This window comes from Scleropages formosus, chromosome 2, assembly GCF_900964775.1.
Source record: "Scleropages formosus chromosome 2, fSclFor1.1, whole genome shotgun sequence".
Classification (NCBI taxonomy): domain Eukaryota; kingdom Metazoa; phylum Chordata; class Actinopteri; order Osteoglossiformes; family Osteoglossidae; genus Scleropages; species Scleropages formosus.
The window spans coordinates 15064835-15136923 of record NC_041807.1 but is presented as its reverse complement, the minus strand read 5'-3'; the positions used below and the strand labels follow the sequence as shown (position 1 = coordinate 15136923).

Here is a 72089-nt window from a genome sequence, read left to right as displayed (position 1 = left end):
CTCTCAGGTTGATGGTGGCATTTCTTTTTATAGCCTTTTTTAATGTCGACTAGATCTGAAAATTTTACTCACATACTAACTTGTCCAATACGACTTTACTGTTATGTGGATATGTATTTTCTACAGCATCACTGTATGTTCCAGCCCATGCTACACCGAGAGCAGCAGTCAGCTGTAGAGGGGGAAAAAAAAAGAAATTAATGAACTAACGAAATGGTGAGATGTTTTTGTGGGTTCACTTATTCACTGTGTATATGTATGTGTGTGTGAGGGCCTACGTGCATATAGGCTTTTTAAGACACACTTTAGCCATTAAAAAAACCCATAATTGTATTTCAATAATATGCCTGTCGTCAGTAAGTGTGGGACTACAAAGCAGCCCACACTTGGGCGGCTTGGATGGAGATGAGGAATGAAAGCCTGTGTACTGGTAAATAGATAATCACGCACAAGTAATTGAGGTTTTCAAACCCCAATCTATTCTGCCAGCATGAGCTCGTTTGCATGTTAATCGCGGAGGTGATTTCCTTCATCACAAGGAAGTTTGCACTCTTTCATAACCAGCTTTAATTGCATTTAAAATGTCACAGAGGTGGAACACGTGTAATTTAGCCATAACTGTGTCAAATTAATAGGCACTGAGAGGTTCCATCAAGTCCTCAGAGGAGAATGAAGCTATTTACAATTGCTGTCCACTTTTTGTTAACCGGTACCGAAAAGAATCACTATAAAACGCACACGTGATGTAAACTGCGTGTTGTTTGCCTGTTGTCCTGCAGGAGTGTACCTGTGTATAAGGAAATGAGTGTGTCTGTAATCTCACTTAAGTTCATTACCAAACACACCGGACCTCGTGATACTCGTCGTCATTTTCATTTTTATGAAAATACCTCAGTTTACATTGGTGTGGGTGCTAATGCTGGATGGTGGGATCACTCTTACTGTACTGAATGTGTATGATCTTCTGCTCCTGTTTGTTGACCCATTGTGCACATGTTGACCTTTTTTGGCATATTATGTAAATAAGTTTCTGCAAAGACAAAGATCAGAATCGTTAGTGGACACGATCACGCTGTCATAATATCACCAGAGTCTCAGGTATGTGGATAACGTACACATTTTTCGTGGTGAAGCTGTGTGACTGCCACTCTGTATGTCATAATCAGTACAGAAAACTAACAGAAATTGTAGACATAAGTTGTTCCTTGTTAAAACAATGATCTCGATTATGTAAGCATTTGCCAAAGTAAAGGTTTCATTATGGGATCTCGCATCCTGAATAATTCTCCCAGGTATAGAATGACTTTTGATTTAACTTTTTAACACCGTTCCTACGTCTCCTATTGTTGAATGACGTATGACTGACTGAAGTGATATTTCCATAAGATAGATGATTATGCTACAGAGAATGAAACCGTCAAAACAGAGTTGTTCAATTTTTTATTTCGAATGGCCATCAGGAGGAATAAGGTAGTATTCCCCTTCTCCTTTTCCTGATCCCATCTCAGATTCTGCACCTTTCCAGATCTCTAACCCGTGCATTTTTCCATAGAAATGGGGGTTCTGCAGAGACGCAGATGAAAGACGAGAACTGTTGAAATGTTAATTTTACCATCTGCTGTCGAGGTCTGCTACCTTTTTGTGTTTTTTTTTTTTTTCTTTCTTTCCCCCCTCTCTATTTTTTCCATATTCCCTGCGGTTCTCTTCTGTTTTATGAATGTTGTGGAATATCGGCTGTTTGAAGTTTCCGAGGCTCGGAGCGCAACTTGGACTTGGGGAATTAGGAAAACCGTGCAGTCACAAACGGCCAGTCCATCTTTGGCTCCACCTTTCCATCCCGTTTCAGACGTCAGTTTGCATATCACATTTTATATAAATTTCCATCTAGGATTAGTCCTGCTGGATGAAGCGTATCGTAATAAATGGATGACGAAAGACAAATTTTCCTGGATGCTGAACAGAAATGTGTGTTTATGTTTAATACATAAAAGAATATTAATCTATTTATATATATAATCTCATACTCATGCTTTCCTCACTCTTCTACTTATGACTTTAAACATGGCCTTATCATCTCCGCTGACACCTATGAGAAATGTTTTATCTATAAGGCAGTCTCAGTGCCGTGGCTACAGGGGATGGGCATATTCCGTTGTGAGATATGACAGTCGGCAATTAGGGTAATGTAACTTTAAAGTTACTGTGTGTCTGGAGGTGCTTGGTGTTTGCCTTGGCCCACATCTTTTTGTTTAGTCTGTTCTCGCTGTGAACTTGCGCCGTTTCTGAGTAGCAGTTAACGGGTTTTAGGAAGAACAAGGGAAATGAGAATATATATTTCTGTTCATTTTTTCCCTCTGTTTTTCCTCTTTCTTTCTGAGTGCAGGAAGCCAGAATGTGCTCATATTTCTTATTCTTTGAGCCTTTTTTTTTTTTTCAAAAGCTGTTTTTGTTTTCTGTGTCTGTTGAAATCCATACGGTGTATGACCTCATTGTGTGGCCTGTGTTTCATTAATGACTGGCCCTCTGTAGGGCTTGGGAAGTGGAATATTTTTTCTGCAGCCCTCCCTTGCACGACCACATTGCACCAGCTGTGGAGACCGCGGACATCTGACTGCGAAGCTCTGTGGGGTGTGAAAAGTTCACCCGTCTGCGGCGGGTGCTGCTTGCATTCAGTCTTTATGTGTGGAAACAAAACTGCCGCAGATTTGCCAAGGACCCGTATTAATTGCTAAATATTTGTTTTCGCTCTTGGCTGCCCCTGGCTCTGTAAATCAAGATGGCCCACCCAAATAAAATGCAACTAAAAGTCTTACTGCCTATGAATCATAATCATTTCCCAAAAAAAGGCACGTTCTGCGTTAGCGAGGCACTCTTGAAAATAATGCACGTTACTTGAGAGTCCAAAAAGAATGCCAAAACAGTGCATGGCAAAGAGACCACAAAGGTATTACGTGAACTAAATTTGCCGTATCTGAGGTGTTAGACTATTTCAGATGTTTAGTACAATAAATGCAGTTACAGCAATGTGCACTCTGATTTACATTGGTTTGCTTTGGCAAAGTTAAAATCATTTAAACTAAATTTAAAAAAATTTAAACATACAGCAGTTAAGGGAAAATGTTAACATACCTCATCAGAATTTAAGAACATAACAGCAAGTTATTGATTTAAGTCCTCAGTGTAATGTATGAGGGGGTCGCAGTGGCGTCCCGTCCTGGGTATGTCCCCTCTCCCTTCGGCCTCGCGCCCTGCGTTGCCGGGTTAGGCTCCGGCTCGCCGCGACCCCACTCGGGACAAGCGGTTTTTGACGATGGATGGATTTAAATATTATAGGAAGCTTTTATAAATTCCTCTCAGTGTGAACTATGTGAGGAGTCAGGATGTGACAGTGAAACTAAACACTCCATAGCGTCTTCATGTTTTATTATTTTTTTACCCTTTTGCTTTCAGTGAGTGAGTGTGCTTTAGTTTACACTGTCCTTGCAGAGTGTTGCACACTTTGCCATTTCCAGAAACGGAGTACCTCCGTTGCTTTTAGTCAGACACCTGAAGTGGTTGAAGGGAAGGAAATAAGCCGCGTCCCTAAAAATGTTAATGCCTGACATAGAGCAGCAGGCTACGACTGAGAACCTCTTATCTTTCAGACAGTCTTTTTCATATGCTGGGAGGCACCTCTGCTGTCTGCTCGGCGCTGTGGGGAAAGCCTTGAACCCCTCAATTTTTTCCTAATCTTAAGTCATCCACCTCGGTGAGCTCTTCAGAAGATTCGGAATGCCTTGTGAAGTGCCGGCCATGACCATGAAGACCAAGAGCGCAGTGTCGTCTTCTTGGCCGGATGTCTGGAATCCGAAGACCCTCTCAAGGAACAGATTGTTTACTCTGTGGGTCGAAAAGGGAGCCATGAATGTTTCTCGCGAGGGTGGTGGTGTTGGAGGTGGTGGAGGGTGGGGGGTTTGCTCTCTTAGATGCCACTTGCCTTTCCTGCCGCACGATGCTGAGATTTTGCACCCAAGCCATCACCTCCTTGCCCTGTTGGTCTATAACACCTTACACCTTTAAAAGGAGAAAGAGAAGTTATAACAATGCTGTGTAATTTATATGACCTCTGTTCTATTTTGCTTCATATGCTGAACATACACATACAGAATCCAAAGACTTAGAGGTATTAAATCATTATTTGTCATAAACAACAGATGGTAGCTGTGAATAGCTGTAATGTGACCTTGGGGGCAGTGTTGAAACACTTTTATCTCTTGGGTGTTGCTTGTTTGTTGAACGCAGTTTTTACAGCTTCGAGGGAATGGATTTGATTTATGGAAGAATAAAAAATTCAAAAAACATAAAAAGGCCTTTCCTGTATTCAGTCATCCAGTTTTCTCTTCTGAATCAAAGCAGGGATCGAGTACGAAGGGAAGGTGTTTGTCATTGAAGCGCACTCGATCCAAACAGAGGAAGGATGACCTCATAGTCGTGCTATGTGCTTGAAGAGCAGTCTGCTGTTTGTTTGGGGATGTGAATGGTGTCAGATGTGGGGTTTTGGCCGGTGGGAATTCTCTCCTCGCCCAAAAACACTTCAGGGCTCTCGAGAAAGACTGCCGAAAGATCTCGGCAAGGTGGAGCAAAGACCAACCGTCGTGAACATGGCAGCCAGCACAGTTCAGAGCCTCGCAGTTTGCTCATTTTGCGCAGCTCGGTATTTAGCGAGGCGGGTTACACGCCCTGCTCGAGATGAAAAGCTCTGACGGAGAAGCGGCCCCCATTACACGAGCTGGTACACAACGAGCCAGACTGCTGTGTTGATTATCATAATCCTTCATGCTGCCTCCACAACTTAACCAGATTAATTAATGTGAGTTTGCGCAAGTCACAGAAATTGCGAGATTATTCTCCGCCACACCAAACTGAATGCAAGGTTTGGAAAAATGAGAGAACTAGCTTTGGAAATATTGGAAATATACTCATGAACGTTGGCAAAAACGTTTGGAGTGGAGTGCTTTGTCAGCATGTAGTTTTTTTTTTTTTTTTTTCTTTGCATCACAGTGAATAATGATAATTCTTGTATGAACATGGCATTTATTTACATTTGCGTTTACATTTATTCATTCAGCTGACGCTTTTGTCCAAAGTGACTTACAATGTTGTTTACGTTGATCTCTGTGCTTTTTACTATATTTCAATGAAAGTTTTGACTTTCAAAGCATTTATCACTTGGCTCTGACACATGCAGAGAGAAATGATGGAAGGTGTATCTCAAGAACTGCATTCATGAGCCAGTTCGGTTCCAGCAGGACCTCTCATATAAAAGCTTTACTGCTCCACAGGAAAATGTGCTGTGTCACAGAAATAATTTTACTGCACATTACAGTACCCTGGTGATTTTATTTCATTCTCTTCTTATCCCCCACATACATCTTTATTTAATGTCTTATTCCTGAATCACTCATTTATTTTTATTGGAAAACACATGTTGACCGTACAGAAGGAAAGGGAGAATTACAGACTGAATTTCTTGTCGATTGTGATCTAATGTACAGCAAAGGGCCAAAACTGTTGCTCATACCTGCTTGTCTCAGAATAGCTGAGGGTGTCTCATTTTTCTCTGTCTTCCTCCGTGGCTGTTGCATTGTGGGGCACTGTTTATATCTGGAAACTTTCAGGAAGTGGGGTGACACAGCTGCTGAAGAGCTATGAGCTGCATGAGTAAAACCTGGCTTTATGAGCACCCACACACCATCAATTGCAAATATGCTGTGGAACAAGGAACGTTTATATTCCATTGTCTTAGAGACATAGGTGCATATCCACATTAGGTGCATATATGCAGGTGGTTATATCCCCATTGTATATCAAGTAAATCCCAATACGTGGAGTGATTTACAGTGATTTAGGCTGGTTTCAAAGTTTGTATTGTGTTGTCGCTTTACAGAACTGCTCCAGGCCTTTGACCACAGTGGCTCCCTCAGAGACAGCATGGGGAAAAGTGATTAAGGAGCCAAACTGAATCAACCCAACGGCTCTTGGTTCAAGGCCCGGGGTTTCTGTTGTATCTCTGAACAAGGTGTTGTGCTTTAGTAAAAATGTTACGTAAATGAGTCATAGTGTGAAACTGTGAAGTATTTGCTTAGAAGAACTAGATGTTCAATGTGGTGATTAAAAAAAAGACAAGCAGGCATTTAATTTGGCTTAATCACAGGAATAAAAACATTTTGTATAAGCTATAACTTCAGAGGCTGGAATTCCCATCCCCCCACCTTTGGTAGCTTCCACTGGGCTTAGTTCCATATGGGACCCGAAGAATTACCTCCAGATGTAATTCCTACTCTCAGCCTTCTTAGATTAGCTGCTGGTTAAATTAGGTTTAAATTATCAGCGGTAAGTGGAGTGGTTATGTCGAAACGTCCGTGTAATGAGTTTATTATTCTTTGGGATGAAGCCATTTTTGTGAATTATTGTAATTTTTAGTTTAATTATTGTCTGGATGGCAATTGGAAGGCATGTTGTATCGGAGGATTGCAGCAGTCTCAATGAGCACCTTAGTACTGGACTGGAGTACCACTGCATGTGCTTGATTTCATCATCACCTGTGCTGATTTGCATAGCAATTTAATTACTTCAGGACAGGTACCGCCTTGGAAATTCGTAAAAGTGTAGAATTGTAAGCTGCGCAAGTTGGCTGATGTGTACATTAATACATTCTACATCTGCTCAGGCAGCACTGAATGCCAGCAGTGTAATTTGGGTGATCAACACATTGTGCACACAGAAAGAAGGAAGAACTGTTAATTGTAGTTTATTGGATTGTTGGGGAAAAAAAAACATACACATACACCCCACTCTACTCAATGGCTTGTTGAGGCGAATGACTGATATAATTGTTTTGGTGTAGAGACACAATGGAAAAAATCAGGGAGGAATTATTATATTTTGTCATTCCTCTCAGTCAAATTTTTTTAAATTGGTTTTATGCACAGCACAGGGTCAAAACAGCATACAGATAGAAAAAAAGCAAATATGTCCACATAAATAGCACGAGGGCTCAGAGTCAAAAGGTCACACTTTATCACAGGTATGATCCATACAGCACTTTGTAATAATTTCCAGAAAGGTTACAGATATTCCACGACTCAACGGAGTTGGCATGCAAATCACATGTCAATTTTTTGAATGGGAGAGATTTAAACACTTCTGTCATCCACATGTTTACAGAGGGAACAGTCAAATATTTCAACTGGTTACTGATTAATTCAGATCTCAACAAGAGTTCAAAGAAATTCATTCAAGCACTTTGCACAGGATATGAATATATGCCATTCCCAGTGCCATCTTCTGAACTTCAGATGCATTTCGTTGACCTGGGAGCATTTCAAAGTTGTTACAGAAGCCCTTCCTGAGTGGTAACAAATTTCATTCATTAATTCATTCATTCATTCATTCATTTGTTCGTTCGTTCGTTTTCAATAACCATTTGTATAATGTAGGGCTGCGGAAGTCTGGAGTCTGTGCAAGAAGCATAGGGCATGAGGGAGGGTACACACTAGACTGAGGAATTTTTGTAATTTAGCTCATGGGTGTTAATGATATGAAAAGCTGAAGTTCAGAAGATCACTGCATATGTCTTTCACTCTCCAAGCTCACGGACACTACATCATTAGAGGCCTTGTACGGCATTTCTAAACTTCATTTGGTTTTGCTCCTGCTATACTACTGAGCCTTGGTAGATATGGTGAGTTACTCTAGAAAAAATTACCCTACTGTTTAAATGACTTATGCTTCTTATCATCTCTGGTCTGTGAAGGAATTTCATCTGTACACCTTATTTAAACCAGTTAACCAAATAAAGATACAGGACCACTTGCCTTTTACGCCACTGAAGTGTGACAAGTGCTGCTTTAAATTTATTTATCGTACACAAAATTACTGGAATACAGGTAGTCCTCGATTTATGATGGGTTTCTGTTCTGATGACCCTGTCGTAAATCAGCTTCACTGTATTGTATGACCCATAGAGTTATATAAACAAATAACATTCATGAATGCTATAGCAAGGCTTTATTAAATTTTTCACTAATTTCACACATTATTCACGTTAATAGTAATATAGAATAATAACATAAATACAGTACAGTATTTGCTTGCTGAACAATTATTTTAACTTTTATTTCTCAATCCAATGTTTTTTGTGTTTTTTTAGTACCACCAAAACACACACACACACACACATTTTCAGAACCGCTTGTCCCATACGGGGTCACGGAGCCTACCCGGTAACACAGGGCGTAAGGCCAAAAGGGGAGGGGGACACACCCAGGACGGGATGCCAGTCCGCTACAAGGCACCCCAAGCGGGACTCGAACCCCAGACCCACCAGAGAGCAGGACTGTGGTCCAACCCACTGCGCCACTGCGCCACTGTGCCCCCTCCACCAGAACACATTTTTAAATAAAAGGTAACTTCAAGGGGATCACAGTCGAAAAGTTTTGTAAACAAAACGCAATCATTGCTAGACACCCAAACACTGAATGAGACCCAAACAATAACAAATATGGTACCTTGCAGTAGTGTGATCAGCTGATGTTATCGTACAGCAGATGGATTGGTCACCCTTAGATGTTATGACCGAATTTCAGGACTTGAGAAATAATATAATAAGGTTAATAGGATGACTGTTGTGAGTTCAGGTGATCAATCACCAATCAGACAAAACATTAAAATTATCTGCCTAATATTGTGTAGGTCCCCCTCGTGCCGCCAAAACAACTCTGACCCATCGAGGCATGGACTCCACAAAACCTCTGAAGGTGTCCCGTGGTATCTGACACCAAGATGTTAGCAGTAGATCCTTTAAGTCCTGTAAGATGCGAGGTGGGGCCTCCATGCATCGGACTTTTTTTCCAGCACATCCCACAGATGCTCAATCAGATTGAGATCTAGGGAATTTGAAGGCCAAGTCAACACCTTGAACTCTTTGTCATGTTCCTCAAACCATTCCTGAACAATTTTTGGAGTGTGGCTGGGCCACTGTCATCAGGGAATACCGTTGCCATGAAAGGGTGTACGTGGTCTGCAACAATCTTTAGGTAGGTGGTACGTGTCAAAGTAATATCCACATGAATGCCAGGACCCAAGGCTTCCCAGCAGAACATTGCCCAGAGCATCACACTACCTTCTGCCCATAGTGCATCCTGCTGCCAACTTTTCCCCAGGTAAACGACACACACGCACCCGGCTGTCCACATGATCTAAAAGAAAACATGCTTCATCAGACCAGGCCACCTTCTTCCATTGGCTCCATGGTCCAGTTCTGACTCTCGCGTGCCCATTGTAGGCACTTCCGGCAGTGGACAGGAGTCAGCATGGGCACTCTGACCGGTCTGCAGCTATGCAGCAAGTTGCGATGCACTGTGTTCTGACATCTTTCTAGCATGGCCAGCATTAAGGTTTTCAGCAGTTTGTGCTACAGTAGCTGTGGGATCAGACCAGATGGGCTAGCCATCGCTCCCCACGCGGATCAGTGAACCTTGGGCGCCCATGACCCTGTCACCAGTTCACCGGTTGTCCTTCCTTGGACCACTTTTGGAAGATACAAACCACTGCATACCAGGAGCATCCCACAAGACCTGCCATTTTGGAGATGCTCTGACCCAGTTGTCTAGCCATCACAATTTGGCCCTTACCAAAGTCGCTCAGATCCTTATGCTTACCCATTTCTCCTGCTTCCAACACATGAAATTTAACAACTGACTGTTCTGTTGCTGCCTAATATACCCCACCCCTTGACAGGTGCCATTGTAACATGATAATCAATGTTATTCATGTCACCTCTCAGTTGTTTTAATGTTGTGGCTGATTGGTGTAAATGACATATGTTCTAATTTGATAGTCGACTACCTGTAATATCTAACCCTGTATCTAACAGCTGATTGACTTACATTTCTCGTTTATCTGATCCTTTTTTCCAAAGCAACTTATAACATTAAGCTACCTACAGTTATTTACCCAGTTTTACAACTGAGTAATTTAGAAGGTTAGGGAAAGTACTGAGACTTGAAAGTAAATTTCAGAACTGAAAGCAACAGCTATAACCACTGCGGAGTGCTATGCTTTTCTGCGCTTCTTGTTATAATAACAGTTGCAGTGTGAACAGTCTAATCTTTAACACAGAACCAAATCATAGTTTCAAGCTCTTATCAGCTGACTGCTGTCTCTCTGAACACGACGTGGACCAGATCTTGTTTCCTGAACGTACACTCAGATTTTCTCTCCTCCACATAAGGCTCGAGGCTCCAGGTCCAGCGCTGGCTGTAGGACACTGTGACATTTAGGAGGTGAGGCACCGCGCTTATCTGCAGGAGATCAGTGTGTCTGTGTTTGCCCAAGGGGTACGGCCACAGTGCCCTATCTCAAAGTCCCTTCCCAGAGGCACGTCATCTTTTTTCTTCCCTTTTTTAAGCCTTCCTCTGGGTCTCTCACTAGGTCTGAATCTGCGTTCGTGGCAGCTCAACATCAGGATTCAACAACCGCTCCATGGTGCACAAGTACCCTCCCACGACAGGCTGCCCATATTGGACACAGTGTTCATCTGCTGTTGAGGATGACTTGAGATTCTGTTGTCGTGCAGGAAATGTGTCGTATCTCAGGACTGTCACCCCGTGACATTTCTGCTTCTATGAAGCTTGATTCTAGGTACAGTAAGCCATTGTGTATTTCACCTGATTGACTTCATCGTCAACACCATCATTTTCATCTCTTCATTATGTCAAGCTGTTCTCCCAAGTTGTTTTGACAGGGGAAACATTTGGTAGCCCTTGACCTAACATTTAAGATTTAAGGCCTGTGTAGCAAGTCACAGACCAGGGGTTTCTAAATCACTTAATCCTCTTTCCAAAAGGTCTCTTCAGATGTGATCCATGATGTGATAAAAAAAAAAAAAAACTACTGCTGTGTTACAAGGTTTGTGTGTGTGGGTATTTTTTGGTCTGATGTGCTGTGAATTATTTTCAGTAGGAGCTTGGGTTCTGATCATTCTGTCCTGCCCATTTGAACAATAAAACACACACTCACTGTGGGACGGCTCGTTGGCTGCTGACACTTGAGCCCAGGTCACATCAGATACTTGTGCGGAGTGATGGATGCATCAGCCAGTCATTGTTTGCCAATGTGGCCATCACTCCTGAACCCTGTGGGACTGTTAGATAATGTTCTAACATATGTTGATTGTTGTACTTGCTTGTGTGTATTGGGCTTCCCATTTGTTGAGTAGTGAATTTACCATTGTTGAGTGTGGGCTAATGTTTAGGTAAGACTCAGGAATGCTGGAGGTCCTTAATATTCACATTCTAAGTGTTGACCCCTTCATCCTCATTAGTTTCTGCAAGTCCAAAACAATCTGTGAAAATATAATTGGACAAAACCTTAGGCGGTTTGATTAAGATGAATTAAGTATTGTCCTTGCGTGATGGAAGAATGTTACCGTGGTTACTTGCTAGTATCATTTAAATAATTATCACCATACTCTTCATTTTAATAATTGCCTTTTTTTGGGCTATAAAGCAGACATGTAAAGTGAGCAACTTTTGGCACTCAATTCCAAGGCCTGAAAAACAAGTCGCATCCTTTCAGGCAAAAGGTACGAGTGACAAGGCTTTCTTAGGCCAGCCTGCTGATCCTGGCAAAAAAGATGTCACTAAAGATGTGTGTCAGAGAAAGTCTTTTTTTTGGTGCTTTGTGGATGTGGGGAGGGGTGCTGGCAATTCATTAGGCAGAAATGTGAAAAGCAGAGTGTGACCCCCCCCCCCCCCCCATGTGATGCACTCATTCAGCCTTATGGCATGACTGGTAATTGCTGGCTGCTTGTGTGGATGTGTGGAACAGGGAAGTTGGGCCCTTGACATTGTCTACCGGCCTCAGGCTGTCCTCTCTGTGCCTGCTTTAATTGAAAATTAATAGTCGGAGGGTTGCTATGGAAATTATGCTGTTTCTTGCAGATGGAAAGTGATACAGCACACCCCCACACTGCCTCCATTTTTGCCACCGTGAAGAGACATCAGTATTTGTCCTCATTGACCTTGGCTGTCCAAAGCCTGCAGTGAACAAGGTAGAGAAATTAGCATTCTGTGTCATAAACAGAAGACCGTGCTTCCCCTTAACTAAGGCCTGGCATGACTGCTGAAGCTAGTGTGCTGTGTAGACAATTTGTTATGTATGAAATTATGTTCTTTAACAAAGTCCCATAATGGTTTTTTGATTTTTAATATGCAACATGTGTGGTTAGGCACCAATCCAAAAGTCCTGGGATTCTTCACAGATGTTGCTGATGTTTATGGGCAGGTAAATTTTTAGGTGCCTCTTGTGGTCGGAACGAAACACGGGACTCAGTTTACGTTTGTGCCACACCATCCCATTGACACCAGCCATCGCGTCTGAAGTCCTGGGCCGGACTTGGGTGGACACACCATTGGAGCTGCTGTAATAACACTTGGGGTACAATTTGCTGGTCAAAGCCTGTCTGACCGTGCCAGCACAGAGCTGTGGATTCACCTGCTCTAGGCAGCCTGAGGCCACATACATTGCAGAAAACTTGGCAGAAGAGCTTTGCATTTGCATGACAGGTGAGCGCCAACGGGTCAGCGCAGCGGGCCTTGTTTGTGTGCGTCTCTTTGACCGTGAGAGCGTGCGTGCACCAGGAGCCTTTGAGTCCTGCATCTCCTCTTTGTAGCAGTTCTGCTGGCGACGCGTGTGCAAACAGAGGGAGGCCTCGGCCGGCCGTGCGCTCCATGTGCCGTGAGGAGCTGGTAGCAGATGGACTTTTTTTTTTTTTTTTTTTTAGTTGCATCTGCTGTGTTCATATTCTGGCTTTGTACTGCTCTCCCCGGGGAGAACCCAGACTTTCTTCCCCACTCACTGATTCCTGTTTTGTGAAGCCGCAAAGAAAAACATCTGTGGCAGGCAGAGGGAGGGAGAAGAAGGGGGAAATTAACAAAGGATTGACAAACACCATTAGGCGAGAGTGTTCCCGCTCGGTGCCACAGCGCGTGCCGCACTGTTGACGGAGCGCCAGGCACGGAACGAGCGCGCGGGATTCGCGCCTTTCCGGCGAAGGGCGGTGAACTGGTGGAGTCCAGCGTGGGAACGAGCGGAGTTTGTCAACCTCTCTTAAGACTAACGTTCCCCGGGAATTCAGTGAATTGAAAATGAGGATTTCTTCAATCTGATTCTGGATATGTGAACTGTTTGTCCGCTACTTTTTTTCCTTCCCTCACGCAAGGCGAAACTCCTCTTGAAGCCCCTGAGAGCGCGCGGCGCCCTGTTGCACGCCTGCCCTAATAAGGCAACTTTCAAGCGTATTTATCAGAGAGCCTAAAGGCGAAGGAGGGTTGGGCGGCCAGGAAGGAGAAACGGACTGTGACACAGAGCGCCGGCTCGGTACTCTCAGCACCAGCACCACCGACCCTGCCTGCGCGTCACACCGCTGAAGACGCGCGCGCTCCTCGCTAGTAGTCGGACGGCCGCCTAAACTTGATTGGCTCTAATTACCGAGGCAAAGCGCCTTCAGCTCGGCACTGCAGGTCGCGCGGAAACGGCTGTAAATAGTTCCTTGATAATGGCTCTGACAGTTTACCGGCTGCCCACTCCCCGCTCCCACACCCCCCCACCTTCTAATGCTCATTTCTTCTAGTGGCTTCCCCCTGTCTGTTTTGATACCACTTCTCTGCTGAAGGCTCTGAGAATACCTTCAAATGACTGTTGTGCCGGGGATTGGCTCTCTCCGCCAGGGTGTCAGAGGTAGGTCACTCTCTCTCTTTATTATTCCTCCGCGCCGTGGCGCCTTCCTCTCCCGCTCCAGAGTTGCGGAGGCTGGCGGCGGAAAAGGCTGCGCCGCGCTAACGGGCTTCGGCTCTGTGGACGGCGGCTCTTTCTTGACGGTGGCACGGCAACTAGACGGGCAGAAACGCGTCCCCGGGGAGGCGCGAGCCGAAGCTCCGCGCGTTTGCGTCGCGAGTGGCCGCTCACGCTGTGTGCTCCGCGAACGCGCCTGCCGGGGCTCTGGAGCGCGCGGAGAGAGCGTGCGGCACGCGAGGCTGGCCGCGTGAGCGCGTTGTTTCGACGCGCAGAGCCACGCGGAGACAAACACAGAGGCAGTGCGCCTGACCGAACGGACGCTCGAGCTCTTTTGCACGTCTTTTTGGAGAGAGCGGAGTAGCCCCGACGTCTTTCGAGCCATTAAAAGAGCGAATGAAATGATGCTGCGCTGTTTTTTGACAGGTAGGCGTGATCATGTGGTCAGCCCTGGAGTGGTTAAGGTTATTCTGCCTGGGCTCCTGCGCAGCAAACTTCCGTTTCCTGTACTTTCCTCCAGCGGGGCCACCGACAGCTCCTTGCCGGGTGGGCCTGCGGTACCGGTTCAGTGTAATCCTGTCTGCTGCTATTCTGTACATTTGGAGTACCTGGGTGTGCCAGATCAGTGTGTTAGGAGTCCACGTGCTAGTTAGAAATGCAAGGTGGTACATTGAGACACAGAGATGGGACAGACAGGTGCACCCCCTCCCTGCACCCCTGCCCTGCCCCAGCAGCACAAAGTGACAGAGGGAGAGGGAGAGAGCTGTCCTCTGGACAGTCTGACACTTGTCACCCACATGTATCCAGTGAACAGCAGCCATGTAAACAAACCGCTCTCCTGTTACTATGTGGATTGTGGTACAGCCAGCTAATCGGTCCAGTTCTTACCATAAGAAATGAGAACATTTGTGCTGCAGCGAGGTTTCCATATCCCAGTGGTGTGTTACTTTGGATTTTTACACATTTGTTTGTGTAAAACAAATCTGTTTGTGCTTGCAGTGTGTTAACTGTTAAAGCCAAGCACATTAGATTGCTTTTCTGTGCACTGCACACCATGTTTCTTTCATTAGTCCAGGAATAATAAAGAATTAATTGCACATGTGTTAAGTCTGCAGGAGTTGCTTGCATTGCCCCCCTATCAAGACTCCAGAAAAATCTTTACATTTCAGTAGGGATCATGTGTTGGTAAAAATTGGAGCTGAAGTGAAGGACTAATAATAATTACTGAGGGGTTGGGGGGGGAATAATTTGTTTACCTTATTATTCATGAGGGCATGTGATTTAACCATTGTGTGCAGCTTATTAACATTTCACAGGGATTTGTGCTGAGATGAGGGGTGTTTTCTCTCCATAATTTAATACTGCTGCATAATAAAATGTGTGATTGGGCCTAGTAGAGAATTGAGCCAGCCCTGTTCTTAAACTTTATCATTAACATTGTTCTCTGGAGTCCGTCGTGTAATAGGTTCTTCGGTGTAGTAAAATTAAAAGCTACTTATTTTACATGAGTTTGCTAATTCCCTTGGCTGTACTCTGTTTTGAGCACATCTCATGATTTCATCCCACTTAAAATTGTAGTAAAAATTTAGTTAAACTAAAGCATGTAATATTGTAGGCAGTTAACACTTCTGTAGCAGAAATTAGTATTTTTGTTAAAGTTGAAGGCATTACTATAATGTGCTGATTGCGAACTAAATTTAATGATGGTAAAACAGTGAGTGTAAAAGATGCAGTTAACATCTACGTGATTGAAATTACATGAATTATATATATAATATATAAAATAAGCTTTCGCATTTTCCCTTTTCTTTTAATAGTCAGCAAGTATTTCCTTCTATTTTCCATATTCTCTCTGTCATTACAAGTCTGTAAAAGTGTTCTTTCATTTTATGAAATTTTAATTAATACTCAAGCAAAAAAAACTTTTAGCACTGAACTACAGCTGACAGTTTCTGTTTCCCTCGAATTGTGCATTCATAGATGAAGGTGTTCCTGTAAATATTGTTTTTTCCTTTGTCCTCTACTTACTCATTCCATTGTCTGTGGCTGACATGTGGACTCAGTTTGCTGTGCAATAAGTAGGAAAGGAGACGAGCTGGTTCATTAAAATTGCTTTAAAAGAAAAAAAAAAATGTGAATTTCAATAGCAGAGAGGAGGAAAATGACACATTGTCCATGGGTGACTAAGCCAGCGTTAAAAGCTCACCCTTATCTGTTTTCTAGAAGGTTAGACTTGGGTAATTTTCCTCTGGAAAGATTATTTTTCCTCCGACCAATTTATCCTGTTACGTCCTAATTGGTTACATAAATCTTGCCTCGTGTGAATGAGGAATGCTTCTGTGTTGTCAAGTGTGATCTTCACCCTTATTTACCAATTCATTAAGATGTATTGATGCAAGACTGCGAGTAGGATTGGTGACATAAATCAGGCGTCTGGTATAATGACCCTAATCAGCTGGCAGTAACTGGAAACGTCACCATGAGCTATGTGTCCATGCCGTGCTGCCGTGGCCCCTGGCCGCAGTCCCAAACCCACTCACCTTCAGTGCACAGAATAGACCGCGAGTCCGACTGGCAGGCCCGCGGGAAGAGCCGGCTCTTTCTGCAGGCGACCCCTTTACAGCAGTGCCGTGAACCTTAAAAAAAAAAAAAAAAAAAAAAAAAAAAAACTGTCATTTTTAAGTATGAGAATGGATTTGTAGGGGAACCAGTAAGACAAGACAGTCATCCTCACTTGACCTCTCCTTCAGCATGCGGGTCAGTCCCCTATGATGAGGTGGACGGAATTAATTTGAGAAATTAAAAATAATGCGAACGGCTTGGAAGCCGGGCAGGGCCTGTGGCTGCGGCCATCCCGTTGTTGCGAGTCACACACACAAGGCAGAAGTCGGGCCAGATACACAGCGAGTTGAGGTAGAAGGAGGAAGCATCCCCTTCAACCCTTCCTGAACATTCATTTCCTGTTTTGTACTTTTTGAAAAATTCAAGCCATAGTTGTAATGTAATTTTCTGTTACCCATGGTATCTTAGGACTTAAAGTTTCAATGATCTGTTTTGGGAAACCACATAGGTAATGCCATTTTCAATTACAATATTTTCAATTTACAGCTATTGCCAGTTTAAAATAATACTGTTTGAACTACACTGTCCTGATGGGAAAGCCACAAATTGTATTTTTATTTTTCATCCTGATGTCTGTTTATTATTGCAAACGGTGCTTAAAGTTAGATACATTTTTTTTCTTCTTTTTTTTTGTCATACAAAATTCCAGATTTTATAGATGTAGATCAATGGCAGTAGGACATCACTTCTGAACACACACACACAAGAACTGTCTAACGGGTCTCCTTTTGTAACATACATGCTGCAGTATCCCCCCCCCTTTTTTTCCAAAGACACCTCTAAGGAAATTAAGCAATAAAACAAAAAAGTATGTGTGTTCGTAAAGACAAAATATGAAATCTGAAATAAAAAATTAAATATACTGTGCTTGTATTTTTTTCTGTGTGTCGAAGCTGGTACTATCGTTTTCAGCCTGTGTGACCAGGCGGCCTTGTCTTAGCCTTGTCTCTCATTTCTGTCGTTGTAATTTATTAGGCCGTCTGAAGCATTAAAGATTTGAGCGACTGTGCTATATTACGTTTTCATTTTGTATGCATTGTGACCCATGTCAATGATGAATTAATTTCACTGGAGCACAGAAGTTGTGATTGTTTCAGTGCAGCCCCCCATCCCCATCTCAGCTCAAAAATCTAAGCCAAATGAAGGGACAAGTAGACTGTAAAATGTAATTATAATTTTTAAAAAATATATGCAAAGTCCAGCAACCTGTGCAGTGATGTGGTGTTTTGTAGCAAAAAGAATTTGAGGATGACGGATGATACGGCTGCATTTCTTTATTGCTCTTTAGTATAGGTAGTAGAGTTTTAGTAATATCTGCAAAATAGATGCACTTGTAAGATACTGAATCAAGTTTGTTTTTACTATATTTACCATGGAGGGAGCATCGTTTCTGAGAGCTGTGTTTGTAATACAATGGGGTATCAGGTGTCGTAGTGGTTAGAGCTGTCACTTTGCATTTAGATGTCCCACATTTGAATCCCACCTCCTGCTGTAATACCCTTGATCAAGGTACTTACCCTGAATTGCAGTAGTAAAAACCATGCACCTGTATGAATGGTTAAATTGCTGTGGATGGGTTGCAACCGAAAGAATCAGCTGAATGAATGAATGTACAGTAAATGTACGAAGCAGTTTATTCAGTTCAGGGCATGAAACGTGCTGATTTTGCAGTCGCACACGTTTCAGTTGTGCCGTATGGGCTGTGCAGATGTCCGGATGCCAGTCACGCTACGTCACGCAGAGCTTGGGCTCTGTGCAGGGGGATGAGGGCACAGGAGCGGATGGCAAATCTGTGGGCCTTCACTCATCCAGTTTCCTCCTGCCTGCATGCTTTTTTTTTTTTTTTTTTTTAAGGCTGTGATTTTTGCTAGTGCTTCAGGAAAAAAAGGCTGCAGAACTTGAGAAGACAGGGTCATACTTTAATTTATGTGTTTTAGAGTCAGAGGCGCTCTACTCAAAGAGTACAGCTGCAGGATGCTGCCTGAGTTGCTGGGTGTGTTTTCTTAAACACGTCAAGCACATGTTGAGAAGTGCGTGTCTCGTTCCTGCAGGAACCTGACGGGTCAGCGTCTGTTACACCCTCAGGAGCAACACGTTCTGCGAATGAACATTGTCTTGCAAATATTGCAGTGCAGCTTTGTGAAGGAGAGCCGCCGTGGTGGGTTGGGGTCGCACCTCAGTATGTGGTGGGGCATGGGCTCCTCAGTCAGGGGAGAGGCGTTCTGCCTTTTTTTCTTCTAGCTGTCTTCTCATAAACCTTCTCATAAGACCTTGGAGGAATGCTGTTTGTGTGTGTGTTGGGGGACAGTATTTCGATTTATCGTTAGTGGCCTCATTTCCGACTAACAAGTTTGATTGTTAGGGATAACACATTTAATTTTAAGAGAATTATAATAATGAGTTTAGCTGATTATGCCACCTGCTAGTAAGCTCTTGCTCCACATATGGAGTCAGGCTCCTTTGAATGCTCATTTTTGGAACACTGCACTTGAAATCTGAAATGTCTTATGAACGCAATCAGACTCTCCTCCTCTGAATATTTTAAATGTATTGCATGTAAAATTGATATCTAATTCGAATGCTCGCTTGCTGCCCGATCGCGATGCTGACTTTGCGTTCGCCCTCGGAGGTTTGTCACCTGTTGTGACGTCCTGTTAGCGCTGCCCCGTCTCTGTTTGATGTTGCTTTTACCCCAGAATGTGTGTACCTGCACATCTGTCTGTGTACTTCCACATCTGGCTCAGCATTTATTTACCGTGAATGGAGCAGCTGTGGAGCCCTGTGTAGCGTTGCTCCTATTTGTTTTAACTCATGTCCTGTTTGATCTTGAAAGTGTTTGTCTGGAACGTGTCCCGGACGAAGAGTCGAAGGCCTGCAGGCGCACGCGGGCGGGAGGGCAGGTGGGTGACAGCGCTGTTTGGCTGACTTTCCGTTTGACACGCGTGGTTATTATGGGCCCCTGGCGGTCACGGTTCAGCATCTCCTCATTCCGCACTTGAAACGCGCCTCTCGTCCACCGCGTGTTACACGGTTGACATCCCTCTGTTGTGTTGCTGATGCTGAAAGAGCTGTAAAACGGGGTACCGTGACCTCAGACGGCAGCAGGAGCTCGAAAGAAATATCTGCAGTAAAACGCAACAGGACGAACGTGGAGAGTGATGGCATAAAAATGCAAGTGTTAATGGCGTGTATTACAGGTGCCATTGCATTTTTCCCCTTGGAACAGTGGCTGTGGGGTAAGAGCAAGTCTTTTATTGCTGGGATTTTGCATGGTCCCAGCTGGGCTTCCCACTGAAAGTACAGCACATTTATGCAGGGAAAATGATAAAACATTTATTGCTGCAGAGGAGGTCATATGCATAATTTATGCTGATTTTAGCATAATCATTAGTGATATATTTCATAGATTTTTATTTTGGCCTTTCAGGGTATTTTTTTGTGTGCGTGCCATTGTTAAAATTGAGGTTTTAATTTCCAACTGAGTGGACTGATTGCAGCTTGGGCTGTCGCTTAATTGCTACCTTGGAAGTATTTAATGCTTTGAATGTCACAAAATAAATTAATATCTTAGGTTTGATTAAAAAGGGAAAAAATAGCCAATATATGGCAGATGAACCTTTTTTTTTCTGTGAAAACCTCTGAGGCAGGTTTTATTTAGCCACAAAAAAGATAGAAGCTCATTATATCATTTATCACTGGGCGATACCATGTGATTTGTAGCTCCCTTACAAAATTTTAATTTTGCATGATTAGCTGTGCGTCATTAAACCACTCATTTTGCGTGAGACGCGCCGTAAATTGTGACAGAGTCAAGACATTGAATATTTTAAATGAGGCTGTATAGTTAGCCTGGATTAAGAGGTGTGTGTCTGTCTGCCTGTCTGTCTGCCTTGGCTGCACACACATATACTAACCCTGTGGGCCCAGTGACAAACGGCATGCTCTGTTGAATGTAATATTTTACCACATGCAGACTTTGCTTACACCCACATCTGTTTTTCTAGCTCTGCATGTTTGGCAGCTGCGTTTTCCCCAGTCGAAGCCACGATGGCTTAATTTGCAGAGAGCCACCGTCTCAGTAATGGGAGGCTAAAAGGTACAACAAGGGCGCTAATTGATGCCTCTTAATCACTTCTAGGTTTTTAGTCATGATGCAGGAATCCACGGCAGAGACAATAAGCAGCAGTTCAGTGAATCAGAGCCCAGTGAGTGTTGTGAGCAGCTGTTTTGGCACTGGCAGGAGAGATGGAAGATCAGGTGGTGGCACAGGTGGAGAAATAGGCACATGGAGTACAGTTGAGATGCTGCCTCTAGAGCAACAGCAGGTAAAGCCCCCCCCCCCCCCCCAAACTCCTTATATTACCACCTGAGAGGGATTGCACAGATTTTAGGTTAATAACCTTTTTTTAATTAAATTTTGTTAATTGATTGTGGGCCTGTCAGCATGGTAATGGTGCCTCCATTTCTGGGAGGTACTGTTTGCCTTCTTGTGTTAGTGCAGTGTTAGTCTGGGGCTGTGTGCGTGTGTGTCCGTGTCCGTACGTGTTCATGCGTGCTCTGATCCAACAGCTTTGTGCAGGAAGCTGTCATATTCCAGCATCCACCAGAGGGCCACATAATGTGAGGCGAGCCTCTTGTACAAATAAACAGGAGCCAAAACTTGTAGCAGGAAAGGCGCGAATGAACTGTTGCTTTCGACAAGCTCTAAATGTGCTCCTGCATACTGTACGATATTAATCTCTCTATATATATTTATGAAGTTAGCAACTTTATGCACACTTACATCTTGTTTATGTCATTGTGATTAATTTCCTGTTTTTGTTTCTCTACCTGTGCTTTGCATCTCTGCTCGGTAGCCTTATGCTCTGCTGAGCTTTTTGACTGCTTGGGTAGCCATGTGTCAGATCTCGCTATCCCTCTGCATCTTCTTTGGAAAGGACAAGTGCTGTTTGTATCCACACTCGGATACACATAAGGTATCCCATGTATTCACCAATGTATCACTTAAATACAGCAACTCTCTGGTGCAGTGGATAGCACTGGCAACTGAGGAATAAACAAGTGAATAGTTTTTGATTGTCTTCAGAGATGGCTGTACTGATTAACAACACACTACATGTCCTTGTTTCTAATTTAATTGATTCTTTTTTTATAAATACAGGTTTATTAAGTGAAAAGATGACTGCTTATATCTCAAGTTGCTATAGGTCTGTACAATGGTATTAATAAAGCTTAATGAACTCTAAGGGAGATGGTTTGATCGCTTATGTCGATTTCTCTCCTTTAGAGCGTGTGGTTCCCACCATTCCTTTTCTAGGTGGGCTAGCTAGCTTCCCCCGAGTTGATTAAGCCACGTTCTATTCAGGTCAGCATGATGAGAGCAGCGCCTTCTTCCACCATGTGTATTCCAGAGGTGCATGACGGGGTCCCCGCTACAGTTAATGAGTTCACATTGTTGTGCTGCGTTCTAGTATAGGTTTCTGATAAATCAGATCACTATTCACTTCTGTTTTTTTTTTTTTTTTTTTCTCTCCCCTCCCCCCTTCTCATTACTACCTGCTTCTCTGCTAGATATGGTGGTGAGGACAAGTCTCGTTTTGCAATGGAGTCTGTGAGTCACCGTGTGAATGTAAACACAAAAGGCAGTTAGTTTGGCATCACTTCTCAAAACAAATTTGGAATGAGTAATCTGACAGCAAAGTTGATAGGACTGTTTTCTGGCTTTATCACAGGAAGCACCAGACAGTGCACAACTGATAGGAGCCCTGGGCCTCTGCAAAAACTTACTGAGGGGTAGGAACCTGCAAGTGGTACCTGAGATAAGATAACTACACGAAGCACTGAGGAGTAGGTGCTGGGAAGGACGTAGTTTGTTGTAGGTACCTGTGGCATGTAGAGAAGAATATGCCCTTGCCAAATGCTTGGGGAATCATCCTGCAAGGTAACACCCTAGAAAGCAGATCCTTGCTGAATGCACTGGGCTGTAGGCAGCTACAGGTAACAAGGGTGAGTATGCATCTGGACAGACACACTAGCAAATGGGTACCTAATACACCAGGGTGTAGATACCCACAGCATGCCTTGAGGTACCTGCTGGTAGCACTGGAGTGAATGTACCTGCAGGAGAAGGTGCTCAATGCAGATACTGAGAATCTCTATGGCAGAATTCTTTGAGAGCACATTATCTTTTTTTACTATGGTACATGTGATCTATAGAGATCCTGTACATATTACCCTTAGCTTCTGGTAAAAATTAAATCACCTACATAACAAAAATTAGTATTTGCAAAGTAAATCCCTCCCACTGACTGGTGTTCATTACCGCCGCCTGTTTGTGTGACAAACGTATTTGTAGCACGGAGGATGTTCTGAGTAGCCTCGTGGTTAACTTCAGAACCAACAATATCCACTGAATGTAGCAAGTGTTAAAATACCAGCCAACAGGCCAAGATTCAGACCGTATCAACCGTGTTTTTTGGGAAGGAGCGTGCTGACACATCCACACTGTCCTTCTGCAATATGCAAGACGATAAACTGAGTTCTGACTGTGTTGTTTCCAGCAAGTCACAAACACTCAAGTGGTTACCTAATGGACAGCAGGTACAGTCTGGAAGCTCATTTTTTTTTCTTTCTTCAACATTGCAACAATTTTAAAATGCTCTGCCTTCTCCAACAAAGGGCAGGACATTCTGTTAAGTGAAATACAGGTTTCCTTCAGTTTAGGAAGGAAAATTAAAAATGAAAGGTCTGAAATACATTAGTAGATGTTTTATGTCTTCTTCATTTGACTTGAGTAATTTTTCCTGTTGGGTGTCTGCGGTGGCCATAGGTTCTTTGTCATGTACATTTTACAGATATCATTTTTCGTCTTGAGGCGGCCATCCCCGAGGCTGAGTGTTTGGGATCTGCTTTGTGATGTTATCAGATATAGAGGATATGAATGACGGCGTGGAGAGCGTGCAGTCCGCTTTCCACACAGAAACAGATGGTATTTCTCTTTCATCTTCTAGGACACTCTCGCCACGCTGTGTCCGTCTGCGTGGAGATACCTTATGGGCCGCGTGTTGAATTTACAGTGTACTCTTTGGACAACTCCATCTCACTACCAGCTGTCAAGAAATATGTGTGTGTGAGAGAAGGGGGATGGTGATTGTAAAATGGTCACAAAGGCAAGGGGCGTGAAATGTGGGAGATTTTTTTTTTTTTTTTTTTGGGGGGGCTCTTACCCTGCGTGGGATCCTCCTATGGTGTTCTGGTGACGATGACATGCCAATGGTGGGGAGGGGTGGACTTGGACATAACTGGTTGAATGAGTCGGAGGTGCATTTTGTCCTCACAGGCTATGCCCCAATGATCCCTTCGCTAGAGTACCGGACTGTTGGCACGGAATGCATTAGTGTTGTTGACTGTTTGCCCGTTGTCGGACTACCTGGGTTTTCTTAATGTAACTCCAGATCTAAGTTCTTATTGAGTTGTGTACATATAATTTTGTTTTCATAAGACATGTAAGCCAGTTGCGAAGCCTCCCTGAAAAGCAAATCGGGTGTGAAAGAGAAATCTGAGTAATTACTCTGTATATCCACAGACATTCTCTTATGCCAAGTGCTTTTTGCATCTGAAAGCATTAATAAAGACAACGATAAACAGGGAGAACCTCTGCAGAAAAGCTTGAGAGAAACCTGAGAGGTGAGTTCCTGAAGAGGACCAGCTTAAAGGTCACATGAAAACAGAACAGGTGGGGTCAGTTATCCCTACATCCTGCTGCGGCATATTGCTGTTTGCTTGAGGTGGGTCAGCCTGAGTGGGTAGTAGGGAGCACTCTTACATTCATATTTGTTCAGCTGATGTCCTCCTCCAGAGTGGCTTATAATGTTAAGCTACTTGCATTGATTTACACATTTATACAGCTGGGTAGTTTTTACTGTATTAACTTAGGGTAAGTACCTTGCTCAAGGGTGCCACAGCCAGAGCTGGGATTTGAACTAAGGTCCTTCGAGTTCAAAGGCGGTGACGGTAAGGGTAACCAGCATGCCCCTCTTAGCAGGTGTATCGGCCGGTTTTGAGTTGCTCCGCTGCAGTAGATCACGTTTCTGACAGAGTATTTCTCTGCCTTTAACTCTGTTATGCACTTGGGCGTGGTAGTGTGGAGAAGTGGTGTGTGTGTGTGTGTGTGTGTGTGTGTCTCTCCTTCTGACTGGTGCATTGTTGCATTGTTTGCTCACTCTGTTCAGGTGAGCCATGTGGTACCTGAAGCGCTCAGGGCCCTGTGTGTTAATCCCACATACAAACCCATGAAATTTAGGGATCTTAGGCTGACAGTCAGCTGGCAGGCTTTGAGGCGTTGTGAGTTTAACAAGCATGTCAAGTCAACAAATTGTAAGCCAAAATCCTCACCCAAGTTTTTTTTTTTTTTTTTTTTTTTTTTTTTTTTTTTTTTTTTTCCCCCCCCTTCCCTTTTTTTCTTCTAATTCTTCACCCTTTTCTTGCCTCTCGTTTATGGGGGTGTCAGCTGACAGTAAACCTTCAACCCACTCCTATGTAGTTTAGGGAACGGCTTACACTGAAACATGACTCATTCATGTTCATTACTGGAAATGTTCTTTCTGATTGCAAAACTTCATGTGTTGGGGAGTTCTGTGTGTCTTTTGTTATAACAATGTTTTCCAAAACAGCGCACTTGGTCTCTTTGGAAACATGGCTGTGTTGATTTGTTGGTCTGTGGAGGCTGAACCAGATCTGCACAATTATGAAAAGTAACATCATATTTCTGGTAAAGGTCAAAGGCCATGGAACTTAAACAGTTGAATTCTTGTTGGGTGGGTAAGTAGTGGTTAGGTTGGGTTGCTGGGTCAAATTTCACTTCCACCACTGTACTCTGATCAAGGTATAATCCACTTATTACCAATAAAGGAAGAATGAACAGCTCCGTAACTGGATAAAGAATTGTAAGTCAACAAGGAGAAAGGCGACAGCAAAGAATGGTGGCACAGAGGGTAGGGCTGGTTTCATAGCTTCGAGACTGTGGGTTCAGACACGCCTTTAAACCTATTCAGTCCCACAGTTCAAAGACATGCATTTCAGGTGAACTGGAAGCTCTAAATTGGCCTGTCTGTATGTGTGAGAGACACACATGTACATTTTCAGTCTCGTGATGAACTGGCATTCTGCAGTGGGTCTACCTTGTGCTTCTGGGGTAGGCTTCGCACCAGCACAGCCCTGCACTGGACAAGCAGTTATTGATGATGGGTAGATGGATGGGTGCGTCAGCGACCTTAGAATTATAATACCACTACTCATAGCAGCGGCTGATCTTACAGAGGGTGTTATTTTTTGCATGGAGTGGAATCATTTAAATGGGATTCGCTGCAAATATTGCGATCATTTCACTTATGTGATTTAACCCCATCTTATATATAACCCGTCTCTGTCCATACTTTGTCATGCAGATCAGCACCTGCTCCACATTCAGCGCCGCAAAGAGAGCGAGTTGATTGCAGTAGACTCAAGGTTCGAGTCCTTTTGCTCCACATACAGATTTCGAAGTGGCCAGTAATCAGCTCCAGGTAAAATGGTCCGTAATGGCAATTGCATATGTTTGCTATAATTGCTGGCTGTTTGACTTTGCTGAAAGGAGACATTTATTTGTGAGATGGTCTGCAAGGCGTTGAGGTACTTGTGTGTACAGACAGCACTCGGTGAACTCCGACAGCCGCGTTTGGGGACCTGTTGTGTGAGATGGCTGGCCACAGAGCACACCTATCCCCACAGCAGTGTCGAGCAATCCAGACGTACGATTAACAGGGTGGACGCTGTGAAGTAGCGACAGTCGCAAGGGGAGTACACTGATCTCTCCGTCTGCCTACTGTAGGTCCACTTGAACTTAATCAGCAGATGAGTGCATGCAACAAACTCTGCTTTCCCCTGCCAATTCTCTTCTCTCTGGCTGCGTTCATCACCGTCTCGCTGGTGGCGTTATCATAAGTGTTTCCTCTTTAGTGCACTTTATTTATTTATCTATCTATCTATTAATTTAGTTATGTAATTATTTATTGTGCTGACACGATTGTCCAGCTTACGGTGCCTGCAAGTGTATTAGTCATTCAAAACTTGCTTAGAAAAATATTCACAATCCATTTTAGTGTTGTTTTTTTCCCCCCCTCCCCTTCAGTTTCCTTCCTAATGTATGTTGTCTATTATCTATTTGAATTTCGGGTCATGTCTCCTGTTCTGTAAATTTAGCTAGAAAGTCCTGTCCTTTAAAAACTCACTTTTATCTCTGTTCTCAGTGTGGTGGTGTTCAGATGATGGAGCTGTGCTGCTGTCACATCTAGTGTGAAATACATACTGTAGAGGCAATGGTAGCTGGCAGCTTATTGGGGCTTTATGACTCCCTCAGCCTGGCCTCTCTGCTGAAAAGACAAGAACTGGTATTCAGGGCAAGATGTTACTTCTCTCTTTTCTCCCTACTTCCTCTCTCTGCCCTTCTGTTGTCATCTGTCTTCTTATTCTGGGCAGAACATTTTTACTGTCTCTCTGTTGCAACTGAGAAGAGCAGGTTCAGGAAGGAAACCCACATCATGTGTGAACATACGGCTTTAAAAGCACGTTTTTCTTCTGGATCACAAAAGGTTGTTGCCAAGTGGCAGCTTGTGCCATTTAAAGCCTGTGCTGAAGTGGTTGGAGAACGGTTACTGTGTTTTTGATTATGCCAATAAGATGGGATGATGGGCCTTGCTTGAAAAAGTTATTTGGAGCAAACAATGCAACAGCAGCACTTCTATAGTGGTGACTTGGTGTTTTGGGGGAAAAATTGAAGATAATTCTATTTTTATGTTACAGAAACTGAATGTGAAACGTGTATGAGGCAGTGTGTGCCGAACGGGTTGTTTCCATCATTGAGCGGGCTGTACTTGAAGGTCTTGTGGCTTCCTTCGCGCACACTCACGATGTGGTTTCTTTGTCATCTTTCACGTTTGCACTGGCCCCAAAGTCACCATCCTGGTTTACTGTACCTTCAGTGAGATTCCTTGCCCACTTTAGGAACACAACTTATTGTAGCTTCACAGGAACACACTTGTTTTACTGTGCTTGTTTTTGACACGTTTCACGTATGAATGCAGTTCGTGTACATTGAAAATATTTCAGTCGGCCTATACATTTTTCTCAAGGGTTTCTGTGATTGTTCCGTTCTGCTCTAAATCATTTTGCAGTGATCAGTGCTTTTGGCACATTTATCAAAGCCTCACCCCTGTATAAAAAAATAATATGCAAAAATCAGCTTTTGACAAGGACCAGCTAAGTGAGCAGCACAGTGATAGATTTTCTTGTTAGGAGAAATTACATCTACCAAGTTGAGCTCCTTTAGCATGAAATTGAAAAAGAAGCATTTCTCTTTAATTTACATTCTTGATTCAATGAAAGATGTAGATTAACCCTTTGGAAAAAGGGGGGCGGGGGACAAAGTCTTAGTCGAGAACTATGACCGTTTTGTTCTGTGCTAAACTGGCTGTCAGCTGTTTTGTTTATGGGGATGATAATTGCCACTTCGTCATCTTTGAAATGAAACAAACACTCTTGGATTCCTTCAAATGCACCTGTTATTTTTATTGGTGTCTGGAAAGCGTTGCTTTCAGTTACACCGTGTGTTTTTCATTGCTTGCACAGCTACCATTGATCGCGATCGCTGGGATCCGGTCTCAGTTCACTGGCTGCGGGAGCTGGGTTTTGCCTCAAACCAGCCGCTGTGGAAGACATTGACTGATAGACGCTGCGAATTGGAGTGAGAGACGATAACTCTATCTTTCGCAGCTTACAGAAAGGTCAGGCCTTGGCTGTAATTGGAGTGTTGGCACACAGTGTGGAGATAAACGCATTCGTGGGCAACTTTATAAACATGAACCGTATAAACACGGGAAGACGTGACTGAGATGCATACCACCCACCAATGAGTCCCTGCACTGCGGGACATACAGCGGGCATTAAGTTCCCGTGATGCGTTCTGAGGCTTGACACTGAGGAGATTAGGCAGACAGATCCCTGTTTGCCGTGGTGATCGGGGTGCCACACACCAGGAGGGCTTCCGTAGCACTGCCGGATTTGGGGTGGAGAAAGCAGACGAGTAAAACACCAGTATGATCTAGTCTCTGCTCTGTTCACTGTCCTGGTTTTCCTAGTGCTGGTTCTTGGAGCACATGGGTTGTGCGATTGGATGTAGGTTCAATTGCTGCTTGGTGTGTGGAGTTTGTGTGGTCTCCCCATGTTTGTATAGGTTTCCTCTGTGTGCTCCGGTTTCCTCCCATGGTCGAAAGGTGTGTTTCAGTTGACTCTGGTTTGCCTGTTGAGTGTAAGAGTGTGTATGTGTTGGGTGAATGCAGTGAATATTTCCTATTAGGTACTATAGGCACAGTGTATTGGGCCTGTGCAGGAGGGGAAAAATTTTAATGGCAGAGAAATACAGACAAAAGTTTGACACAAATTTAATGCAACAAAACTTCAAAATTTATAAAATTATATTATTTTAAAAAAACACAATTCCAGAATTCCTAGGTATTTCCGGAGAGCTTCTTTCTTTGGCTCCCCATCAGTGATGTGGTTTAGTGTTAGAACAGTTTAAAGTGCAGTTGGTGTAATTCTGTTGGCATTTACACCTTTTTTTTTGTTTTTTTTTTTTTTTTTTTTTTTTGCCCATTTCGGAGTGAAAGTTCCTACAGCCTACGAACACCAAAATCTGGCCCTGGGTGAAGGATCTTAGGGAGTTTAGTGTACCTGTCACTGTAAGTCACCTTGAATAAATATGTCAGGTAAATAGTTAATGATCACTGTAAGTCACTTTTCTCCAAAGTGTCTGCTAAATAAATGAACGTAAATGTAAAACCTACATTTTGAGGGCCTCTCAAAGCACAGTAAGCAACTTGAATGTCTTATCTGTCTACTGGTACTTTGTTTGTTTTTACCTGAGTTTTCAGATTTTTTTTCTAATAAACAATCACTAATAGTCCTGAATGCTGCAAATGTCTTTGCAGTGTAAAGTAAACCATGAAAGTAAGATAAATCTAGGAGAAAATGGTCTTCCATTAAATTTTTTTTTTTTTTTTTTTAAATTAACATCACCCCCGCAAAGCACGTTTTGGTCTTTTTCCAGTATTTCAGTGGCTGTTGGCTGACCTCAAGCCCTGTCACTCGTGCAGAGGAAGAGCGGGATGCTGCGGCATCTCCTCTATGTCAGCGTGGTTGTGTTTCTTGGGCTCTTCATGAGGAACAGTCCATGGTAGAAGTATAGTGTGTGTGCCCTAGTCTTATCCTGGGGTACGTCTTGCATGTTAAGTTCAAAACGAGTCTGAACTGTGACCATTCCTTTTCCCTTGGTGCTGCTCTCATTGGGAAGACGGGAGGATTTTGTCACACAGCCGGTGTGTATTTATATGCCAGTGCAGTGGAGATGGGTTCAAATCCCACCTCCTGCTCTTGTACCCTTCAATAAGGTACTTATCCTATGTCGGAAAATTACCTGTCTGTACAAATGTGTAAATCGGGGCGGCTGGTAATGTAGTGACCGCAGCTGCTGCCATTGGACCCAAAGGTCTCGGGTCTCAGGTCCCAGGTCTCACCTCCAGCTGTAGTACCCTTGAGCAAGGTACTTGCCCTAAATTGCTGCAGTAAAAAAATTGCCAAGCTGTACAAATGGGTAAATTATTGTATGCAGCTTAACATTGTAAGGCATTTGGGGGAAGCGTCAGTGAAATGTTTGAATCTATTTTGTCTGTTAAATGTTGTTTTGTGGGAAATGTACAGTATGTAAGCTTGGGAAGTATCACAGCCCATAGTTGTATACTTTGTTTTACTGGGAGAGGAGGTTTATAGTCCACTCTGCTGGCTTCACTCTGTGTTTTTGGTGCTGGAGCCTAGATGGCCAAATGTTTGTTCACAATACATTGCCTTTTTGTTCCTGCACGTTGAGCTTCGCGAACCAGGTGTGTGTTTGTCTGCGGTCTGTTGCCTTGTGCTGGTATCAACACCCTCCACAAACAGCCCCCTCTGTTGTTGTTGTTTTTCATGGCTGTGCCTCCGGCTCTCTTCTTTAGTCTCCAAGCCTCTTAATGAACACTTGTCAACAGGCTAGACGGGCGGACATGCCGCGTCCTTGAAAACAACTTCATTCTCGGTTCCGTGCCCGCAAAGAGGCACAAAGCTGAAAACGGGTTTTGGACCTGTTGGTGGCCCGCTCTGTGCTCGCTCACATTGCAACTGGGCAAAGATCTGAGGCAAAACAAAACAACAAAAATGGCAAAAAAGAAGAAAAAAATCCATGTAACTTTCAGATGGGTCTTGGTCACATGAGTTCTCCCTGCTGAAATGTATAGTGTAAATACCTTTTTGAAGTGGAGAGATCAAAAGTGTAAAGAGACAGCAAAAATCCAAAGTACCAGGACAGGAAGTATGAATACACATTGTTTTTGTGTGCGTGTGTATGCATTTTAACATCTTGTAGTTTTGAATCTATTTAATGGGTTTAAAATGTGTATTGTAGGGCTCTGGAGTGCTGCCCTTATGACAAGCAGATAAGGTTATTCCAGTCCTCTTTTATCTAAACCCGGTGATATAGAGGAATCGAAAGGGCAGGCTTTGCAAAAGTCAGAAGGGGAATGAAACTGAATTTCATAACTGAGCTGGCATGGAGGAGACAGGCAGCAACAATGGTCTTCTTGAGCAGTGAAGTTCACCGGGTCTTATACCGTCACCTGCAGCAGCGCAGAAAATCGGTGCGGCATTGGAACGTACAGAATAAATAAAATGTGATCTGAAATACCAACACGAACATCCATTTACTGTATATGTGCAGAACGGCCTAAATAACAGTAGCTGTACAAGAAGAGGTGAAGTGGCCAGTCAGGCTGAGAGCAGCTCGACAAAGGTTCTCTTTGTGTTGCAAAAATAAATATTTTCTTGACCGTTTTTGTGGAAGGCAGAAAGCGGAGAGGTTTGCGGTGGAAGCGAACCTCAGCACCCAGCCGTGTCTCGGTTATTTGTTCTGGCTTGCCCTGCCCTCAGCCAGGGGCCCCCGAGGGCCCTTGGGAGTCCACGAGAAGAACATGCTTGCTGAGAATCCCCGTTTTTTTTTTCCTTTCTTTTCGCTAAGAAGCGCCAAGCGGCCCAGTCCGCCCGTTGGCCCGTCGCTTCATGATGGGCCTGGCAAATTCCACCGCCCAGGTCATCAGGGAGCTGGAGGCACCCAGCTCTGTTTACAGTGTTGGGAAGTTAATATAAACTTTCATCAAGGAAACGAGGGGGGGGGGTTTACACGTGCGTTTTCTATTTGTCCTTGGTTATTAGCACCTGGGTCTGAGCCGTGTGTCGTAATTGTCCACAGGACCAGGCCAAACAGATGCAAGGGAAAGGCAAATAAGCACGCCATAGAATAATTTTACGGTGCTCTGTTACAGCCCCCGCTCTGGGGTTCTCAATCTAGAAAATCAATAAGCAGCAGGAAAAAGAGGCCCTGTCAGCCCCCGAACCCCCACTGTGAGTTTCTGTTATTATTTTATTGAAATAGCATAGCTTATACAGTATAACTTCACACTCTGTCCATTTATACAGCAGGGTGTTCCTCCTAATTCAGATTTATTTATTTACGTTTATTTAGTTGACGCTTTTCTCCGAAGTGACTTAGGGTTAAGCTACTTACAATTATTTATCCGTTTATACGGCTAAATAATTTTTCCTGGAGAAATTCAGGGTAAGTACCTTGTTTAAGGGCACTAATGCTAGGGGTGGAACTCAAGCCCAGGTCCTTAAATACAGCGATTCCTTATATAATTCCAAGTGTGATCTTAAACATGCTGTAAATGCTGTTCCCTGTATTTTGTGCTGTACTTCCCCCCTCTCCTCCCTTCCCTTCTGTCTATGCAGCAGGTTTGTTGGGACACATGAGTGGTCTATGTGATAAGACTTCAGATGGCGGGAAGTATCTCCTTTATGTGTTTTCCGAAAGGACTGTTGGATGCGACATCAAAGTTGCACGTCCTCTGGAACTGAGCTTTATTTCCCAAACGGTCGCTTGTCTAACCTGCTCTTTTTGTACAGACCTTTTCAAGTTTTGTATTGCTTTCAATGAAAACGCATTTTAAATTGCTCCCTGCCTCTCGCAGACAGTGACATACTCAGTGCGGCGGAAATGTGTAATATGGACATTTATCAGCGGTGTGTTTGCGCGCCCATGTTTTCCGCTGGCTGACAAGAGCCTGCCCACATTTGGTTGCTTTTACAGATAATCACGCATAGCCATATTATAGCCATCAAGCTCATTTTAATGTGAATGGATCTGAGTTGGACCTGCATTCTCTTCTCAGTCTGCAGTAAGTGGGTATTTGTGGAAGGAGATGTTGAAAGTGGAAAACTGGCTGGTCTTTCCTGGTAATGAGGCGTAATGGTGAGCACACGGCAGCGCTGGGAAATAACTGCATATGGATGCATTTCGAGCTCATATTTGGGTTTGGGACACCCCTGTGGTGCATGGAATTTTAGGCAGGATATCAGGGGAGCACAAAACCCAGACAAAAGGACAAGTGCTGCTCTTCTCAGTGTTGCCCGTGTATCCCACACTGAGGGTTTTTTCTTTTTTTTCCTTTTTTTTTTTTTTTTTTTTTTTTTTTTCCCCCCCTCCTCCTTTCTTTCTGTCTGTCTTTCTCCCCTTTTCTTTCTCCAGTGGGAGAACATGGTCAGGGCTGGATTGTGTAAACATCCTTGCTTCCCCCTCCCTCATTCTGCCATCGAACTGTGTCAAATCACACCCGAGCTTAGCCATCAGACACCCTGTCCAGCAGGTCCATTTGTGCTCCGAACTGTGTTTTTAAGGAAGATCTGGCTGCGGTGCATTTCCTCAGCGATGGATATCAGGCTCAGGTTTGCCGCTGAGTGCCCCTCTGTTTACATTGCACTTCGAGATCCTCGGCCTTCAGGCTTCCAGGAATGTGTCACGTTGCTGTGTTTATACACGGGGAAACATAATGGGCGCAGATGTCATCTCTTGTTGTGAGAAGGTGCACGGCAACGAAGGTTCAATAGATACATTCCTGTTGCTTTGTCTGCATGGTACTTGGCAACAAAGTTCTGATGGCGTGTTCTTTTTGTCGCTTCGGTGTATTTGTATGAAATGACACATGCACGTAGCTTTGAGTATCACAGTCAGTAGAGGAGCGTGCAGAGGTGCAGTGGCTTTTTTTTTTTTTTAAGTCTTTTTTTTGGCAGGGTGTGGTTTTTACATGTAGGCAAGAGCGATCGAGTACATCATTATATATTGGATCCACTTTGGTGTTAGACATTGCTGTTTGTTTCTCTGTGGTACCAAGGACCTTTTTATCATTGCGGTGAGCGGCTGAACTCCTGGAAGGCTGCTTTTAGTTTACACACGAAGCAGTCTCTTGTAATAACGTTACGTAATGTGTCTGGCTGTCTCGCTAATACCGTCGCAGGAATAGCTACAAGGGCCATTATTACAGAACTGCGTTGTTTACGCTGCCTATGCTTTTGAACGAGCCATTGACGAGAATAAATAGGAAAAGTAGTAGCTTACAATGCGTTCGTGTCCATGTTCCACATATGTGTAATTATGACAAATGGCTAGAGTCCAGTTTCAGTCCATGGGGTAAGAAAAATAAATCTGAAAGGATGGAGGAGTGATGTATAAGGTTTTTTTTTGTTTTTGCATCTGCTTGTTTATTTTTCCCTTCCTTTTCCAGCGAAGTGCAGCCCAGCTCCAGGGAGACGTATCCAAGTTGTTGGGGACTCGCCGCCACAGCTCTGTTTGCTCTCGATATTGAGTCTCTGCCTGGTTGCCTGTGGGTTTCATGGGGGGGGCATGTTGCTGGAAGATGGTCCTTCCCAGCCACCCGCCCCCAGTCTGTTCATAATTGATCAGGGGTTGCGACGCTGCCGTCCCTAAGGGTTAAGACCTGGTAACTTTTTCTCCCTCTTGTTTGCTCAGCATCTCAGTGCAGCAGTTCAAACAGTGTTCACACCAGCTGCCAGTGTAATGCCATATTATGCACATGCTGTCAAAGTAGGGGTTGCCATGGATACAGGAGAGTGCCATAACAAAACAAACCCTCTTGATTCAAAAAAAGTGTCTTCACTGTCTTGAGCGTTTTTATCTTCTTCAGAGAAACACCAGTACATTTTTTTTTCTCTCTTCTATTTCTTCCTTTTCTTTTTATTCACTCAATTTTTTCCTCCCTGTATAGTTTTTGGGAGTTTGGCCAGAAAACTTGTTTTCACAGCTGTACTGAACACATTTTGAGCACCAGGCTCTCGCAACTTGCCACCGTCAGATTCATAGTCACGGCTGACCCGTCAGAGACACGGTCATTAGTCATTCACACCGTCTACAGAATCCAAATCACTAATAACGTTTCTTTGTTCAATTTATGTTGGGAAAACAGTATCTGTTTCTAGTTATATCGTGAAATAATTGGAACTTAAAAGTAGAATTATTATAAGGCCATATTATCCCATTAGTATTGCTATTATAACATTTTAGGTATATGAATAACTTTTTTTTTTTTTTTTTTTTTTTTTCTTTTTTTGCAATTATTTATGTCAGATCTGTTTTCAGAACATGAGGTGATGGCCAAAATTTAGTGTGTACACACACACACACACACACACACACACACACATTTTCAGAACCGCTTGTACAAATTTAGTGTAATCATCCTGAAAATTAGTTGTATTAAACTTAGTGGGTTTGGTATGTAAACACCAGTTTCCCTTTCCTCTGCACAGTAAGGCAGCTTGTGTCAAACTACGGCTTTAAAGTCCTGGATTTGCGACTCCAGCTCTGCGTGTAGAAGATATAACAGACCTCATTGTTCATAAATGACATGTGGTGATGTCCATTATTATGACTCATTTTGCTTAAGCTATTGGAGCACCGCTTGTTTCCTGACAATGTTTCACACTTGCATTTTACAGCATGTTATTCAGTTTGACCCAAATTCTCTACTATTGCTCTGAACTAAAAGGTAGTGAAGAGCATCTTTTCTTTGCACACACTGACATGGTAGCCCTTTGTTTTTCAGGTGCTACAAACTGCAAGAGAGCTCCTCACGCAACAGCAAAGCAGCAGCCCGAAATCTCCGAAGATCAGTCAGCGACAGCCTCCGCCGCAGGTGAACCAGGACCGCTCAGCCTGCTCTTTAAGCGCACGCATGTTGCACGGCCCTCTGCAAAGTATTTCCTGTGGTCCACGACTGTGTTTGATTTGGCTTTGTGATCTCAGGCCTGCAGTTGCGATGCCTTCCGCCAACAGCCTAGCGTTTAACACTGACTCTCTGTCTCCGTGAAGTGAACCCAATCTGCGCTGCAGTCTCCGCCCCGCTATTTTACAGGGCTGTCTGTCAGGGGAAACAAAAGTCTTTCATCTGGGCCCTGCACCATTTCTAGGGGCCAGCGACTCTCTCTGTGGTTGCTTTTCCTCCAACACAAATATCAGCTCCCTCTTGTTAATAAGCTCTTGGCCAGGCTGGGGGTGGAGCAATTTGGGCAATGTGGGGTGTGTACCGAGTGAACGTCTTGAATCTCCACCGAGTGCCTCAGTCCTTGGCTGGTAGAGCTTTGGGGCAGAATGAGAGAGGGCAAGACCGACAGCCTTGGGCAGTGCCGTTCGGGACAGAGCAGTGAGAGCCTCGGCGGACCGCTGGGCACCCTGGTGTCCTACAGTGTGGTTTCGCTGCTCCCCATTTGGACGCGCGCACAAGCGTTTGTACATGACACAGTTCTGTTTGATCTCTGCTGCTTTTCTGGCTTTTGTGCAATTTGTAGCTTATCTTGCCCTTTCCATATCACTTTCGGCAATTTTTTTTATTTTATTTTTTTAAAGTATTTATACTACTATTTATACTTATGTTTTGTACGCTCTGTAAATATATTTATTCTGTAGTTCTGTGTCAGCTGTTTGTTTGTCTGTAAATACTGGAGGCACCTAGAAACACAGCAAATTCCTTGTGTGCGTCAGCACACTTGGCCAATATTTTATACCAGTACCAATAAATTCTGATCACTTTGCGTTACTGTGAGATGCTGGTGGCTCAAATGTCCTTCGACTCCACCCACAAACTGAGTAACGCATTGGATTTATTAATAGTAGAATGTTGCAATGCGAGATTTTTTTTCCTTCTGTTTTGGTCTGAAAACCAGCCTGTCTGTTCAAAAGCGTTTGATAATCCAACGAGTTTAACTCAGAAGGAGAAAGATGTCGGATTCTGAAACTTTCTTACCGTCCACACAAAAAATATGAACCAGAGAATATTTGATCATTTGAGAGGATGGAATTCACTTCAGTTTGTTGATGCAAGACGTTCCTGTGTTTGTGAGAACAGTCTCTTCAAATTATTTGAAAACTGAGATGCAAATAGTGTAACAGTGTAGGATTTGCTTAAATTCATGTGTTTCTCGAAGTGTAGTTATTTGGAGAATACAGAGCTAATGAAATACGTTTTAAGGCAGCTCATTGTAACGTGCTATGTTCTATTCACTGTAATTTGTTGTATTGATTTATCTTAATGTCAGGCTCTATTGATGACTGGTGGAGGTCATCATTGAGCTGTGTTACATTTATTCATTTAGTAGACACTTTTGTCCAAAGCGACGTACATCTCAGCAGAAGTACAATTAATGCATTACATTGAGAGAAGGAGACATAGCTCCAGACATGAAGTCTCAAGCAAACCTAGTTTCTTCCCTACCACTTGCTGCACCGAGGTTCATCGTTCAAGTAGGTGCATGAGACACAGGATAGACAAATCCCGATATCCACACCAATTTTTTTTTTATTAAATATTATAAGATACACAAATGAGCAGTGCAATATCAGAGTAATGGCTGAATAAAGGTTGTATCTGGGGATGCTTCTGGAATTACGATGCGTGAACAGTTACATCGTAGATGATCTGAAGATCTTGAGGGAAGTGGATCTGGAAAAGGTGGGTTTTCAGACCCTTCTTGAAAACAGAGTTTCCGCAGTTCTGAGTGACAGGGGAAGGTCATTCCACCACAACAGACCCAGAATCGAGAACCTCCGAGCTTTGCCTTTCGTGCCCAGGACCACCAAGCAAGCAGAAGTAGGTGAGCGAAGGGGCCTGGCTGGGGTGTACCGGTTGATCAAGTCCTGTAAATAGCAAGTAGCAGTTCTGTTGCTGCATTATGTACACAGTAACCAGAGTTTTGAATTTTATATGGGCAGCTATAGGAAGCTAGTGCAGAGAGATGAGTAGAGAAGATGCATGGGAGCGCTTTGGCAAATCAAACACAACTTGTGCAGCAGCATTCTGTAGAAGCTGCAGAGGTTTGATGGCATTAGCAGGAAGGCCACACAGAAGAGAGTTGCAGTAGTCCAGATGGGAAGTCACCATGGCCTGGACAAGTAGTTGGGCGGAGTCAATAGTGAGGTAGGGACGGATCCTACGAATATTACGCAGGATGTATCTGCAGGACCGGGTTGTGGCTTCAATATGTTGAGAGAATGACAGACTCGCATCAGTCGTGACTCCCAGACTCTTAGCAAAGGAGCTAGGCGAAATCAGCGAGTTGTCCAGATTGATCGAGAGGTCGTGACAGGAGGACAGGCCAACTGGGAGATAAAGAATCTCTGTTTTGGAGAGGTTGAGTTTGAGGTGGTGATCATACATCCATGAAGAGATGTCCGACAGGCAGGAAGCAATGCGGGCGGAGATATGACGCACCAGACTAATATATTCAGTTTTCCCAAAAAACAATTTAAAGTGTTACCGTGAGTTCTTCAGGTGCCTTAAATAATAAAGAAATCACTGTATTTTCCACGGGAGGGGTGCGGTGGCGCAGTGGGTTGGACCGCAGTCCTGCTCTCCGGTGGGTCTGGGGTTCAAGTCCTGCTTGGGGTGCCTTGCGGCGGACTGGCGTCCCGTCCTGGGTGTGTCCCCTTCCCTCTCCGGCCTTACGCCCTGTGTTGCCGGGTAGGCTCCGGTTCCCCGTGACCCCGTAAGGGACAAGCGGTTCTGAAAATGTGTGTGTGTGTGTGTGTGTGTGTGTGTGTGTGTGTGTGTGTGTATTTTCCACTTCTCGAAGGTCGTGCTGTGCAGTGTAACAGTGTTCCTCTCACCTCTGCTAGTAAGTGTGTATTTGCTCAAGCCCAGAAGACTGAAGTAAGTGTCACAACTCATATTTTCAGGCAAGTACAACAGCTCCAGTAGCTCAGATTGCACAGAGTGTGGTTTCACCAAGGTGTTAGGAAAGTGCGGGAGCCGTATCCAGCCTGTTACCTGTGTGCTATAGCAACCAGGAGATTTACAGTGTGGAGTGTTTGCTCTCACATTTACCCTGTCAACCTCACGTTACCGTCTGAAGGTAGGTAAGTAACATCACTAGTCATAAAAACTCACAATATCAAAAGGTTCCTACTCTTTGAGCGATATGCCAAGACTAGCCGGCTGCTCACAAATTATCAGGCAAATGCCTTTTTTGTGTCAGGTTTTTAACAATACATACATTTTCAGCTCTTTCAAAGGTTATGACCTAATTATTTTAGTCTGGAAGAAAAGTCAATAGACTGTGAATTTGCAACTTGTCTTGTTTTTCAGCAATCAAGACATTTCATAATTCACTGAAAAGTGTTCAGAGGACACTGTGCAACAAATGACTTAAACAGGCATCCGAGTGCAGTACAGCTTAAAGCACCGAGAGCATTAGCATCCGGAGCCTTTCACTTGGCTAAATCCATCTCAGCATCCGCCATGGCGTTAAGGCGCTCACAAGCTGCTTTTCCATACCGGCGTAACGTGACAGGTCTATTATTACACAATAAGCCCACGGGAGCGCTCTATAAACAGCTAGTCCTCCTTGTAAATCCCTCAGCCGTCATATGCTGCTTGCGTCTCTTTCCCATGGTGCACGGCGGCTTCGTCCTCATTACTCTCGCTGCAGAGGTGTCCCGGATGCATTGAAGCAGCAGCACTGGCCTGCTGTTGAAATGAAAATGTAAACAGCCAAATTATTTTCTTCATTGGAGCAAGAAAGGAAAGGTCTCGCTGCACCGTGTTTCTCATGATGTGCATATATTGAGTAATTTTTGGTTACACCTGCACTGGCATCTTGACTTTTGTTTTGTTTTCTCCAGGAGTTGAGCTCCTCCTAGAACAGCTCATTTAATGAATCGCGTTGCTCTGCAATAACCTACGATGGGTACTAAAAGCATGACAAGCAGTGTGTCCCACACAGTGCCGGAGTTTGCCGTACATGAACTGTGAGCACTCGCAGACGGTCATTAATGACCACTGACTCCCAAATGATTAATTTTCAGCAATACTGGGAGTTCTACACCATTTTAGACATACATGGAAAAACACAATCAGGAAACTTGGAGTGATTGTCACCTGTAAGCACAAAAATTGTCCATCGTCGTCTTTTATTTTTTTTTTTTAAAGGCCTGCTTCCGTCTTCTGCTTCGATTTAAAACATTTAAGACTGGGATGGATGACATTAATGCAAAAGTCAAACCTAGACTGACCACTGGCTGCCAAAGTAAGTCTTTCTCATGACCCATGGAAAGTGGGAAGGAAGCAGCGATGCCACGGCCTCATCTCTGAACCAGTTAGTGTTCGCGAAGTGTTTGCGTCAAGTAATTTCCATTCCGTTCAGTTAAAAATCTAAACATGCATGTAATTATGCTGTTAATTTCAAGTTAACCCTGTTAAATTTTTACCATTACAGTTTTATGATTTGCTTATGTTCTTTTTCCATAAACAATGTGAAATTTATATTGTGTGTTTTCTCAAAAATGAGCACAGCTGGGGTAGGTCAGAATTTCTCAGCTTAGGAGTCTCCAAGTATGAGAGAAGAGGGAAAATCCAGCGAGAGGGTAAATAGGTGGTGCAGTATTTAGAGCCACTGCCTCTGTACTTGTAGGTCATAGGTTCAAATCCAAGCTCCCGCGAAGTACCTTTGAGTAAGGTGTTTACCCTGAATCGCTCTAGTACATTTACATTTATTTATTTAGCAGACACTTTTCTCCAAAGCAACTTCCAATGAACTCTATATAGTGTTAGCAGCCCACACACCTTATTCACCAAGGTGACTTATACTGCTAGATACACTACTTACACTGGGTCACTCATCCATACACCAGTGGAACACACTCTCTGTCACTCACACACTGGGGGTGAACCTGAACAGCACGTCTTTGGACTGCGGGAGAAAACCGGAGCACCCGGAGGAAACCCACACAGACGCAGGGAAAACATGCAAACTTCACACAGACTGAGCAGGGATCGAACCCACATCCTCTTGCACCACCCAGGCGTGGTGAGACAGCAGTGCTACTGTGCCACCATGCCACCCAGTAAAAATGACTCGGCTCTATAAATGGGTAGAAATTGTAAGCTGCTTTGGAGAAAACGTCAGCAGAATATAACTTTTTAATGTACTTTGAAATACTCATGGCTGTTGAGATGACTTGGGGTACAAGCGTGGAAGGGAACCTATGTGATCCTTTGTATCCAGTCTGGATGTGATGCCACAGAGGAGGGTTGTGGACAGGTGCTCCGAAGTCCAGGTTACTCTTGTGTCTTGGGGGTCCAGCAGTCCGAGTGACACAGAGCTGAGGGTCCCTGTCAATTTATCCACTAATAAAGGAAAAGTTGCACTTTCAGCTGAGTGAGACCTGGAGGGTATTATAAGAAATGAGGGGGTGGTGATGAGTGTGGGTACTGAGGGGGTCTGCAATGGGCATAGAAGCCTTAGGGGATTGTGGGATTGAGATGAATTAGTGGAACAGTAAAGGAATTCTATTCCCACTTCCCCTAGAATTGTCTTAATTACACCGATGCACTCGGCCAAGAAGCAGAAGCAATTACCCCCCTCAAACCTTTCGTACCCTCATTTCTCATTTTATTTATCTTTAGTGTCACTCGCGGTGAAGCAGTTTCTTGTAAAGAGGGGAGCGTCGTTCACACCTCACCGCAACGCGATTGTTTATGCCTCACGTTCCACTTTCAACTTCCCATCGTTCTTAATTACAGGAAAGCGAGGGGGTGAATTAAATCGTAGAGTTTAGAGAAGCTGCTGCTGCTCCTGTTTGTTGGGTGGTGAAAGCATACCGTGCTCATGGGGGTCGGAGGGCAGGGAGGAGGACGGGGGCTTCTCTTAATTACGTGTGCACGGAGTTAGAGATGCACTCGTGACGGATGGCTCGTGGAATTCATCACAGAGCAGACGTGCTGATCAAATGACCTTGACCAGATGACTGTCTAGGTGTCAGTGCTGGATTTCCTTTTGATAGTTCTAAGCCAAAATACCAATATATTGAATCATCATCTTTTATTATTATGTAGCTTACAATTTTACCCATTTGTAGAGCAGAATATGTTGCCAGTCAAGCCAGCTGTGCAACTACAGTACAGCTGGGCTCCTTAATTCTCACATTTACATTTATTCATCCATCAGAGACTTTTCTCCAATGTAATATGCAATTATGAGCGTGATCAAGGTGCTGCGTGACACCAGCGCCATTTGCTGTTATAAGCCTGTGTCCTTAACTACTCCACCACCTGCTGCTCGTGTGTGTGGGTGCGTGCGCGCTTGCATCAACGATGTAGACAGGCAGGCCACAGCATGTCCTTCGACTTCCACTGCATATTTTATGACCTTGGAGGGATGGCTCTGTCGTGCAAGTCCTCGAAGGCATCACGCTCCGTGTCAGAAGCTGTGCGTCCTACTGTTGAGGAGTCAGGAGAACGTTATCCCGTCTGTGACACTGGGTAGTTAAGGGGACCCTGGGCTGTTGGTGTGGCTGGGATGGTGCACACTGTATAGGGTTCACTTAAATGCCTGACCCAAGGACAATCGTCTTATTAAAAGAGTAGGTCGTTGTGAAGCTGCTTTCTTATCTTAGGGCACTGGCAGAGGCTTAACATTAATCTAATTATAATTAATGTCTCCAGTACTCCCCTCAGCTGTGGTACATTTCAAATAATGAAAGAAATATTGAGCATTTCGCAATGAACTATTTGAAAATCCACATCTGTCCAACGAGGCTGGTCTGCGAGGGTTCGACGATTGAATTGAAAAGGCCGTGCATCCGGCATGAATGTTTACCACCCGGCTGCTCCATAAATGCTCATTAATGTGGACCCTTCTCACTGCCGCCATGGCGGGGAGAACAAAAACAATGTGCAATTCAGTCTCCTTTCCCCTCTATTCACCATACCTGTCAGTCAAAACCATTGCAGCCTCCCCCCCATCAGAGAGGAGGTGTTCCATTCCAGCAATTATCATGTCATATACTTTAAAATGTAAATGAGTGTGTGTGTAAAATTAAATTTATGGGTTGTCAGTGAAGAATAAGAACCAGAAGGGCAATTACATATCCTCTTTCATCTTTTCAAGCTCTGATATTGCAGGCAGAAAAGCGTGTGGTTAAAAGCTGGAATTAGCATGGTACGGGTCTCACAGTGAAAGGACCCAGTGCATCTAGCTGCCATTTCTGCCTTTTATTTATTTTATTTTATTTTATTTTATTTATTTATTTATTTTTTGTGCGGAGACGAGCGATGAAATACGGACTGTTATTGTCCATTGTGGTGTGGGAAAGCATATGGAAGCGAAGAGGGCACTTGCATACCATTTCCGTTTGGAATTTCTGTTTTTGTCAGCGCAGACACCCTTATCGCGGAGTTAATGCTGCCCTCGTCGTTCCGTAACGGCGTGCTCCTGATTTTTAACGTGCACCTTGCATTAGCAGAGCTCCTGCTCTCAGTCGCGAACGCTAAATTACAGCCCTACGATAACGGGTCATTGACCGCTTTGCCTGTTATTTGTAGCGTTAAAATGAAGACCTCTTTCAGACATCCACACTGTAAGATTTGAAAGGAATATTAAAAAAAAAAAAAAAAAAAACATTTATACGTAGCATTTTGGATCCATCACAAAACAAGGTTACAAATGTTTTGTAGGTGTGAAGGTTAAATCAAAGCTATCAAGGCTGAATTGCACTGTGACTATGAAATTAAATAATGCCCTTCAGTTTTTTCACATAAACAATTGAAGCTTTTAATTTAATTCAATGTATGTATGTATTTAGACAAATGTAAGCTGTATTCTGGTTGAATATTCCTTCAGTGATTATTCTTTCTTTCTTTCTTTCTTTCTTTTTCTTTTTTTCCAGGCATCTAATGAACAATGGTGCAGATTTTGTTTGAATATGAATGGGCTGCGAGCTGCAGTTTGACCTTCAGCTGAGTTTTCAGTTTGTCAGGATTAGTCAAGCTGGGCGATCAGGGCCGCTAATGCATAATGACTTCTGAAATGAAGACTGCCTAGTGACCATGCAGGGGTTCGGCTAATCAAACAGGGGCTCCTCCGCTCCTACGCTCTGGGCGCGAATGGAGGCCTTGACAAGCCCTTGTTTTAAAGTGGAAGCTTCATTTAAATGTGGCGAACCAGTCGTCACTAGGCTGGAAACGACGCTGTTGGTTCCCAGCACAAATTACGGAGTCAGCGCAGCTACGAAACCGCAAATGGCGAGAATGGCTCTTCATCGGACGCAAGCAAACAGAACATCTCCTACATGTGCTAATGGTGCTGTGCAGCTGCGGAAGAATAGTGGGTTTTGTTTTGACCCGCAGAGACTAAATCTGTTGACAAAAGGAGCTTTTCAGCTGTAAACATATGAGCTGCATTTTTATTAGTCTTATTTATGCGATGAGTTAAATGGCAAATGTTAAGTGTGTGGTTTAAAAGTTTAAAATGTCAGCGAGCCGGTGCTAATCCGGTCTTTGTAGTTGGGTTGATTGTTTGAACCCTGTTGCCAAGTTGATAGAAACAAGGAGGATTGTTTTTCAGCCTTTGCTCGATACCGAACCAGGAATAGGATATTTTCCTGAAAGGGATTTAAACGTTAACTGGCTCATTCCCTTGTTAACACGTGGAAGCAATCAAAGCGGAAAGCTGTGGAAGTTTGACAGCTTGCTTTATCGATCCACTTCTGCAGAAGTAGCTGTAGTCATTGTTTGAAGAAGGATATGTATTTGTCTTATTCTGACAATGTTTCCACACAAAGTTTGATGGCTCGTAAGTTCTAAAAACGATATTAATTTTTAAAATGACGCGTTACAGAGGAATTAATGCCTCCGGCTGCGTCATGAGATCGATGCCTGAGAAGAAAGGTGCGCAGTGGTGATGGTAACTAGCCTTCTTTTCCTGTTAAACAGTAGACCTGCTTCCCCTGTTGCTTTGCGCAATTCAGACAGCTTCCCTTCTTTCTTTTTCTTGGTGTCAGCACTAAGAATGGTAGCGAAGGAGATCCCAATTCAAAGTCTAAGACCTTTCATTCTGAGGGGCTTGGTATGGTTGCAGGTGAGACTGACTCACCGACTGTCCTCTGCCAGGTGCCCGCGTCGGTGGCCATGATGAGCCCGCAGGTGATCACCCCCCAGCAGATGCAGCAGCTCCTCCAGCAGCAGGTGCTCTCCCCCCAACAGCTCCAGGCGCTGCTCCAGCAACAGCAGGCAGTCATGCTGCAGCAGGTGCAGAGACCGTGCGCCCACACACCTGGACACATCTGTGTGATCAGATGGATCAGATTTAAATGGATATTTATGTTTGTAAATCTGCTGGCATGACACCTCACACAAACTGATCTGTTCAAGTAGAAAAAAAAGACACCCTTCTGATGTATTGAAATAATCATGGTGAAAATCTAGATACAGCAGGTGGAGTGGTTAGAGCCACTGCCTTGAAGGCCCTAGGTTCACATCCCACCTCCTGGTCCGGTACCCTTCAGAAAATGAAACCCAAATATACAAATGGATTAACGGTTGTAAGCAGCTTAATATTGTAAGTTGCTTTGGAGAAAAGCGTCAGCTAAATTAATACATTTTGTTTGATTTGAAGACAAAGTAGTTTCCAAAGAAAACATTAACTGCTGTGTGCTTTTCCTGCTGGCACAGTGCAAAGAAACTATGATGTCATGTTTCTTACAGGGTGTAAAATCTCAGTGGTGTCTCAGCTTCCTCTTCTATTCTTCCTTCGTTTTTGCAGCAACATCTGCAGGAGTTTTACAAGAAACAGCAGGAACAGCTACACCTTCAGCTCTTGCAGCAAACGCACCCAGGCAAGCAGGCGAAAGAGGTATGTTGGGTTGAACTGATGTGCATAGAGAGAGAGAGGAAGTGCAGTCTTCACTCCGTTGTAGGGACTCGTAGCCATTAGTGCTCAGGCTTTGGGTTGAGGATCTGAGCATGCAAACTCAGTGTTGTGGTTGGGAAAGAAAAAAACCCACTTGAGTCCAGGTACCCGATTATTGGAAGAGCATTTTGCTGTGCTGAAAGTCACACTTTGATGATCTCCTAAATCAAGCTGAGAGGCTGAGCCTACGGTGAAATATCTTGTCGCTGTGGTTCATCGGAGAAGTGTCCGATGCAGACGCTACATAAACGCCGCACAAGCGACTACAGTAGACAGATCGACCTCTGTTTTGTCGTGGAATCCCTGCGGAAGCCTCATGCACACGCTTTTTGAAGTTGGGTTCCGGGTGGATTTGTGAATTTCAGGCCATAAGGTGCGGAATGGAAAAGGCTGCTGCCTGTCTACAGGGACATGCTGCAGGCCCACAAGCCCGTGTCTTTAGTCCCCAGACCGAAAGGAAGAAAGTGTTCATTATGGTGCTGTCTTATCCTTTCCAGCACCACTTCACTTCACACAACCCATCTCATCTCAGCTTGTCTTGTAATTCCTTACCGAGCTGCGCATCCGGCCCTTTACCCACTGCATATAATGGGATGCTGCTCTGCCTTGAGCCAATTCCCAGCTCTGATGAATCCCGGACAGGAGATGAGAGGAGGCTAACAGTGCAGCGCAGTGCGGCTACGCCCCAGCGTGCTAATAGACCACAGGAGACCAACTTCACAGCCCCTGCAGGCACCAGGCCTGTTCGAGTGCAACAGATGATCCAGGAAAAACAATAAAAAGATACACAGCTGCCCAAAGTTGCACCGTGCATAGCCACCTAGGTTTGCTTCTGTTGTTTCACAGCGTAGACACAGTCTAACCTGCTGCTGAGTTACTGGTGTTAGACATCTTTCTCGGGGCCTGTTAGTCCATAGCACGCACCAGGCAGTGATACCTGCATCGTCTGAGGCCATGAGACATACTGGAATGTATGCATTTTGTCAGGCACTAAGTTCCAGCTGAACGCTATGCTTATGATAATCTGTTTGCTTGCACAGCAGCTAGTGTCCTCTTTATGCTGTTGCTATGGTTACCACTGTTGTTGTTGTTGTTGTTGTTGTTGTTTTGCCTCTTCCTGCACAAGACGCGGTCTGGCTCTGGTAATAAACAGGCAGAGGGAGGAGGGTGTGCCTGCAGTCGGACTTCCAGCTCTGTCAGTCTCCCGCACGGCTTTTCTCTATCGCCAACTACCAGGGACAATTATAAGCGGCAGACAATTAACTGACACATGCGATGCGGGAGGGGGCAGGCAGGGGCTGAGCTCTGCGGGAAAATTTCAGTTTTCGCAGCGGCCTGAATCCACAGCGTACTGGAGGGTGGGTGAGAGCGGGGCAGGGGCACACTCAGGGAAAGGAGAAGAGAAAGGAAGCGGAAGAGGCCCCGTTGCTGTTCTGCACATTGATGCATGTGATCTACGCTTCCTGCAGCAACAGCAGCAGCAGCAGCAGTTGGCTGCCCAGCAGCTTGTCTTCCAGCAGCAGCTTCTCCAGGTGCAACAGCTCCAGCAGCAGCAGCAGCACCTGCTCAGCCTGCAGCGCCAAGGCCTCCTCTCGCTGCCCCCCGGCCAGCCACTGAGCCAAGGTATGTTCCTGCCGCTGGGCATGTGTGTTTTGCAGGAGGGGGATAGGGAGACAGCAGTCTCTCTCTCGCTCTCTCTCTCTCTCTCTCTCTCTCTCTCCCCCCCCTCCCTCTCTCTCTCGCTCTCTCTCGTTCTCTCCCCCCCCCTTCTCCTCCCGCCGTTGCTCTGGTTGTTGTTGTTGTTATTGTTGTTTACCACCCTGCAGCTGCACAAGAAGACATGATCAAGGGAGTGCCGTCATCCTCGCTGTTTTCTTGCTTTTCATCTGTGTCTGCCGAGGTAACGGATAAGAGGGAGTGCTTGTTTTGATCGTAATGCTATTTATTTAATGTTTTCTCCCCTTCTGTATATTGGAAATAAAGCATTTTACAGCTGCAGAGACTCGGCGAGAGGTGTCTGCTCTAGAGAAAGGTGTGTCTCTCGCTGTCTCAAAGACAAGGGAGGGGGCATTGACGTCTGTTTTAACAGAGTAGAGAAGCTCGCCACGTGTGTAAAAGGAGGGTGTCGCGAAAGGTGCTTCTGAGGTGTGTGATGCATACCAGTGTGGTGCTGTGCTTTTGTACAGTAAACGCCACGGCACTCTTCGCCATATGCTGCCGTGATAAGAGATATTCAGAGCTGCTGCATTGCTAAGTAACCGCCAGATGCGTGCCTTGTTCTCCGAGAGGGCGTGAAAAGAAAAACAAGCTAGTTTTGCAGAGCTCTCAAATGGAATCTGCGCAGATCTGGACTGTGTGTGTGAATCATGACCGACTCAAACAAGAGGACTATAAATAAAATGCAGGCTTCCTTCATTTGCTTCGGTATTATTTATGTATTGCAGTGGACCTTCAGCTTGGCACCAGATGCCAAAAAGGACCTGAATTCTCAGTAGTGGCTTTTCCTGGGTGTTTGTCTGTTGGGGAGTTGGTAGGTTTTTAGGTGTACTTTTATATGTATGGAGGAAATGTGCTTTTGCATACCAGGAGATATTAAATGAGGGTCTTCAGTAAATAGGCAGCCATTGGAATGGGCTGTGAATGTTCTCCAGAATAAGGACTTCTGCCAGCTAGCTGTGCCTCATGCTTTTGCCCACGTGTGACTCTCTGTCCATAGCTGGTCTGAACCCGGTGGAGCTGCAGCAACTATGGAATGAAGTGACCAGCACCCACAGCATGGAAGACAACGGCGTCAAGCACAGCGGGCTTGATCTGTCTGCGGCCAACTCCTCTTCGACTACCTCCAGCACCCCTTCCAAAGGGTCGCCATCTGTTACCCACCATCCTGCAGCAAATGGCCAGGCCTCTGTCCTCAACTCGAGAAGAGAAAGGTAACTTTATTTTATGGACCCCCACCCACCCACCCCAGGGCCTGTAGATCTGCTGTCTGTAGAAGTAGAAAGGGATGGCAGATCCATCCTAGCAAGCCTGGTGGATTTATCCTCATTTGAAACAAGAGTGCATGTTCACTCCTGCTGGGACAGCGGGACGTTTTTGTTTGTTTGTTTGTTCAATAGTTGATTAATGTGTCAGTAATAGACCAAACAAGGCTTCCCCTGTGATAGCAGCAGTCTTCAGGACTGTGTTCCTGTGTAAAATGTGTTCCTGCGTAAAATCAAAAGGCAGGAGCTGAGTGTGTACAACTGCGTGAGCTGCAAGGTAACCTTCTTGTACATTAACAATTTATTGCTTTTCCCCCTTTGAAATTACTTTGCTGTACGGCTTGTCATATAAACAGAATACACGATGCCAGGATAGCTTTTCATAATGTTTATACTTGTGATGGACCTTTTATATACAGTTGTGCCAGTTTGAAAGTCTGTTTGCGTTCCTGCCTACCTGCCTTGTGCATTATTTAAGCATTTCCACAATGTGATAAATACGTACTTTAGAAGCGGTGTGCACCAAAGTAAAGGCGCTGTATCTGTATTGTATAATTGATTTAAACTATACACTATGTATGCAAGGACCGAACTTTACAGAAATGAAAATATATTATATATATCTCTATCTCTATCTCTCTCTCTCTATATATATATATATATATATATATACACACACACACACACACACATACTTTTTTTTTTTTTTAAACCCTGTGCAGTTTGGTCCTGATATATTATGTTTGTGAAAATTTCATTCACTGTGATAGTGTGCATGGATTCGTTTTAGTAAGAGAGGCTAAATGTCACGTAAAATAGTGGAAAACAGGCTACACAAATATGAGTAGGCGAGCGGGACCACCAAGTGCTAGACCAAAACTGAGAGGTGTGTTCATGGATTCCAGAATGTGATGCATTTCACAGTCCCCCTCATACAGCCACTTGAGTCCATTTTCAAATGCGGTTTCAGTTTGTAGCACTGAATCAAATGTTTGCTCCCTGGACTGTATGTGGTAATACCGATTAACAATAAGTGGTTGTTATCGATTATTAATCGTGGATAAGTTTTATCGTGTGTGTGTGTGTGTGTGTGTGTGTGTGTGTGTGTGTGTGTGTGTGTGTACATATATATATATTTATGCCCTTATAAAGGAGGAAAAATTAGGACTGAAGGACTAAACTCTGACGTCTGACCTGAGGTTTGCCAATTTATATCTTGGCAGAGGCTCTGCTTGTAGATGCATAAACAAACACACACACATTGACTGAAACAGCTTATCCCAAGTGGGGTAGCGGCGAACCGGAGCCTAACCCGGCAATATAGGGCGCAAGGTTCGGGGGGGGGGGGGGACACCCAGGATGGGCCACCAGTCCGTTGCAAGGCACCCCAAGCGAGACTCAAACCCCAGACCCAACAGAGAGCAGGATCCAGCCAAACGTGCTGCACCACCACACCCCCTGTAGATATACAGTAGAGCTATATTATTAGGTGAAATGTAACACTGTAAATTGCATCTGACTTGGGGTAAAAGTACGTGCTACCTAACTGTATAAAGGGATAAGATTGTAAACATGTAGGCTTGAGTACAAAGTCTTATGAAGTTCACAAGACTCATACTTGTCTTTCTTGCACAAGTGATGCTGACATTCCTATTGGGGTGGACTTGTGAGTGTGACCCTGATCTCTTTCTTTGCTGTACTCCTGTCCTTGTGAATCTGATCTCACTCTCTTGAGCTCCTACCTGTGTGATGCTGATCTCTCTCTCAATTGTTCTTTCTCATGGGACACTGGTCGGTCTCTCTTTCTTTCTACAGCTCAGCACATGAGGAGTCTGGAGCCTCCCATTCCCTCTACGGCCATGGCGTATGCAAGTGGCCCGGCTGCGAGAGCATATGTGAGGACTTCAGCCAGTTTCTGAAGTAGGTCATGTCCCAGAATGCGTGTGCCACTGAGTCTCCTTGTATCTGCGTGCACCTATCGGCCTTTCCCTGCTTTTCAAGAGAAAAATTGTCATCCCCTGTTATTCATTCGTCCAGTATGTGGTTTTGAACTTATCCGTGATTAATAATCGGTAATAACCACTTATTGTTAATCAGTATTACCACATCCAGTCCAGGGAGCAAACATTTGATTCAGTGCTACAAGCTGAAACCGCATTTGAAAATGGACTCAAGTGGCTGTATGAGAGGGACTGTGAAATGCATCACGTTCTGCAATCCATGAACACACCTTTCAGTTGTGGTCTAACACTTAGTGCTCCCGCTTGCCTAGTCATATTTGTGTTTGTGTAGTCTGTTTTTCACTTTTTTACGTGACACTTAGCCTCTCTTACACAAATGAGTTTGTGCACACTGTCACAGTGAGTTAATCTACTTGAGCATATTATTATTTTTAAATTTATTTTCAATACCGTAGACCATTCATGAGTGAAATTTTCACGAATAATATATGTATAGATTCAAATCTTAAAAAAGCAGCAAACTTAAAGAACTAATTTTTGCACTCGTTTATAGAGAAGAAAAAAGTTAAACATAATAGGTAATGAAATGGGGGAAAAATATTATTCTTATCTCTATTCCAAATGCAGATTTAAAAAAAAAAACTCAGAGGTTGAATAGTAAAGAAGCTTTTTATATACAAGTTTCATAGTACAAGTGAGCAATTTGAAAAGCTGTGTGGACATGCACAGACTTCAAAAAGGGGTCACCAATGCAATAGAAAAAAAAAGATTTATACAAAATTTTTTTTAAAAGGTTTTCTGGGCGCAAATCACAAAGTAAAACCACGTAAAATTTTAATGTTATACTATTTCCCTGTGATATTAGGCCTAATTTGGGGTGAATTTGGAGTGAACTTGGGATGTGAGTTGGAACGAATTGGAATTTTTTCCCTATTAAAAATAATGGAATAAGTGACATCATTATCAAGTTTTTCAATATTCTCTTCATTTACAGGAACGAACTAGGACAGGATTATGGGGGATATGTGTATTTGCAGCAACTTGCAGCTATGGATGTTCACAGACATGGACAGGGCACTTAAATCTTGACCAGTGGTGCCAGGCAGTGATGCCATTTAGATATTCATAGCAGTGTTTCATGCAGTTCATTAATACGGTGATAATGGAGTGCTGTTCCCAATCAGACAGCTCAAATCCAGGTTCTGAGTTTGTTTAGGAAAGGTTATTCACTGCCATGATGACCAGGATTTTCTCGAACCGACAACCTCATTTAATGTTACTAAGGATGTCTCGAGTAGTCAGTGCTCTTCTAAAGGTTAAACACAGGGGGACATGTTTTATGGAAAGTTGTGCATCAGAATGGTTGCTGAGATGTATTGAAATACCAGAAGACTTTCACAAAGATGTGAAAACAGCCTTAGCAGCATGAAATGTTGATTGGTGTGCGCGAATGTCAAAGGCTAATGGCAGTGCGTGTTTATATACGCCCGGACTCAAATGGGTGGATTACCGTGTTGTCATGGTGCATCTGACACAGTGAACAAACTTCCTTATGTTCCCTCTGCACTTCCGTTAATTGGCTCGTTTATTGCTGTTCTGCTTCGTCGTTGGAATGGTGGAGTTGAGAGTTAGTGATGATGTGGTTACACCGATGTGTGTTTTTTCTGCAGGTGAGGGCATTCAAGAAGCTAGACTTTTTGCCAGTGGAAATCCAAAGGCGGTTATTGTCACTGTACACTTGGAATTTAGCATACATTAGGTTAAATGTAGTTAACCTTGTTTCTTTGGATAAAATTGGTCAATAGAGACTGGTACTCAAAATTGCTGTTTTTCCCTTGAGCCTGGTATGTAACAAATTGCTATAGTAAAATATCCAGCTGTTTAAATGCTGCTTTTGATTAAAAAGTAAAATGAAACTAGAATAAAAGCATACCTCTGCTAAGCAAGCAAATAAAAAACTATATTAGGTTGTTGTGTAATTACTCAGACCACATGAATTAAAGGTGTATATTGATGTAATGCACTCAACTGTACTTTTCTCTGAGACGTGTGAATGCATGTTATGATGTTGTTTAATGTTCATGATTAAATTTATATGTAGAAACACATGGAACTCGGTACAAATTGAATCCATTTCAATCTTTCTTGATATTAGGTAAGTTTTTCTTTTCCTGTGCCAACTGAACCCGTCTAGAATCGGGTAGATCAGAGAGGTACCCTGTTGTCCTGTCTGGCCAAGACAGCGAAGGTAATGTTCTGCAACAGAGAGGTCCTTTGGGTTGGTTTGCTGAGCGCAACGCTGGTGGAAGAGGAAAGGAGAGGGTTTGGTTTGAGGGAGGCAGTGAAGCGTGCGACCCTCCTGTTCCTCGGTGCCAATAGACAGTAGTTTACCGTCTTTTTCTACAAGCCTATTTTCAGTACAGCTTCCAGGACACGTGGAAGGTTTGAATTGTTTTCAGATACAGGCATGTGAGATGCTCAGCTTGGAGCACTGAGGCTGCTGTAAGAAGAATTGCCGCCTGTCTCCCAACCTGTCGGTGTTTGGTTGATGGGGCAGGCCTGACTACTGTAAAAGGCATCGAAGCGACAGGGACAAACAAGCGGTGACCCGCAGCACAAGGAAAGCAGGTATTAACCCTAACCCCAGAGAGTACAGTCTCTGGTGTCAGAAAGGGCCCTTTTATGCTTGGGAGGAACAGTGAACATGTGACAACGCTCTTGTTTCAGAGCTGAGCGGTTTTAGGAGACGTGGGGATCAGGCATGATTTTCCAGAGGGAAGAATATGCTCTTAGAGTATTGTCTTGAATTTTCGTCACGTTTCGGAAAGCACAGAAATGAACAGTTTAACTTCAATAAATGTATCTGTTTTGACTTTCTTGAATTAGCACAAAAGCAGCCTTCGCTGGAGTGACCTGGCTGCCTAGCAACCCATTGTCTCAGTGGATTTGTAGCTGATAAAATTGAGCAATTTTTTCAGATTTTAAATGTAGCTATGTTTTTTTTTTTATTTATTTATTTATTTTTTTTTTTTTTTTTTTTTTGAGCATGTAAGCTTCGGTATGCATCACCTCCTTGTCATGCATTAGTGTAACAACTTCACTGTCTGTTGTGATATTTTCCTGACTCATTCCATTTGAAAAGAACAAATCAAAACAAATTTGTACAGTGATCGTGTATCACCTGTGATAATGTTAATTTCGCTTTTTATCAGTGTACAGTATTGTAGGTTGTGCTTAAATATTAAACTGAGCAATCTGTGGGTATCCTTTCAGCAGAACTGTGAGCTCTTGTTGGAGGTTGTGATGGTGGACACACTGACAGTTAAACTGTATTGTATTTATTTATTTTTTTTTTTTGTCCCGGACTTAAGCACTTTTAAGAAACAGACTTTTCACTAATGCAAACTTTTCTGGGAAGTATTAAGGCTGGCATAGACTTCAAATCGCCTACCAAAATGTCACCATATGCATTGACATAGCTAGGAGCTGTTTTAAGTTTTTTTTTTTTTTTTATTTTTTTTTTTTTTTTAAATTTATTTATTTAAAAAAAGAGTACGGGAAGATGGAAGGGAAGCAAACAGAAGGTGAATAAGCTATGGTTCTACATCTCCCAGTTCTGAGCTGGTCAATGAAGTCCCGTCTCTATGTAGTGCCTCTGGCTCCGAGTCGATGCACGATAGTTGTTTGCGTTTCAAGGTAAACAAAATACAGCTTGTTGTTTAAATTTCTTAACTGGGCTTCAAAATTCATAACTGTGCTTTTATTTCATATTATGATTTTACTGGGTATTTGTGAATTTCATGTGATTTGTGGGGTAAAAAGAAGGGATAGCGGAGCTGTAGGTAAGCACCAACACTCTTATTGGGCTTTCTTATTTACGCAGTTTCATAAATACTCTTGCCATGGGACTCAGAATACCCAGGTGTGTGTGCATGAGGTATCCCAGCTCAATTGGGGAGAGCGAGAGAGAGAGCAAGAGACAGTCTGTGTGCCAAATAACCCCACTGTTGCCTCCTACCCCAAAGAGTTATTTGGATTACTGACATTTACATTACATTTATGTGTTTACCGGATGCTTTTCTCCAAAGCGACTCACACCTATGAGTAAACAGAAGTGCATCTCACCAGCAGATGAAGAGTAACAGATGCAGATGAGGGATTTTTGGAGTACAGTCAGTTAGTCCAATATCATCATATTTACCCATACACATTAGATGAATAACTATATATAGAATTCATGGCGAGTCTCTTGCCTGCTGTGTCTCATTCGACTAGGGAAAACTTTTAAGTAACAAACTAATTCTTTGTCTCAGTTAATTTTGTAAGTCGGGCACTAACTGTAAATAGGAATGGAGGTTGTAAAAGTGGTGCTTTGGCAGCCGTCCGTGTACTTTAAAAAAGTGGTATTTAATGACTGAATATATAAAGAGCGGAAGGAGCACAGAACGTTGGAAAGAATATTTGCCACATTGATTCCAAAGTCTAGCTTGAGCTCTCATTAAATGATTAATGGATTGTGATGCTGCATGTCCTGAAACTGCTAGTACCAGTAAGTTTGTGTACTTAAAAATTTATAGGATGGTGATCAGGAATCATCTGTTCTGAGTTTTTATGCACCTACTCGTGTGATGAACTTCAGTGCATATAGTAGAAAGAAATAAACTAACTCTTATTAAGAATCACATGTCTGCAACTATGTTTCCCTTTCTCCTAATGTAATGCACGCATTGTATTTATCTGAGATGTAAGTCGCATTGGAGAAAAGCGTCTGCTAAATGAATAAATGTAAATGTAAGTAGGCATAGGCCGGTGAAACCTGCACAAGCAAGACCAATGCTTCTTTTTCTTCTCTTCAGATTTATATCAGAACATTTATAAGCACTGGACTGGAAATAGTCACAAGATAGAAAGCAAGAATAAGACTGAACCACTGATGTCACTAAAGCTGGCTTCTGAAAGAGAGCAATGCATCTCAGGCTTCTTCATTTCATTGTATGGGATGATGAGCAGACAGTGTCCACTGGATAGCCTCCTCATTCCTTAGAGATTGCTTTGGTCTCTCTCCTTTCTTGCCTACGTGTCCTTGCAGTAAGCCTTGTGACTTCACCAGTAGGGATGACTTGGACAAATTCATCCCAGAACATTGCAACACTTGAGAAACATCTCCCCTTCGGGATGAGAGATGAAGCCTCAAACACCTGACCTAGGTGAATGGTGTTCTGATGATCCTGTACATAACAAAAAGCAAGTGAAGAAGACGACAAAACATTTGTTTGCTGTTAGTAGTGATCGTTTCATATGACGTAAGCTATTGTCCAAAGAGAAGAATGGAACATGACATGTGATCTACATGATAATTGAATTCTCTAATGTCTGGGCACCTTTTGGATGCTTTCAGACAGTGGTACATGATCACATCTTTTGAAGTGATGTAACCTCTTGCTCTGGTTTTGTGTATTTAGATGTATCAGAAATTTCTCTGTACGCTCTTTCTGTCACTATGTTGTGACCTAGAGTTGTTTTGGTCAGTTAGTTTTAAAAAAAAAAAATAAATAAAATATGAAGAAACTATATTTACAGTGTCTTCATTGATCAAGCCCTTTGTTTTATTTCCTTCTGTGAGGTTCTCAGAAATGTTTTGAACATGCTCTACTGTTAAGTGTGTTTCCCCATGAAATAGGGTCTGTTTTGATAGGTCAGTCACTGAGTGTAGCAACCCTGTTCTGATTTAGGTTTTGACATTTAAACAGTCATCGCATAAATAAACCCATTTTTCTGAATAAAACACACTCAGTGTTATACTGTCTTATAATGTATTTTTCTGTCATGTAGTTTTAAATGTGACAAGTGACCAGATGCATTCATGCTGGCTTAATACAAGAGTTTTTCAGGTGTGTTTCACTAGTTCCATCTTTTCCTGTTCACCCAGACACCTCAACAGTGAGCATGCCCTGGACGACCGCAGCACTGCGCAGTGTCGTGTCCAGATGCAGGTGGTGCAGCAGCTGGAGATACAGGTGAGTCCCTCCTTTCCATTTCTCTGCACAGTGCACCACAGGAAATGTTTTTTTTATATATAGTTGTTACACCTTTTTAATTAAATTAAGATTATGTTTCCGATTTTCTTCCTCTCCTTTTTAAATGCAGGTGTGTCTCTCATGGATTTTCATAATTAAATGAACTTTACACCCGACCAAATAACTATTCTGGGAAGCTAGGACACACCCTTATTAACCTGATGCACTGGTGGGAAAATGAGTTGGGTAATTGGACAGCATTATTAGTCAGCACTACACCACCTGCAAAAAGTAGGCCAAATATATTTGGATGCACCTTATTAGCCTGTGCATATGCTATGTGTGAGTGCGGCCAATGAACAGAGACTTAGTGTTTGAATCTGGCCAATTAGCACTGGCTCATTGTGGGAATTGGACAAATGAACGTCTTCAGGGTGTGAATTTGGCCAATGAAAGGAGACTTGATGTTTGAATCTGGCCAATTAGCACTGGCTCAGTGTGTGAAGTGGACAGATGAACAGATTCAGGGTGTGTGAATCTGGCCAATTAGCAGGCACCGTGCTTTTAAGGTGCGTTCCACTGGGTTGGATAGTTCCTGGTTTGTATTTAAAATAAATAAATAAATAGATGGATATATTTTACTGACACAAAAAGTGACACAACCCCAAGCACAGAACAGCATAACCAGGTACAAAAGTTATGTTTTGTGTCTTCAGTGTGTTAATTTATTCTGCTATCAGCAATGCCCCCTTCCTGGCCCTCGGTCTCCCGGAATGCGGTTGGAATGAATGTAACCAACAGCAACGTGCTGTTTGGAGTCACACTTCCTGTACGTGCATGGTTGCGGTAACTCGACTCTGTTAGATTGATGATGCCAGGTTGAGGGGGCACTAATCGGACCTCCGGGGGAGGGAGAGCGAAGTGCAGAGATAGGAACCCTCACCCCTGCACAGCTGTAGACCGTGCGCCCCCCCGACGCTGTCCGTGGAATTCCAGCTGGACACCCAGGGCCTGTGATGTATGGCTCTTCTAAGCTGTTACTGCCAGAGCGCTTCTGTTATTGACAAAAAGATGAAGTGCCATTTGTTTTCCGTGACCTTTTTCAGCTCTGCCACAATATCACTCTGTCCCCGATCTTGCAATGGGAAACTCGTGGAATAAGGCTGGGATATAGTCAAGATTCATCCCAATGGTTTGGAAAAAATGCGTCACTATGACGGAGGGACACAGACCCATTACTAAATCTGCCGTCTGTTTACTGCCCTCCACCCTCTCATGTTTCTGCCCATTCTCCTGTCACAGCTCTCCAAAGAACGGGAACGCCTGCAGGCAATGATGGCCCACCTGCACATGAGACCTGCGGAGCCCAAGCCTCCTGCCAAACCGGTGAGTTGTGAAAAGCAGCAAGGTTTCAGAGGGCAGGTTATACAAATCGCATCGCATCAGCCTCTCCTGTCACTTAATTGTCACCATAGTGCGGCAAATCACAACCTTTAGACTTGTGCAGAGATGTCATAATGGCTACAGTAAGGCTCCGAATGTTGAAAACAACCTGTTGGCTACGTTACCACGGCGGCACTCGTAGCTCTTTTGGCCCTGAGAAGAAGCAGCAGAAACAGATGCAATTTAAATGTGCTTTACAGTGCCCCACCTACTATGATATGGTCTGGAGGAAATTGAATGGAAATGCAAACTATACTACTTTCCCCATGTCTGTTTGCACAGGGATGCATATATATTTGATTTATTTTATAGATATATTACAACTGATAATTTGACAAAATCAGGCAAATATTTTTGGGACAAAATGTTATTTAGCAGCAGCAATCTTATTTCTGTAGGACAAGTTTCCTCGTCAGTTCTTACTAAATAAAGTGGATAATCACATGATGGATAATTACCCTGTAAAACTGTCAGGAATCTACATTGCATTTTCTTCCCCATATTTAATTACTCAGGTTTCTTCTCCTTTTTTGAAGAAAAATTAAAAACATAAAAAATCCAGCAGCATGATTGTATCCACACTAATAAAGCATTTTCAGCCCTGGAACAAAAACAGAATATGAATGAATAATACAAATGAGGCGTTACTTTAAATAAAGCACACATGAAAGAATTGCTAATTGCATTTGATGTTCAGCAATTAATAGACTGGTGGGTGAGCGGTTTAAAAATGAAGTTGCATTACCACGTTCCCGTTGGATGTGCACACAGCGCTTCAGCACCAACCTGGCCTCAGTGCTCGGAAAGATTAGAATCGTGTGTTTTATATACAAAAAATAAAAAGATCTGATAACTTATCGCACAGCTTAGATTAAATGAGGCTCATGGCCTCGTGTGTAGGTTGAGCAGAAGCAGCCAGCACATGGCCGAGATACCAAACCGAATGCGCTTGGACCCATCGCATCCTCCGTATATGAACACAGGCTGCTGGCATGCGTCCATTGCCATGCGTCCGTTGTGTGAACCATTTACTTCCAGAATAGGACTTTATTAAGATGTGGATTGGAGCCTGGGGTAGTAACCTTGGGCTGTCCACGGATACATGGGTTTAAGCGCTTGCGTGCTTGTACTTTCTGCCTCTGTCCTTCAAGTGGGGTTTAACGTTTCAGATTTAATTTATATTGACACTTAAGCTTTTGCTCTTGTAAATCTTTTCTTAAAGAGCAAAACTTGGAAGTCAATATCACAAATACCATCACACCTTAAAACAAAGTTTATAGTTTTGTCTATTGTGCTTTTAATTTCACAAAGGAATAAAAAAAAAAAAAAAATTTTCTAAAGGATTATTAAAAAGTCAAGGCCTTATTTTGCTATTCTGTAAGATTTTATGATACTGGATAGGATTAAAGTACATCTTCCTAACATGGTAATGTCTTTTAGATTTGTACCTGAGGTTGTTTCCTTTCCTGCATCCCAGCACATTGAAGCCCTTTATTGATATCTGCGCTGTGCGATGTAGCTAATAAACACTGCATGTCGTTTAGCGTGTGTGTTACGTGACACGCTGTAAGAGCAGAATTTACTTTCGAAGACAGTAATGTGTTTCTTCGTGGTCATCTCTTTGATCCATCTGTTCAATGAGCCTGTCACTGCTTTCACTCATGGTAAAGTGTTGCTTGCGGAAACTTTGTAAACATTAAGCGGTGGCACGATGGCACAGCGAGTAGCACTGCTGTCTCACCGCGCCCGGGTGGTGTGAGAGGATGTGGGTTCGATCCCTGCTCAGTCTGTGTGGAGTTTGCATGTTCTGCCCGTGTCTGTGTGGGTTTCCGCCGCGTGCTCTGGTTGCCTCCCGCAGTCCAAAGACATGCTGTTCAGGTTCCCCCATGGTGTGTGAGTGTCACGGAGTGAGTGTGTTTCACCGATGCATGGGTGAGTAACCCCTTGTAAGTAGTGTATCTAGCAGTGTAAATCACCTTGGTGAATAAGGTGTGTGGGCTTGTGACACTACATAGTATCTGTTGTAAGTCGCTTTGGACAAAAGCGTCTAAGTGAATAAATGTAAACATATCTTTGCAATCATTAAGACTTGTTTGTAGACTAAATGTGGCATTTCAGGGTTTAGGTGTGTTTGTAGTATGTTTGTACTGTTGGGGTTTTTTCTTCTCCTGTGCAGTCTCTTGCTTGGTTACGTGAGGCGTGAGCACGAATCGGTGTGCGACAGCCGTTTTGCCGCGTTTCGGGTGTTGCTGTTTTCCCGAAGGCCCGACAGACCAGACCAGACCGTCAAAGCGTGACGCAGCAGTGAGGTGTGGGGAACAGCTTGCGCTCCTCCTTTATTGGAAGCACATGAATCAGCGGGGGAATGCCATGGGGGGTGCCCCCGCTTGTTACGACAACGCTAATGTGCTGCTGCTGGCGAGCTGCCCGAAAAACAATAAAGAGAAAAAAGAAAGGAACAATTACCCGCCGTCTGTTAATTCTTGTTGTTCGATAACAAATCCCATTCATTCATTGTGTGCGGGTGTGTAAGGCGTTCACGTGAAGAGTGATAAATCGCACCTCTGTCATTTGGTCTTTATTTTGTCTTCTGTAAAGACAACCTGTTTTGTATTGACAAATGGGGGTGGGAAGGGCAACATCACATGGACATCAGCCAGCGTTCCCCCCCCCCGTATAGCACGTGGCGTTCCTCCCTGGAAGAAAGAGACACGCGGTGTCAGTGATGCAGAAATTTCATATCATGCAGTGCAATGTTGGGCACATTTATTAACAGCTCATGTCTGTCTAGAGTTGACATTTTTCTCTCTTTCTCGCTGTTATGCCCAGTTTCTCAGGTTTGAGGACACGGGTTGTGACAGAGACAGCATTAACTCATGGGAAACCTGACAGCCTCTCTCGTAGTAAACGTGTTGTGCCACATTATTCCCGCATGTAGCTGCTTGTGAGTTGTCGGGGGGGGGGATTCCTTACTTAATCCCTCTCTCACAAACACACACACGCATGCACTGTTTTGTCAGGTTAAGTCGCATCGAATCTTAACACGTTCAGCATGTTGCAGCTAATTCACCATAAAGACAGTTCCCCGTGAATGTTTGGTAATGTCATTAGGATTCCACCAAATTAGCTTTGAGGCTAAAGGTCAGCGCAGACTTTTTCCAGCTGACTGGAGCCTCGCAGCTGAGATTTGTGCACAAAAGTGAGAAAGCGCCAAGTCGGCTCCCTGCTTAGGGTCCCGTCAAGCGCGGCGTGTAATGCGCCGCGTTCTCCTTTTAATACGAAGAAGCGAAAAAGCCTCAGATGCCCAGTGCTCCGAGCGGAGGAAAGGTCACGACTTCTGAGCCTAGGTGAGCGGTGTGCGGAGAGCCAGGTGGCCGTCTCGCACGTGACCGCAGGCAGGCTGCGGTCCGGTGACAACGGCACTGGTTAAGGCTCAGGCAGATCATTAGATAATCTCATACAGCATGCTCTAATTAGAATTCCTATGATATAATTTCATCCTATAATTAGCCAAGATTGGCTTCTTCCTCTGCAGCTTGTTAATGGGAACACAGCTGTGGATGTGACTCCCCCCCGCTCATTCATCAGACGATTCTGAGCCCTCTTCTAATCAGCCCACCCTCCCCGTGTGCATCCTCTTTTCTCTGGTAACTCCGCAGCTCAACCTGGTGTCGAACGTCACCATGACGAAAAATCTGCCGTCCGCGTCTCCCCCGAATGTACCTCAGGCAGCGACGACACCGACGGCGCCCGTCACCCCACTGACTCAGGTGCCCCCGGTGCTGAGCCCCGCCAGCCTGCCCAACGTGGGGTCTGTTCGAAGGCGCCATTCAGACAAGTTCCCCATGACATTGTCCTCAGGTACCGAGACTGGGAGTGCGGCGACTACCGTCCGTGATATCCCCTGTATCGTCTTCAGAATGGCTTACGACCCAGTCGCTCCTTTCTTCTGCTGCTCTTCATTCATCTATAGGAACATACACCCTGAAAAATGTTCTAGGTGCCAGAAAAATATACCTTTATGTTTGTTTGTTTGTATGACTTGATAGTCAAGGACATAACCGTGTTGTGTTTTGATAAATATGTATGTGGAATCATGAATTTAAATCGCTTTCAAATTATTTACTCCAGATCTTCACTGCTTTATGGAGACACGGATTATTCAGAGATATAAGTTGGCATATTCGCAGCGTACGCGGTGTCTGCATGGGACTAATTTCATTCCTGTTCCTGCATAAGTGTCTGAGATTTCTCATGAGGTGGATTAATTAAAAATGCATTTTGATAAGACGTATTGAGTACCGATTTAATGTTCTTCGTGTCCCCATTTCGTTCTTCAGTTTGATTTTGAGGAATAATTTTTTTTTATATATATATATATATATATATATATAGTAAGGATTTCATTGTCATAAAATTATTTAATGTGATGAGAGAGCTTATTTATTTAATTATTTACTTTTCCCAGAGATCGCCCCAAACTACGAGTTTTATAAGAATGCAGACGTTAGACCTCCATTTACATATGCGACCCTCATAAGGCAGGTAAGTGGAAAATAAATTAACTTTGCCTGATTAGATTAAAATTAATTGCCGCCTAAGTGATGGCAGCTTTGAGAGAGTGTCGCCCTGGCCTAGTTAGTAAACCGTCATTTTGACGCGTCTCCTTTCAGGCCATCATGGAGTCACCTGACATGCAGCTAACGCTTAATGAAATTTACAGCTGGTTTACGCGGACGTTCGCCTACTTCAGGCGCAACGCTGCCACCTGGAAGGTGAGCTTTTCATCACTGTTCTTTGCGCACCTTTTTTTTTTTTTTTTGCCTTCCCCTCCTAACCTGCTGCTTAAATGGAACAAATCTCCTTCTCTCCAGATGACAAGTGAAAGAATAATTTTGCCTCTTATACCGTTGTTTAATTCCGTCCAATTAAGGGGCGAGAAGAGCAACGGCTGCCAAGCTAATTACACGCGGGGAGCTCAATCATCAACACCTTTTGTTAGATGCGCTGTTGTACTGTACATTCACCGTTCACTTTTTCCCTGCTTCACATTGTTGACTAATTAGTCTGAAAAACGGCTGTTTACCTTATACAGCAAAGTGAAGCAGTGGGTTTTTTGTTTTGGAGTGTGTGTGTGTGTGTGTGTGTGTGTGTGTGTGTGTGTGTGTGTGCGTGCGCGCGCGCCCCCCCCATAACCTCGTGATCTGCAGTGGACTCGCCATGACAGCAAGGAACTTTGACCACTGAGCTGGAACTAAAAGAGAGCAGAGGCATAATTTTCATGTCTAAATGGAGATGCTCTTTTTTTATTTTTTTATTTTAATGCACGCGCAAATGAAAGGCCTCACTTTTATCACTGTCCAAACGACTCCATTGTCTGCTTCCTATGAGCGGCCTAAAAAAGACATTCCCTTCATGTGTCTGTTTTTTCGAGGGGAGCAGCGTCTGGATAGATAAGTGTACTCTTCTGCGCCGAAATGAACTGTGTCCCTTTCATTAAAAGGGGTGTTTGGGGGGGGGGGGGGGTGGCACTGGGACTGAAACGTCAATTAGCCACAAGCTATTCAAGGCACAGGGGGTGGGGTGGGGTGGGGGGGCCTCGATTGCAGCATCACATCCTCTCATCTGCATGCAGACGGTTTCACGGCACCACATTCACCACAGTGAATTAATTTGGATTTAGAATGCTAATGATCCTGGCGAGCTTGGGACATTTCTCGTTTATCAGATATTTGCATGTTTTCTCAGTGCTGTTGAGTCATCAGTGGATTACGTTATTTTATTTATGCCAGTGACCATGAACATCAGAATATAATATTAATCTGTGTGCAGAGGGAAAGGAGGGGTTTCATATAAGCACCTTTTGCCTTTTTTTTTTTTTTTTGTCTTTCCCCACATAGCATTTTCTTTATTTTTAATTGTGTATTTACATGTTAGTGTCACATTTCTTTTGCAGCTTATTGAAGACGGTTTGTGCGATGAACTGGTCGTTTGATTAACTGGGAGAAATTTTACAAAGAAATGAAAGGTGATTTAATATCCCAGTCCAACCTCATCAGCTTGGCCAGAGGACCCAGCTCTCATTCTGAACAGCTTATTAGTTCTAACTATATAGCATGCATAATAAAACTGCTCATTTGCTCATTAATATTAAAATGATCATATTCTGAGCCATGGGCATTAAGATCAATCAAATCCTTGGTTTTTCAGGTCAGATGTGAGATCAGCTTATGAGTTTTTATGGATTCTCTCTCAGTGAGCGAAACCGTTGCTCCTCGGTTGTGGAATTATAACAAAATTTTTGCTGAAATTAAACAATGGCTTCGTTTTTTTTTTCTCCCCCCCAGATGTCCTTGATATTTTAATTAGGCCTATTTGCATATATATGGGAAGTGTATTGCAAATAGCAAATTGAGATGAACTGTAATTTTTTGGATGTTGCTTAGTGACAACATGCGTGTGTTTTTATAGGGTCACTGGAAAAATCCAGGCTTTACTGAGATTTTAGGTTTATGCATGACAGTGTGAGATTTTGTGTTGTAAGGCACAGTGTTTTATTTTGGAATTATGTGACGTTGGATGTGTCTGTGGCTGAAGGTGCCATGGCATGCCCTGTGTGTCCTGGTCTCTGCAGTGTTTTGCAGGTACAAAATTAGGAGGTGTCTGCAAAGTGTTTTAATGAGTCCAGTGATGGGGGCAGCAGGGGTTTTTTGGGATGTTTTTAAAGTGCTGTCAGCAGACCAGCCCCCCCAGCTCCACACCCTTCTACGTCGAAGGCTGTTTAGGCTGCTCTCAGCGCTCTGGCCGCTGAATACCTTTTTGCGTTAAATGTTGATTTTCAGAGTTTGTGACAGTTACGTAATGTATTGTTTCCCACTGTTAATAAGAATAAATACAAATTTTCTTCCAGTCCACAAGTTATCCTCTGTGTGTACAAGCAGTACGTGTGCATGTTTGCGTGATTAAAATTTTAAAAAATGTGGTACGTGTAAGATATGTGAAGAGATTTTGAATGTGAAAACTCTTGTGTTTGCCCTGGACCCCCCAGAACGCGGTCCGACACAACCTGAGCCTGCACAAGTGCTTTGTGCGCGTGGAGAACGTGAAGGGTGCCGTCTGGACCGTGGACGAAATGGAGTACCAGAAGAGAAGGTCGCAGAAGATGACAGGGTAGGGGATAGTCTCAGGGGTCACCCAGCACTGCATGAAGGGTAAAAAAACCGCCCCCAAGGACCCAGTCCAGAAAGGAACACAACTCTAGTATCAAAGATAGCCTAAAAATTAAGTGCAATTTCTATTTCACTTGATAATTTGTTAAGAACCTTGGTTAAAAATCCCACTTGCTTATCGTGATTTTTTTATTTTTTTTAATTTTTTTTTTTTTTTGGCCTTATAATTGTGTACCTACTATTTTACATTTCTATTATTTTGTAATTATTCAGCTATTAGTTATTTATTAGGATGTAAGTAGCCAATTCTGTGTGACCCTGACAGTGTTGGCTTTAATGTGTCTTAATGACCTGTCCCTCCTTTTCACCGCAGTGAGGCTGCAGAATAAATCCATAATTAATGAATTCCAAATGTCTTTTTTGCCGGTCGCTGTGGATCTGCAGGAGCCCGACGCTAGTGAAGAGCTTGCCCTCCAGCTTGGGTTATGGCACCGCGCTCAATGCCAGCTTGCAGGTAACCGCCCCTCTGTACAGCTCCTTGTGTGCACCAGATGGCTGTGCTGTCGGGACTCAACCTCCGTACTCCCCAGTGCTGCTCCTTGACCAGACACCAAGCGGCCGGGGCAGTATTGGGCAGGTGCTGCGGAGTGAGGGGGTGACAGTGATCAGAGTCCAGCTCTGTAAAGCTCTTTTCAGTGTCTGATTTTGAGGGGTGATAAGGACCCCTTGTGGCAGAGGCTGGTATCACATGTTGACTTTACTACTTAGAAAAATCTTGAAACTGCACTAGGTGTAGTCTTCCTGAGCTAGGAGCAGTATGTCACAGCTTTGGTTTTTATATAAACTTCTTGCTTGACATTTTACTGCCCAGATTGTCAAGTTCTGCAGTATTACTTTGTGTGTGGCACAGTGGTTACAGCTGCTGCCTCTAGATTCACATGGTGAAGGTTCAAATCCCATCTCCTGCTGTAGTGCACTTAACCAAGGAACTTAGTCTAAACTGCTCCAGTAAAGAAAAAAATTCCCCTGGGGTATAAATGGGTGAATGAAATAACGTAGTTTTGACATTGCAAGTTGCTTTGGAGAAAAGCATCGGCTAAATGAATGAATGTAATGTAAAGTTACTAAAATGCAGAGAAGGGCAAAAAGTACATTTTAAATCCAGCACAGACAAATGTACAAAGTTCAGTGCTGTAATATCTGCACAGATTTTGGAACGACCCGAGCCATTTCGCTCTAATAGTCGGTGCTGTCGGTTCAGGCCACCGAGTTTCCGTCCCTGAGGTTTCAAGTGTTCCGCTTTTTTCCAGTAGTCCAGCTGAAGTATTTAATAAATCATCTGGATACTGCGTTGGTGACGGAGAAGGGTGTTGGGGAGCCCTGTTGCCTCACACAGAGCTAATCCGGGCGGTGGTCTCTCTGTGCCCCCCAGGCTGCGCTGGCGGAGAGCAGCTTGCCCCTGCTGGGTACTCCGGGCCTGTTGCAGCCAGCACACGAAGACCCCAACGGTTCCCTCGGCTCCCTCGGCTCTCTCGGCTCCCTCGACCACCTGGACACCAATGGCCACAGCAGCCCCGGCTACTCGCCTCACGCCCACATGTGAGTCGCAGCTCCTGATGCCCACAGTCCCACAGTGCGCAGGGCTCTCAGCGATGGGGGGGTCTGTGCAACGCTTCATGTTACCTCCTTCCACATGAAACATAGTTTAAAGGCTTTAGAACTTTTTAGTTCGAATCACTCGGAAGTGTACAGTACCTGCTAAACTCATAACCGAAAAGGACAATTCTAGCTGAACTCTTCCGTTCAAGTAGGGCCATTAGAAACAATGTGTACATTTATAAACACATTTATTAAAATGAAGCCCACCGTTGCAGTATTTGAAAGCTTAGTGTTTTTTTTTTTTTCCTTTAAAAAAAGCGTTGATCAGGAGTCATTACAGATTTACTTTTAATTACTCCGATGTCGGCATTGTAGGGGTTTAGATGTTATATTTTATGCAAGACTGTTCCTATTAATATTTAGCATCCGACTGTATCATTAATTACTTTTAAAATCTTTGCCGTTCCATCTTTTTTAATGGAGCTGTGAGAGGAGGACGATTAAAAATGGATGCCCCGCGGGTTTCGGAGACGTGTTTGTGCAGGCGGCCCCTCCCTCTCCGCCTCTCTCTCCCTCGTCCGCGGTGTGCGGCCCGTGGCCTGCGTCAGGCGTGGTGCTGCTCTGTGTTTGCCCAGCCTGGGGAGTACTCTGGGACGCGGAAATGCCACGGCCTGAATGTGTCAGGGCCGAGAGCGCGTCGGCCGTCCTTTCCCCTCCTCTGTGTCCCCGGTGCCCTTGCTGAAGGAGATCGCTATGCCCTCGCGGGCGTCACCTGGCCAAGATTATATCTGCTAAATCTTCAGGAAAATTAAAGCATTTATGTAAAAGTTATTTTTAATTCAGGGCCATTTCAGCTATTATTATTAACCACAATTAGTGCATTGTTTCTTCGTTTTGTTTTTTCTTCACATCACTGTTTTAATAATAATAATTTTGTTATTATTATTTAATTTGAATGGGTAAAATGTTAACTCGTGAGCGGAGGCACCATTCCATGATTGCGTTCCCCCCCTTCTCCTCCCTTGGACTTTTGTCGTTAATGGGCACCATGGCAACTGGCGATGTTTCCTCCACCATCTTCCTAAATGACTTTCATCTGCTGATGACCCCGGATGTTCAGGAGCGTGTGTGGCAGGGTGCCGGTCACTCTGTTCCGTGATTACACACTCTTCGCTTCATCACGGAATACGAATAACAATGTTATTTGCATGATCTGCGTCTGGTTCTGTGAGTGCCAGTAATAATCTTGTCACAATCTGTATGCCTTTCCCACCCAGTTGTGGTGACGAATTTGGGGAAACGTGTCCGCCATTTGTTCATGACTCTGTAGCGCTTGCTGCTCATTAAATACCAGATGACTCAACCAGACATCTTAATACAGTGTTAAACTGGCTGTGGGAACTAATCATTTTTCTCGCTTTTCTCCTAAACCATGCAGGCAAGTTACTGATTTATAATTAATACAGATGGAGGCTGTAAGTGATGCTTTTCACATAAGGAGAAAGCTTTGCTGGGTTTATGACCACTGCTTACCCCATGCACTGCAAATCATTTGTCTCATTTAGGTATTTCTCAGTACACATCGTCGGGATTGTTTATTACTGTATGATAAATACAAATGACAGCGCTTTTAGAAAGCTGCCTTTGTCACAGCGCTCTGGGGACTTTGTCACAGTAAAAGGCGGTCCAAAGCCTTGTTACATACCAGGTCCACCATTCATTTTTAAACATGTTAAATACTGGGTGGAATTAAATGTGGAGCAATCATAATTTCTTCGGGGTTTCGGAGAATTTCACAGGTGCTCATGGATAAGTTTAGGTATGTGGTCAGCCTTAATGTTCTTTCCCTGCCGCTACAGGTTGACCTCATCTCCTCGAAACACTGAATGGTAACTTCTCTGGAAAAACAACCATCAGTCGGTCCAGTTTGAAATCAGTTTTTCGCCACTGTATTTGATCAGGAGCGTTTTTATTTTTCTTTAATTGTAAATGTAACTTACTAACTTCTGCTCACCAGTACGGCACAGCGGTAAGCAAGCGTTATGTGACGCTATTATTAATCTATCTAGTACCCTCTCGGCTTGGCATGTTTGGATATTGACAGCTGACAGAGATGCCCCTTCATTTGGAGTTTAAGAACATGTATGATCGCGTGTGACAGGTGTGCTGGGCTGAAGCTGATTAATGAGGGAGTCTAGCCGTAGGTATTCCTCTGGAGAAGCTTCCAGCCCTGAATAATAACCAGATTCCACTTCCTCTTAACGAGAAAGGAGAAGAAAAGGAGAAGATTTGCGCTTCTAGCTTCGAGGGCCAAAGGGACGGGAGAAGGGATGGGATATTCTCGATTTATTTGTAACCCCGAGCCATCAGTAGAACCTTGGCACTGTTCCTCATTTAGCAACTTTTGTCCGTCGCACATGTATTTACTCTGTATGATGTCTGGCCCGTATCTCCTTTATTTTATGTATCAGTCAGTGAGCGTGACTTCAAGGGACATCTCTCCAGATTTTAGCATCTTTCTAGCGATTTAGTAAATTTTTTTTTTTTTTTTTCCCCCCCCCCCCGGTAGAGCTGCTACTTTAGGGCCACTGTTTTACGTTCAAGCAAGACTGCTAATGAAGAGAGTTTGTTAATAATGTATTTACGTTATTACATTTATTTGAATTTTACATATTACATTTATTTATAAACAAGGTACTTACCCCAAATTGCTCCAGTAAAATTACCCAGCTATATAAATGGGTAAATAATTGTAAGTAGCTTTGGAGAAAAGCATCAGCTGAATGAATACATGTAAATTTGCAGCTGCTTATGTGATGTACATTGGTTCATATGATCGAATGTGACAAATTCACTGTATTTTCGAATCGTGCGTCTGCATCCAAGTCTCTTTTTCTGTTGATGCTCTCATTCTATTTTTCTCTGAGATGTACGTTGCTTTGGAGAAACTCGTCTGCTAAATGAACAAATATAAATGTAATAAACACTGAACATTTTAGTAGGGTATTTGGCTCATTCTGGTGGTTCTGGTTCAGCACCAGTCTAAGTCCTATTCTTTAACTGCTGCTCTGTCTGATGGCAGAATGTGTTGTAGCTGTGAGAGACTGGTCTTGCACAGTGTGAAGGTCATTGTCAATTCATAGCCCTTTTTTAAGTTCTTTCATAGTCCATTAGCATCCCATTTACAGGCTAGTCACAGTCCGTTAACAGTGTATTCATAACCTGTTCATAGTCCAATCATAGCCTGTTCATAGCCTGTTCACAGCTTCACTCCTACTTTTTGGCCATCTCTGAAAGGATGGCCTACACTCTTCCGTTTAATCCATAGCTGTTGAAGCAGGTGGTTTTCGAGTAGTTTGTCGGTGGAGTAGCGTGCATTTGTAGTAAGACAGAGGAGAAAACGCCAAGCTATGCGATTTACGGGAGCTGTCACAGTGGCGCTCGATGTGCAAACTGGACGTAGAATGGACCTGCTAATCTTGTTCATTTTTTGCTCCAGGCCTGCAATTCACGTCAAGGAGGAGCCACTCAACTTGGACAACGAGGATTGCCCAATGTCATTAGTGACAACAGCCAATCACAGTCCGGATCTGGAGGAGGACAGAGAGCTGGAGGAGGGGAACTTATCAGAGGATTTGGAATGAGGGCTTTTTTCCCCATCCCCATTCAAACTGCTAGACTGCAACCCGGCACAGTCAGCTTTCACCAGGACTATTTATTCAGCATGCAACGAGGAGACAGTCTGAAGGGACTCTTTACTGCTGCTCTTTGGGAACCAGGAACAACAGGCATGAAATGCTTGTGTGTTTCTTTTTTTCAACCCAAAAAGACATTAACAACACCCCTTGTGAACTCGACTGGCTCTGTCATGTACACAACAAATGGAGAAAATCTGGCTCGTGGACGTTAGTAAAAAGCAAAGGAGTCTCTTACGATGCAGGATACTAAAGGCCTCACTTTACTGCCAAAACCAGTTTTGTTCTTCATTTTGTGGGAAATTGGAAACACAAAGCAGCTACTAGGAGTTAGTAGAGAATAATTACTGGTCCACTACAACTTATTGCTCTTCTGCCATTTGCACAGGAGTGGTATCAGAAATTAGTGTCACTGCCTATATGTTGCTAACATTGTTACCACACTTTCTTTTTTGTTTTCTTTAGAATTTCATTCACGCATAATTTTGGCACCAACAAATGTAAAATGGCATATGTTACCGAAGCGACCCAAAGCGTCAGACTTCTGCTGATGTAAGGAAAAAAGTAGGATCCAGTTCTCTTGTCTGTTAGTGCTGAGATGTTTGATGTTAAGCCGAGCTGTAAGCGTTCACTGCAGGCACCATTAGGAGTACGCGCGCATTCCAAAACTGTCCTCTTTACCTCTTCTTTTCTCTCGGAAGCTTTGTCTACCTGAAAACAGTCAAAGGCAACAGCTAGAAACCAAAGGCAAACCATATCAATGGCCAATAGCTCAGACAGAAGCTGCCGGACTCGCTGGTCGCGCCTTCTGTGACTTTAATTAGTACCAAGGAAGCTTTCCATGAGCTGCCTTTAGGGACCTCTGGGATGGTTTTATTTAGCCCTGTGCAGAGAGAAATACCCCAGTGTGGTGTGTGGAAGGTGGGCCGACTGCAAACAAGCCAGGGGAGGGAGCGGATGGAGACTAGTCAGGAGTAGCTGTTTGCAGATCATGAGGAAAACTGACCAAAACAACCTTGTGCATTTATCCGTAATGCAGATTTTTACAGTCGTCATGGAGCTCTTATTTTGTGTGTGTGTGTTTACAGTTGCCATTATTTTATAGAGAATGTGTCATGTTAATGTTTTTTCCCCCCACCTGGTTTGCACAGTCATATTAAATGAAGCAGAAAACATGGTAACCAAACATTTAAAGATCTAGTAAGCCAAATAATAATACGTTTTGAGTTGATATGAAATTATCTGGCTTGACTGTCAAGTAAAACAAAGTAGCCGTTTAGAATATGGCATCCATGATAAATCTTTTCGTAGGTGACATTTCCTATACATTCATTCATTTAGTGATTATTATTTCTTGACCGTACTGTTCTCATTCTGTAGTTACAGCTAGTAGTAGTAGCTACAGGCACATACTTATTGTAAAGTATTTCGTAGCTATACATGTATTCAGTTTTTGAACTTTTTTGTACCTGTATTTGATTCATAAAAATAAGCTGAAGTCAAGATAAGGCAGATTTGTTTAGCACATTCTGTTTAAACCAGTGCTTTCTGTAAAAGG

At 43.7% G+C, this 72089-nt stretch overlaps 1 protein-coding gene across 1 annotated transcript; it reads left to right on the top strand.

The window, feature by feature from the left end:
• The first annotated feature begins 21353 nt into the window (after nucleotides 1–21353).
• On the top strand, nucleotides 21354–71542 carry LOC108931397 (forkhead box protein P2-like). Its single transcript, XM_029259624.1, has 17 exons — nucleotides 21354–21434; nucleotides 25959–26021; nucleotides 35532–35621; nucleotides 44868–45005; nucleotides 45520–45609; nucleotides 47136–47289; nucleotides 48383–48596; nucleotides 50463–50567; nucleotides 56538–56625; nucleotides 57928–58011; nucleotides 61728–61929; nucleotides 62537–62613; nucleotides 62742–62843; nucleotides 65117–65238; nucleotides 65682–65751; nucleotides 66670–66836; nucleotides 70336–71542. Exons 1-17 carry the CDS (start codon nucleotides 21354–21356, stop codon nucleotides 70478–70480), a joined length of 1992 nt encoding a protein of 663 aa, XP_029115457.1. The 3' UTR covers nucleotides 70481–71542.
• Nucleotides 71543–72089: the final 547 nt, after the last annotated feature.

Excerpts from the sequence above, each read along its gene's own strand:
- LOC108931397 (XM_029259624.1), top strand. The coding sequence starts at position 21,354 with ATGTGTCAGATCTCGCTATCCCTCTGCATCTTCTTTGGAAAGGACAAG. Across the intron at positions 26,022-35,531 it reads TGGCCAGTAATCAGCTCCAG|GTGCTACAAACTGCAAGAGA; the intron begins GTAAAATGGTCC and ends TTTGTTTTTCAG. Across the intron at positions 45,610-47,135 it reads CAGGCAAGCAGGCGAAAGAG|CAACAGCAGCAGCAGCAGCA; the intron begins GTATGTTGGGTT and ends CGCTTCCTGCAG.